General features: G+C 41.6%; 1 protein-coding gene and 1 long non-coding RNA gene across 8 annotated transcripts; one reads left to right on the top strand and one right to left on the bottom strand.

Annotated features, from left to right (window-relative positions):
• Positions 1 to 12,939: 12,939 nt before the first annotated feature.
• Positions 12,940 to 24,544, bottom strand: LOC123369986. Of its 6 annotated transcripts, none has more exons than XR_006579227.1 (6): positions 24,308 to 24,544; positions 22,674 to 22,792; positions 15,972 to 16,949; positions 15,509 to 15,690; positions 14,833 to 14,894; positions 12,940 to 14,635 (listed from the first exon to the last, which is right to left on the bottom strand). It is a non-coding gene; the product is annotated as an uncharacterized LOC123369986 (long non-coding RNA). The 6 variants fall into 6 exon arrangements; XR_006579228.1 differs by having other exon boundaries at positions 24,313 to 24,544; XR_006579231.1 differs by lacking the exon at positions 22,674 to 22,792 and having other exon boundaries at positions 15,972 to 16,067.
• A 182-nt stretch (positions 24,545 to 24,726) lies between these two features.
• Positions 24,727 to 53,542, top strand: CTR9 (CTR9 homolog, Paf1/RNA polymerase II complex component). 2 transcript variants are annotated; one of them, XM_045016106.1, is made up of 25 exons: positions 24,727 to 24,877; positions 26,676 to 26,774; positions 28,364 to 28,603; positions 29,217 to 29,334; positions 30,655 to 30,744; positions 34,009 to 34,157; positions 36,571 to 36,678; positions 37,206 to 37,313; positions 37,461 to 37,697; positions 38,769 to 38,858; positions 38,972 to 39,100; positions 39,219 to 39,402; positions 39,875 to 39,963; positions 40,237 to 40,422; positions 40,590 to 40,677; positions 40,933 to 41,081; positions 44,175 to 44,291; positions 44,449 to 44,594; positions 47,754 to 47,825; positions 49,370 to 49,505; positions 49,912 to 50,052; positions 50,446 to 50,600; positions 50,932 to 51,025; positions 51,405 to 51,517; positions 52,319 to 53,542. In XM_045016106.1, the coding sequence occupies exons 1-25, from the start codon at positions 24,833 to 24,835 to the stop codon at positions 52,761 to 52,763; spliced, it is 3,528 nt and encodes a 1,175-aa protein (XP_044872041.1). In that variant the 5' UTR covers positions 24,727 to 24,832; the 3' UTR covers positions 52,764 to 53,542. The 2 variants fall into 2 exon arrangements, with proteins under 2 accessions (XP_044872041.1, XP_044872040.1); XM_045016105.1 differs by having other exon boundaries at positions 50,932 to 51,028.
• Positions 53,543 to 72,089: the final 18,547 nt, after the last annotated feature.

The following is a 72,089-nucleotide window of genomic DNA, read 5'->3' as shown; positions in this document are numbered from 1 at the left end:
TCATTGGGTGGCACAGGCTGAGAAGCATGCTCTGCTTCAGACACTCTCAGCCATGCCTTCAGGGTAGGCGAGAAGCTCCCAAGACAGCTGCACACAGGCTTCTTTGGATAGAGGACAAAGTTACCCCAATGCAGATCACTTAAAAAGGAAGCAAATGAGTAGGGATGTTAAGGCAAGGCAAAAAAAAGCACTCAAAGATCAAGTAGTAAGGCAGTCTATGAATTCAGCAGCCCTCCACCTCTGAATATCTGGGCTCCAATTTTACAAAAAAGTTACAGACAAAATGGCTCAGTAAGCTAGCAGATATTGTCTATCATTATTGACCTGCAATTTGTCATGACCTGTCCATTTACAGCATCTACCCAGCAACAGAATAACAGACATGCATGAAAGTCAGCATTGAGAGCCACTAGGAGCAGTGTTTGGAGAAGCTTTCATTGTATCTGTTAACATCATGACTGGTACAAACTATTTTTAACAGCTTCACTAGTACTGAAGTTGATCACATCTGCCATGAAGTGTTTTGTAAGAGCAATGACTTCCTTTGGGAAAATTGCAATTTTTTAGCCTAGTTTAATATAATGCTATCTTTTGCCGCCCCCGCCCCCGAAGTGTTCATTTGCTCTAGTGTAAGGTATATTGTAGAAAGGTATAACCAGGCTTATAGTATACAATCTTTAAGTGCTCCACAGAAAATTACTGTATACAGTACAATTTCCATTTGAGATGAGGTAGCTTTTTTTGGGGGGGGAGATGGGGGGCAGTGCTGTTATTGGCCCTTGGAGTTTTTCTACAAGCTAATGGGGGCGAGAAGGAGCACGCAGGGACTTCCTCTACTTGCACAATGCACTCCCTGTTGATAGAGGAGAATAGGGACTGTTCCCTCCATATGTCCGTAGGGAAACATCACTCTAAGGACATAGCATCATCAGTCTGCAGCAGCTCACAGAGCAGACTTAGAGCAGGTTGCATGCCCTAAAATGGTGCAGCAAATGAGTATGCTCTTCTTCAGGTAGGTACAGGGTGGCTCGCTACCACCCTCAAGCCCAGGATGTGTCTAAACAGCACAAATTAGTCTTTAATGACATATTTGCTGCTACATTTGTTTTTTCTTAACAGTAAAACAAAACAAAAAACCCACTCCCCACCGTTTTAGTCAATTTAGCAGAGTATCAGACTAGATTAAAAGTATCTAGGCCAGAAGTCTACCCCCATTAGGGTGGAGTGATGTTACATTACAGTTTGCTATATCTGCCCCCTTCTATCAGCATCAGAAGCCTGGTGGGGTGCATGGGATTCCGTGACAGGAAGGAATCTTCCAACTCAGATCATGATCCACAGTTGCTACGGCTGCAGGGTGGATTGATTTAAATCACTTGTCAGGAAGACTTGATTTAATCATTGTTTTCTACATAAAAGTGCATTCTTGTTGGTTGTTATAATCAGAGGTGAAAGTAGGCTGGTCTGGCGTACCGGCAAGAGAGCCAGTACACCACCAACAGAACCGGCTTCCCCAAGCTGGTGATTTAAAGGGTCTGGGGCTCTCAGCAGTGGCCAGAGCCCTGCTGCCGGAGACCCTGGGTAGTGGAGACAGCCGGGAGCCCCGGGCCCTTTCAGTCTTCCAGTTGAGGCCCCGCCCCTTCCCATTGAGGCCCCGCCCCCCTGTTCAGGACTCTGGCATACCAGTAAGTCCTTTAAGTTACTTTCACCCCTGCTTATAGCCTTAATACATATTCTTCACAATTCAGAGATATATGTAGGTTTCATTTTTAGAAGGTATACACTATACATTTTTTAAAGAATGATTTATTTTGAAAACTTTTCAGATTAGTTTTACAGCTATATCAGAAAATGAATGATTGTTTGGTTATTTCATTTACCAAAAGGTAATTGTAGCAGATATTTATGAAGTCATTGGGGGCGGGGGGAGGGGAGACTATCTCCAATTCAACAGGTTAACCATAAATATTTGGAGGATTTTCTTCCCATGCTGTACTAAAAAGAGACCACCACCAGACAGACATTCAAATTGTTTTATTTAACTAAAAACAACAATGTTAAGTATTCTGGATTTTCTACAACAGAAAACAAAATATTTTAACAAAACAAGCATATGTCCCTTGCTTCTCACAACAATCCTATTCATTGAACTTTTTTAAACTTTGCAGTTTTAGAGAGAGGTAAGGGATTGACTCTGTGTACACAAATTTGCAGAGGGACAATAGGGGTGAGCTCTGTTATTTCTCACCTCTATATATTATTTATTTTAAAACATTTTTGCTGTTAACAAGCATGTTACCTCTGGAAACACAAATCCACAGTTTGAGAACTGCAAAACTAAGCATCTCTGATGATATCTTCTACAATGAGCACTGAGTCCCATTGGGTAGATAGAAATATTAACCTAAATCTATACAGAAACCTGTGCAACCTCATAAAATTGGGTCCCTAACAGGGGCGGCTCTATGTATTTTGCCACCCAAGCACGGCAGTCAAGCAGCCTTCAGCAGCATGCCTGCAGGAGGTCTGCTGGTAACGTGGATTCGGCGGTGGTTCTGCGGGAGGTCCACCTGTCCCGTGCCTTCGGCGTACCCGCCACCAAATTGCCGCCGAAGCTGCAGGACCGGCGGACCGCCCGCCGGTGCACCGCCAGAGGCAGCCTGACTGCCGCCCTCACGGTGACCGGCAGGCGCCCCCCCCTCCCCCGGTGGCTTGCCACCCCAGGCATGCGCTTGGTGCACTGGTGCCTGGAGCCGCCCCTAGTCCCTAATCCATGAACTATTGGAACTCATTTACAAAAAACTTTTCTTAAACATTACATGAATATATTGTCTCATACTATAGAATTAGAATTTATAATCCCTATTCCATGGTGAGATATCTTTGAGCTATAAAGTATCTTAATTCAAATGATCTTTAGATAGGTTTTTTCCCCTCAAAAAGCATGTTATCAAAAAAAATCCAATTTAAATAAAAAAATCTGATAAAAAAAATCATTGATTTTTATCCACCCTAGATTGCAGTAGCCCCCATTGCTGCTGCACTCCCAAACTGTAGGGAGATGGAGATGTCAGAAGCTAGTGGTACCATGCAGAAGTAAATTGGTTATCCTTGCTCCCTCTCTAGCCCATTATGCCCCTCTCTCTCAAACTGTTACAAGGGAACAAAAAGAAGGAGTTGCTACACAGTTAAGCTCTAAATTACCCGTGAAATGCAGGCTTGGCAGATCCTCCACCTGTACAAAACAGCGCCATCTGACTTACATTATGGGCTAAATCTTATCCCCTCCACCCTGAGCAAGTTCATCCGCGCACACGCACGCACACACACAAAAGATTTCTAGGCTACAGAATTTTTTTTTTTAAACGTTTCTAGAACTTTAACGTGCCTGGTCATGTTCCGTAATCCTTTATTATTTTATTCAGGCACGGATGTGAAAAAGCCATCATCCTCCCACTTCAGATTTCCCTTCTTGTTCTGATGGTAAATCATAACAGTTTATGTAACCCTCTGATGTTGTGCAAATTATTGTGATTGTTTCAAAACAGGATCAAGGCCTAATCCTGCAAACAAGACTCCCATTGTGAAACAATTGGAGAATCAAGCCTTTAAACTGGTAGAGATGAAAAGGTTGCTTTGATGAGAGCTGAGCCAAACTAACTTGGACCTCTCCCGATATTTCTAAACATAAGCACGCCTTATTCTTGCTATTAAGGTAGGTATATTGATTGCATGACCTACTTTCCAAGTAAAAAGGAAGATGAGAGATACACATTTAAAACATTAATTAAATCTTATTGGCCTTCAAGATTGAATGACTAGCAGAGTTGCTTACAATCTCATCCGTCAGGGCCAGAAACATGCTATTCTTCTGAGATTTTATTTCCTGCAACAAGTCCTGCAAATATTCCCAGGCATCTTCAACTGACAACACTTCTTACACAGCTGATTTTTTCTCTTCCTGGGCCTTAGAATTCTAATAAGATAGATATTAATGGAACTCAACAGAATAGCAAAGTAAGAATTAATTTCAGTGCACTGAAAAATATTAGGACTTGAACCCTTAAAAGTTCAAAACAAAAAATCACAAGAGAAACAAGATTTCACAATGTAATAAAACAAATTCAGAGATGTGATTTTTCTAGTATACTGCACGTTATTCGACCCTCCTTCTAATGGAGCCATAGTCATTCCTCATGTATAGTATCCAATTGCAGTCTGTAGAGTTACATAAAGGAGGAATCTGGTACACAGTGAAGTTATGATCAGGAAGATTGACTATATTGAAAATGGCTCCTTCACTCAAGAAGAAGAGATTTGTGTGTGCATTCAAGGTCATAACTGCTTACTTGACTGACAAAAATGAAGTTATTCTTCTCCCTGCCAAGACACTACAGTTCTGGGCAATTCTTTTCTGACTCCTCCATCATCAACAGAATTGTTGACCAAGCTCCAGCTGCAGAAGCTTTATTAATGGTTATAACGTGCAAGCCAAGAGGAACACAGCTAGTCTCTAGCACTAGTAGATAAAAATGTTTTTCTAACTTAAAAACATACATCCCTGTACCAGAGAGGGCAGCTCCACCTGTAGGGGCACGTGAGGACACACCGTAGTACCTCAGCTGCAGTCTGCCAGGAGGAGGACAGCTTTGAATTCCAGTCAGGCCTCCATAATGAAACATTCTGGCAAAGGCAGCCCAGGAGGCTCCTTCCCATTTCCTCAGCCTCATCCACTTTGTGATGGCACATACTAGCTCCAGGCACCTTCGTGGAGTGAGGATTGCAGGCAGCTTGCAGAGCTGCACTCTATCCATGGTGACTTTACAGCTGTGAACTGCAGCCGGGGTTCTACCAACAGAACCTAGTGAATGAATGGGGCCCATTGTCTATATACACTATGATCCCACTGAATCAGTAAAATGTTGTCAATTAAAAACATTTTTTTTAAAAGTGCCATGTAATATTACAATTTTCTATACTAAAATATTAGATGTATTTTCCTACTTCTACATTGTCCATTGAAGTTGCAGGACTTATTGGAAGCTTCATTTTCAACAGGATCTTGTTTCAGTCAAGAAATATTAACAAAGATGTGCATTAATTCTTACACCCCAGATCTATCTAGTAAGAGTATAGCTTGAGAAAGAGAGAGAGAGAGAGAGAGAGAGAGAGAGAGAGAGAGACTCTTAATTTAGCAAGAAAAATATGATTAAGACCTACTCTATCAGTGATCATATTTTGTTCTGCATTAGCAAGGAACTGGCATTAGAACTCATAACATCTAGAAATCACATCCACCTCTGGTCAAGGGTAGTTATTGGCTCCCTTCCAGATTAATTCAGCAAGGTACTGAAGCACCATGCCTGTATTTAGGTCTAAAAACCTTCACCTTCTTTCAAATCTGGCATCCATCCACATTACTCTCAAAACAGATAAAAATGTTCTTGTTTCCTAAGGGGGGGATAGGGGAGAAAAGACATGTAGAAGTAAACACAGGAAATGAAACAAATAACATTCCACAGATTTTTCTTGCAGAAACAGATTTAAGTTAGTGCTAACTATACTTATTATTGCACTGGAGTTTAGTCTCAGAGGATTGGGGGATTTACCATATCCAGTGCCGATGAGAAGTGAAATTAATGATTTGTTGTTTATAGAAACAAGACTATTTTTAAAATGCACAAGAAAAAAAATATGGAAAAAACAAGAGAAAACTTATCCCCAGAGACAAAGAAAGAATGTTAAGTTACAGAAAAGCACACTTCTGTACCTAGCAATTACTTCCATTGGGTTAACAGTCTGAGTCTTGAAAATTCAGATCTCTTGCAGTTTGTTTTGTCACAAAGAGACATTGTAAAAAAACTCAATTTTCTTTTAAAAAACAAAACAAAACAAACAAGAACTATATAGTTGTTAGTGTGCCAAGCAAGACTGTGTGCGATTGACTTAAACCTCTGACATTTCAAAAAGTGATCTGGTACTTACCTCCTCTAACAAAGTCAATTTTGAAGTGAAAGATTCAACTTGTTTTTTCTATATTATAAAAAGGAAAAACAAGTTACATGAAAATACACAGATGAGAAAAGAAGAGTCATCCTCAATGAAAACTTAATCCTTTAGTAATGAATACTGTGACTAACAAGGATTAAATATTGTTTAGCCTGCATATTAATATTTCAATGTTTTTATTGTTATATCATTACACACTCTGATTTTTAAAAACATGGCTCAGAGCTGATCCTGTACTTTGCATTGTCTTGTGGAAGCCCTGGGTTTGCTTCCCAGTTCCACAATCTCTTGCTCCCCAAGCCAGCAAGCTAAACTGAACTCACACATACTGTGGGCCCTTTGTCATGAAATATTTCTTTGTATTCTGTTCAGTCAGAAAAGTCAAATCTTATCATTAAATGAATAAGCCTATAGAAATGTTATCAAATATTTATTCTAAATATTAGAAAATAATTTTAAGAGTATAACTTTAAAATTATTTCACCAACATGGAACACAATCCTTTATACACTCCATGCTTTGAGTACCAACTTATGTCTAAGTTTTACATTCAGAGTATTTGCAGGATCAGGCCCTTATCAAATATGACCCAGAAATAATATGAAATGTGAAATATAGCTAGACTAAAAATAGCTGCTAGAATTCTTATTAAAAAAAAAAGACAGCATCTTTTGATGTAATATAATAATAAAAAAAATACATACCAGTCTTCTGCAACATCCACGAACCACATGATTCGCCTCACACAAATTCATTAATTTTGCTCTTGATGTTGTCAAGCTCATTTGATGCATATTTTAAATTTTCTAGAGGTTGCTGCATGCTGTAAGGTAGATGGACATCAGCCACATTTATTTTGAAAAAGACTTTCATAGGCACCGACTCTGTGGGTGCTCCAGGGCTGGAGTACCCATGGAAAAAATTGTGGGTGCTCAGCACCAACCAGGAGCCCTGCTGATCAGCTCCTCCCTCTCTCCCTGTGCCTCCCATGCCGTAGATCAGCTGTTCAGTGGTGTGCAGGAGGCACGGGAGTGGGGGGAGCAGAAAGACGCCGGGGAGGGGGTTTGGGGCAGAGTAGGGGGTCAAGCACCCCCTCCCCGGGAGCAGAGGAAGTCAGCCCCTATGCACACACTTTTATAGGATTTAAGGCCACAAGATCACCCTTTGCAGTATGGCATGCTGTCCAACCAGAAAGAAAAAAAACCCAACAAACCACTGTAGACCTTAAAAAGTGATTAGAGAAGACCGACAATGGGGAGTGGTTCAAGGAAGAGAAAAGAAGGGAATGGAGTATAAAAGAAAAAAAAATCAGAAGGAAAAAAAGTTAGAAAAACTAGTGAAGACTAATGAAACTATATGGTCAATATGTTTAGTTTTTAAAAAGTCGCATTAAATGACAGAGGAGTTAAATAGGAAAGCCTGAAAGATGTTTTGCTGTACTGAAAAACCATAACCAACTAACTTTCCCCATCTTCACTTGTTCTGCTTCTCAGGTTTCCTTCTTCTGGGGAGTTTTGAATCAAGTATTTTCACTCCAAGTTAACTTTTAATTTTGGTATTGATTTCTATGCTCACAGATACTTGCTTGTATAATTTGACTAAGTTATGTGTTGCTTTAACTTCCTGTTAAAACTTCTGCGAGTGCTAAACATTTCAGAAACACATTCAACTGTTCTACCAGCAGACATTTTAAAGTAAGGTACAGTCTCAGGTGATTTGGTCCATATTTGACTCCTACCAATGTCTGAAACAATATTTGTGGAGATGCTATCTTCTCACCAATCCTGAAGTCTTTTTTTCCCCCCCAAGTTTTTTTTTTATTAAGTTAGTACTGAGGCAGAACTCCTATTCAAGTCAAAGGGAGTTCTTTTGGGGGAAAAAGGAGTGAAGCTTCAGATTTTGACACACTAACTGGCAAGAAGTGTTCTTTTAATATAAATTCCTGTAAAATGCTTGGGGGGGGGGAGGGGGAAAGCTAGGCATTAGCTATCATAACATACAGAGATTGTGACATTTAAGTTTACTGTGAAGGAACTAGATTAATAGTCCAAGTTTAAGTAGTTAATCTATCACTCTGTTAGCATCTTTGGTAGGGCTGTCAAGTGATTAAAAATTAATCATGATTAATTGCACTGTTAAACAATAATAGAATACCATTTATTTAAATATTTTGGAGATTTTCTACATTTTCAAATATATTGATTTCAATTACAACACAGAATACGAAGTGTACAGTGCTCACTTTATTTTAATTACAAATATTTGTACTGTAAAAAACAAATAGTATTTTTAATTCACCTAATACAAGTACTGTAGTGCAATCTCTATCATTAAAGTTGATCTTACAAATATAGGGTGTACAAAAAAAACTGCATTCAGAAATAAAACAAACAATGTAAAAATTTTAGATCCTGCAAGTCCACTCAGTCCTATTTCTTGTTAAGCCAATCGCTCAGACAAACAAGTTTGTTTACATTTACAGGAGATAATACTGCCCGGTTCTCGTTTACGTCACTTGACAGTGAGAACAGGCGTTCTAATGGCACTGTTGTAGCTGAAATCGCAAGATATTTACATGCCAGATGCACTAAAGATTCAGATGTCTCTTCATGCTTCAACCACCATTTCAGGAGACATGCATCCATGCCGATGATGGGTTCTGCTTGATAAGTATCCAAAGCAGTGTGGACCGACACATGTTCACTTTCATTATCTGAGTCGGATGCCACCAGCACAAAGGTTCATTTTCTTTTTTGGTGGTTCGGGTTCTGTAGTTTCCGTATTGAAGTGTTGCTCTTTTAAAGACGTCTGAAAGCATGCTCCAAAATCTGAAAGGGACAAGGTGTAGAAGGCACTTCAGATTCTTAAAACTGGAGTTGAGTGCTGTAGCTTTCTTTAGAAATCTCACATTGGTACCTCTCATTTTGTGAGATCTGCAGTGAAAGTGTTCTTAAAATGAACAACATGTGCTGGGTCATCATCTGAGACTGCTATAACATGAAATATATGGTAGAATGCGGGTAAAACAGAGCAGGGGACAAACAATTCTCCCCCAAGGACTTCAGTCACAAATTTAACTTAACACTTTAACGAGTGTCATCAGCATAGAAGCATGTCCTCTGGAATGATGGCCGAAGCATGAAGCGGCATACAAATGTTTAGCCTATCTGGCACCTAAATACCTTGCAATGCTGGCTACAAAAAAATGCCATGCAAATGCCTGTTCTCACTTTCTTGTGACACTGTAAATAAGAAGAGGGCAGCATTATCTCCTATAAATGTAAACAAACTTGTTTGTCTTAGCGATTGGCTGAACAAGAAATAGGACTGAGTGGACTTGTAGGCTCTGAAGTTTTACATTGTACTCAAAAATAAAATAGTTATGTAACAACAACAAAAATCCATATTTGTAAGTTCCGCTTTCACGACAAAGATTGCACTTAAGTATTTGTATGAGATGAATTGAAAAAATATACTATTTCTTTTGTTTATCATTTTTACAGTGCAAATATTTGTAATAAAAATAATATACACTTTGATTTCAATTACAACACAGAATACAATGTATATGAAAATGTAGAAAAAATATGCAAAATATTCAATACATTTCAATTGGTATTCTATTGTTTAACAGTGCAATTAAAACCGCGATTAATTTTTTTTTATCGCAATTACTTTTTTTGAGTTAATCACGTGAGTTAATTGCAATTAATCAACAGCCCTAATCTTTGGCCATTATGAGCTCCATGTTAAGTAGTTTCCATTTCAAACAGCACCACAATCAAATCTGAACAGGTTTCTTGTCTAATGGTAAGAGAATCAGAAATCCTAGGTTAGTTTACATGCGCTCTTATCCAAAGGCACCTCGAGACACTTTTAAGTGCAAGTTTTTTGTTTTTTTTTAAATAATATTCTAAGGGGGATATGAATTTAGAGTACAGCATAGATGGGGTCCAGATAAAACACTTTCAGACACAACAGTGCTGTCTAAAGAACAGCCCACTCTAGAAATCAATCATACCTTTGCAGAGCTGAAAAGCAGACTAACATTTCATCTGCCAGTTGCAGACAGGTTTCATCCAGTACTTCCATTGCTTTCTGCATACCCTGTGTTTGTCCATTTAATTTCTGATTCATGTACTTTGACTCCTTAACCAGCAATGTTGAAGACTTAAATACCCTTTACGAAGGAAAAGAAAAAAGTACCTTTTTAGTACATACATTTTGTGCAAACGTCACCTAAATTTAATTTGAACCATATCTTAAAGCAGTGGTCTCTAACCTTTTTACGCACAAGATCACTTTTTGAATTTAAAGTCAACCCAGGATCTACCCTGTCCCTTCTCCAAGGCCCCGCCCCACTCACTCCAATCCCCACCTCTCTCTGTCACTCGCTCTTCCCCATCCTCACTCACTTTCACCAGGCAGCAGCAGGGGGTTGGGGTGCAGGAGGGGGTACAGGCTCTGGGCTGGGGCCAAGGGATTTGGAGTGTGGGAGGGGGTTCTAGGGTCATTATGGTCACACTGCACCTAATCTCTTAGAATCACTGGACATTTCATGAATTTTATTTTTTATTAGTGTAATTTGTGGTTTATAGAGCCAAAATCTTTCAGGGATTGTCACAAATCAGTGTAACATTCTCAACTGTGGGATGTGCATTGGTGAGCCTGGGGCAGGGGGTTGGGGTGCAGGAGTGAGGGATGCAAAATCTGGGAGGGAATTTGGGTGTAGGGGGGATCCAGGCTGGGGCAGGGCTGCGGGGGGGGGGGGGGGGAAGGAAGAAAAGGGTGCAAGGTGTAGGCTGTGGTCTGGAGGTGCTTACCACATTCAGCTCCTGGCTGGCAGCACAGCAGGGCTCAGGCAGCCTGCCTGCCTGCCAGCCATGGCCCCAAGCCGCTCCCAGAATGGACTGGCTGCTGGCACGTCTCTGTGGTTACTGGGATGGGAGGAGAGCAGCGGGTCTCCATGTGCTGCCCGTGCCAGCAAGTGCCGCCCCCACAGCTCTCATTGGCTAGTTCCTGGCCAGTGGGAGCTGCAGGGGCAACATGCAGAGCCACCTCATCTCCCCTCCCCCCAGTGGCTGCAGAGACATACCAGTAACCAGCTGCTTCTGGGAGCGGCGTGGGGCCATGGCAGGCAGGCAGCCTGCCTGAGCCCTGCTGCTAGCAGCCCAGAGATGGCAATTGACTGGCAGAGGCTCCAGGATCGACCAGTCGATCACGATTGATGGGTTGGTGACCACTGTTTTAAAGGGAGTATAATTTCTCCCCTCCCTATTATGCCACTAAATGACCTGGATAAAATCCGAACTGGTGCCTTAAAGGACAGATTTTCATCTTTTAATCATTACTTATTGGATGTAGTGTACAAGTCCCAATATTTAAAAGTGGTTGTATTTTTAAATGTGAAAAATTTTAAGGCCAACGGGAAGAATAAGGTAAATCAGTAGGATAAATTAATATTAGACAAGTCCATAGCTTCAATATAAACAGAGCAGTGCTCTATCAACTAAGCCACTAAACTGGGAGTCAGGACATCTGAGAGTCAGGATTCTATTCCAAGCTCTACCCCCTTTCTACAGGGTGACCTTAGGAAAGCCACTTCATCTCTGTGCCTCAGTTTCCCCATATGTAATATGGAGATAATGACACTTGCCTCTTTTGTAAAGCACTTTGAGATCTACTGATAAAAAGCACTATATAAGAAGGAGGTGTTATTACTGGAAGTTTTATTTTATGTTGCCAATTAACACATTCAGAAGAAAGAATAGGAGTAACTGGATGTTTTTGCAGTTCTCGTCACTTGGGCCTTTTCCAGGCCCAGCTCACTTCCTCTTTCCGACAAAAGGGTATATCAATATTGCCATTTGAGGTGTGAATGCAACTCAGGTAGACAGACAGGAACTAGCACGGCTATAAAAAAGCCACGCAAATACTCGCTTGTCCAGGCTGAAGTCTGCGCTGCTGCATTAGTAATGCTATCATAGGAAAAAATACTCAAACTGCAATCACACAACATATTGCAGTGTAGACAGATGCATAGAGGAAAACAAGGGATGTCAGTCTACTCTACTACACCGCTCCTCCTTCCCACAACTCTGTGGTGGTTGCTCATTAGATTGAGGCCCACAAGGGGAAGGAGTGGAGACTGCACCATCTGCGAGAAAAGCCTGGGAGGACATAGGGTGGACAATATGTTTGCTCCCTCTGTCCTCCACACCACAAATGTTTAGTCCCACAAATGTCCCTGGAAAAGAAAATATAGCCTCAGGCTTTATTGTTTTTCTGCAAAATTCCCCTCCCACAGATCCTAGGGAGCTGCATAGGCATGGATTCCATAGCAGTAGCGTAGCTAGGGGGCAAGCGGGGGAGCAGCTGCTCCCCCACCGAGCACAATTTTACTCCCCCGGATAAAGCTGCAGTGTTTTTATTGACGGGGCAGCGCTCTGGGTCTTCGACGGCACTTCAGCAGTGGGACCTTCACTTGCTTTGGGTGTCTTCGGCGGCACTGAAGCTTCATTGCCGAAATGCCACTGAAGTCCTGCAGAGTGAGTGAAGGTCCCGCCGCCGAAGACCCGGAGCGCTGCCCCGTCAGTAAAAGTGCCACAGCAAGTGGCGCCTTCCCCTCCTCCCCCGCTCCCTCTCTTCCCTCCACCTGGCTATGCCACTGCTCCATAGGTGCTCCAGGGCTCAGCACCCAGGAATCAGAGCTTGAGTTTTGAATCTGATGAGTTCTGTGCTGCTAACAACTTCTGCCCTTGGGACAAGGAGTTGGTTTATAAACAGAGTCAAGGTGATTAAGATAAAAGGCTTGTCATTAAATTAAGTTGCTAAGGATCATTAGATGATCCTGAAAGCGTTCCCAGGCACTCCAGTTAAAAGAAAGGAAACAAAGGGTAGGAATAAATCGTCCATTTTCAGAATGGAGAGAAGTAAATAGAGGTGCCCCACCACCACCAGGGACTTGTACTGGTCTGGGATCAGTGCTGTTCAAAATATTCATAAATGATTTGCAAAAAGGGGTAAACAGGTAGCAAAGTTTGCAGATGATACAAGATTATTCAAGTCCAAAACAGCTGCAAAGAGTTACAAAGGGGTCTCACAAAACTGGGTGACTTGGCAACAAAATGGCAGATGAAATTCAATGTTCAATGCAAAGGAATGCACATGGCAAAATATAATCCCAACAATACATACAAAATGATGGTGCCTAAATCAAGAAAGATCGAGTCATTTGCAGTACTCTAGAAGCACTATGTTTCCAGAGTACTGTAAATTCATAAGAATCCTTCTCACTATGCCTGTATCATCCTGAACTGTGGAATGCTCATTCTCTTGCTTCAGAAGACTTAAAAATTATCTCCAGTCAACGGGACACACGCAACTGAATAATGTAGCTGTCCTTAATGTGCATCAAAATAATACCAGAGAACCTAGATGTAAATAAAATTGCTGACAGTTTCATCCAGAAAGCTACAGTGAGACCTAATGTCTTTAAACTGGGATGTTAGTAAAGACAGCTTGTAGGTGATTACAAGGATCTTAATATACTGTAATTCATGATAATGTAATTATGTAGTTCATAACAATTGAATCATGTATTAAAGATACCAATGATAGACACATTCAATAACTAGAATATGAAATAAAAAGTATAAATATGCTGAAAATAGCCTCCCCACAAACCTAGCAGCGTGCTCCCCCAAACACACACCTCTCTTCAAAAACACCCATCGGCAAAAACAAAAACAAAAAAAAGTCAGTGCCTCTAGGGAGTTGGGACTTTACCAAATTTGGTAGTTGCTTGACACTCATGGTCTGTGGCTCAACTGTCTCCCACAATAAAAACAGGAGAACCCATTAAAAAGCGTTCTCGTGGAAATTTCCTTCCCTTGAACATTTCTCATGGGATTTTTCCCTCAGAAGAGGCAATCCAGCTGGATCTGTGAGTTATGCAATCTCAAGTATATTTTCTCTCTCTCTCTCTCTATATATATATATATATCTGGGTAAGTTAGATGAGAGAGAGTTCACTTACAAGGCACAAAAGGGGCCCTAACTGGAAGGGGTGGGAAATATGCATTGAAAACAACAACATTTAGTTTTCTAGAACAAAGGGGCATATATAATAATTAAAAAAAAAAACCACCCCCCAACAAGGTCAGCAGAGGTAGATTTGAATCTAAAATTAAATGAAAACCCTTCTAATTATTTGCAGTTAGACAAATTCATCTCTGGGGTAACTATGTTGATTTCAATGAAGTAACTCCAAAGGTGAATGTAACCAGTTTAGAGAGAGAGAGAGAGAGAGAGAGAGAAATGGAGACACACACTGCGTGGCGGGGGGGCACTATTTTTTTATGCTCTGCCATTTTAAATAGTAACATGTCAGGAATAGAAGATACACATACATTTAAGGTAACATTATAAATACCCACAAAATAGGCAAAAAACAAACAAACAAATAAACAAAAACCCCAATACATGAAGATGTCTAAAAGAAATAATTCCCCACCCCACTGCAATCAGTCACACATTTCTAAACAATACACTATAGGAAACATATGTCTTCAGCTTTTCCCTGGAATGTCTTGGTCTTCCTTAGATAGGAATGATGTATTTCCTCCTTGAAAGAAGAGAGAAATTTACAGCTTTAACATGTCACTCATAAAATGGTTAAGTGTTTTAAGTACCTAATCAAATGCTACATATTATATGCAGCAAAAACTGACATGCAATAAAGCTTATTATTTATAGCATATTACAGTAATGCCCAAAATGTGCTTGACATTCTATAAAACATGCAAGACCAAAGAGACTTACTATTTTTAAGCATGTTCTTTTTACTTGTTGACTTATTTTCATCAGCTTCATCATCTGAAATACTGAATTTAGAAAGTGTTATAAGTCCATCTATTTAAAAAGATCAAAATAAACACTGCACATATATTCCTTTCTTCTTTGTGGAAAAGTTTGCTTCCTGTAGTTTTCAGAATTATATCAAACACCATAGGTGAGAGATTTGCTCTATAATTAGTTAGAAATACATTGTCTCTTGCTCCTCATGCCTGTGAAGGGGAGTAAGAGGGCATGAAGTGAAGCTACTTTCCCCACAGGTCACAGTACAAATCAGGGAGGGGAGGGGGACCCACATAAGGCTGCTACTCCCTCTTCTGTGCAAGTAGATGGGCTTGCACCTAATACACCTGCTTTATCTAGCAGGCTGGGTACTCAGGTGTGGATTTAGACTTGCCTAATGTGACACAGGAAGTCAATGGAACAGCTAGGACAGAAGCCAGCTATGCCCATTGAATGCTGTGCCTTAACCATAAAATCATTTCTTCATTTTCACATTTGTTTTTTGCATAGTAAACTTTGGGGACATACTCAAGAGCCTCATTAAGGCAAAACAACCACTGACTTCAGTATTAGATCCATCATGCATACAAATCAAATATAACCAAGTCAAAACAGTCTGAATAAAAATAAACTCAGTTACCAGTTGTGATAGCATGTGGCAATCCAGCTTTTCATAGCAGCATGACATGTTTCTCTAGCAATAAAGATATTCTGCCTTTTAGGGTCCAACATATTGTAGAGGATTAATAATCTGCATTTCTCATGGCTCTGTCCTGTCACATCTTCCAAATATTTTTATAAAAACAGAAGCAGGAACTAGTCCTGTAGAAAAAGCAGATATGGAGCACAGTTTAGTACATATTTACCTGTTCTATTTTGATTGAGTACTAGTATAACAAAAGTATCTGTTTCCTTAAGGTTGCAAGCTTCAAAAGTAACATTGATCAAATCATCTTCTGCATAACCAGCAACTTTTACTATATTATTAGCTACGCCTTCATTGACAACAGTACTAGCATTTCCTAAATGGAAATATTAAAAGTTCAAAATATATCTTATGTTATGGCTTCAGGACACATATCCATCATTTAATAAAAACATACCACTTTTAAGCTGTTTTCCCCAAGTCTCATAAAGAAGAGGAAAAAATCCCAAAAGCAGTCTCTTCTAACCCGAGCCATCCCATCCTCTAGCAAACCCTTGAGAAAAAAGAAATTGACTTGTATTATGTTTTAGAGGCCAATAGTTGGCTGCTCTATCAGAGCAGCAAAAGAAGCAAATTCCACAGTCTGCTATTGAAAACACCATCCAACAGCACCTAGATGTTTTAAATTAGGGCTTGTTAACTTGGGCAACCTTGCTGACCCCAACTACAGTGGCCCCTCATTGAGAGAGATAGTCTCAAGTAGTTAGGCCCCAATTCATATAGTTTTTTAAACAATCAAAGTTAACAACCATAAACTACCCCCAGAAGGAAAGAGCAAGCCAATACTGTTAGAAATTAGAGCACTACACAATGTACTGACATTTGTTTCAATGAAGAGGGAGTGATAAGGGTTTCTTTGGGCCATTTATGTACAAGCAGGGGTGCTGGAACAATTTTTATAGGGGGTGCTGAGAGCCACTGAACCAAACTGTAATACACTCTATATAACAGAAAGAGCAGGAGCACCCCTATTTCCAGCCCCTATGTGCACAACACTATATTGGGGTCAGGGCAGAAGTTGTCTAAATTGGAAATGCTCTGGGAAGACCTCTTACTCTTCCAAGCCCCAAACATAGGGCAATGCCTCCATGGCACAAGAGAGCCCTTTATTAGTATGACTACTTGTCATACTTCAAAAAATTTGCATACTTACTTTCAGTGGTAAAAAGCACAGGGAGGTCTAACACAGGAGGGAGTACAGGCTCTGAAATGTCAGCAGAGTCTTTCAATAGGGAGTTACTATTCTCTGGTGATAGATGTATATCTTCTGAAAAAGTATCTGACCCAGAAGCCATATTGATTAAAATGCACTGGTGAACATTCAAATCAGAATGTCTAGTGTTTTTTTTTCTTAGTGTGTCAGTTTCCATTCTCCCTGTATTGTGAAACAAAACAAACCTTATAATTATCAGATGTACCACTTGCCTAGGAATTAATAAGATAATGCAAATGAAAACAGCTGTTTAAAATTAAATGATTTCAACATATCTATTTCAATTGACATACATATGTAAGGGGAGATGGGCTCCCCTGTTATATATGAAATACATTTTTCCTTGAAATAAATATATTTTTAAAAAGGTATTCTTTTAACTAATCCTTATGATTCTCTTTTCAGTAAAAGTCTTTTTGCCTTGTCTTTTTGTTCTTTCAATACTGCTTCAAAACTAGGTGACTGTAGCTGCTCTTTTTATAGTAAATTACCACCCACTGTATACTTTATACTGAAACTCCAGTACCTTTATTGTGCACATTGAGTTGATCCTGCAGTCGTAATTGAGGCAAAATACCAATTTAAGAGCCCAATCCTGCAATTTGTTCTTCACAGGTGGATTCATGCATCTGCATGGAGCAAGAGGCTCCACAGAGATCCAAGCAACACAGGTGGCAGAATCAGGGCATAAGTAAATTGGTGTTTTGTCTGAATAAGGATAACAAGATCAAACTCATGGGTTGCAATTAAGAACAATAATGTGTCTTTTTATCTTCTGCATTTCAATTTCTCTACACATCTCTTTGAAAAATATTATAAAAACTACCTACGACTCAAGCCTGGAAACACTAATGAGAGTAGTGTTTACTGACATGACTTGTCTCAAATGCTACTCATGGCTGTAAGGGTGGGATGCATAAAGGTACTTAGGTGCCTAACTCCTAGATTTAGCCCTATGTCTTGAGTTTAGGTGCCTAAAACCCAGATTGGCTCTACTGTTATCCACAAAACTCTTGCTGAACCCTGTAGGCTCCTAAACACACTTGGTGCCTATCTTTTCAGGGTAAAAGTCCCTAGCCACTTAGGACTATGAGCACTATACTAGAACTCAGAAGTATTCTTCTGCCGACCTAGCTGCATCTACACTGGGGTTAAGTCGGACTAATAACTACACTGCTCCAGGCTGTGAATTTTTCACACGAATAAGCACCCTATGTTGACCTAGCTTTTAAGTGTAGATTAGGCCTAAATTTCTGCATCTGGGGATGTCCACTGCTGCCTCACTCTAAATGTCCTGATACCTATATCTAACCTAAACCCCAGAGTAATTCACAGGTAAAGACAGGCATTTGTCCCAGGGCCGCCCAGAGGATACAGGGGGCCTGGGGTCTTTGGCGGTGGGGGGCCTCCGCTTCGGCGGTAATACGGCAGCAGGGGGTCCTTCCGTTCCGGGAACCACCGCTGAAGTGCCCCAAAGACCCGCGGCAGGGGCCCCCCGGCGCCGAATTACTGCCGAAGACCCAGCACTTCGGCGGCGGGTCCTGTTTTGGTGGTAATTCGCCGGGGAGGGGTCCTTCCGCCCCGGAGCGGAAGGATCCCCCGCCACTGAAGACCCAGAGCGGAAGAAGCTCTGGGGCCCCTGAAGCGAGTGAAGGACCCCACTCCGGGGGCCCCAAAAAACTCTCGTGGGGGCCCCTGCAGGGCCCGGGGCAAATTGCCCCACTTGCCCCCCCCCCCCTGGGCAGCCCAGATTTGTCCACTTAAGCTGTACACAGAAGCTGCCAGCTGGATTGGGCCCCATTCAGAATCTGGCCAGATGAAGAGGTGGTGGTGCTGCTTCCCCCCCTTATAACCTTTAGCCCAGTGGCTAGTTGCTCTCTGGCCCAAAGAGAGAAAGAAAAAGTGTGAGAATGACCCTGTAGTCTAGGTATTAGAGCACCCACCTAGGAGGTGGGAGACTGAAGGTCCGGACCCTGTGCTCCAACCACTCTTTCATCATATATCCAGAGTGCAACAGCTTCAACAGGAGGGACTGAGGGAGCTTCATTTCAGAATAACCCATAGCACATATCCTGCAGCCAGGACTTAGCTGCAGGGCTGGCCTTAGGGAAAATGGCACCCTGGGGAAACTTGTATTTTGGCATCCCAGACCTCCATGCCTCTTCCCTCTCCCCCCAGGCCTTGTTATGTTTTCTTGGTTGATGTTTCCTTTTAAAAATATTTCAGTCAGGGTGGATAAAAATCAATGCTTCTTTTAAAAAAAATCAAAAAAATCAGATTTTTTTTATTTAAATCGTTTTTTATTTAAATAGTTTTTTTCCTCAAAAAGCATTTTATCAAAAAAATCTGATCCAATAAAAGGTAGTTTTAATTAAGATACATTATAGCTCAAAGATATCTCACCATGGAATAGGGATTATAGATTCTAATTTTATAGTATGAGACAATATATTCATGTAATGTTTAAGAAAAGTTTTGTAAATGAGTTCCAATAGTTCAGGGATTAGGGACCCAATCTTATGGGGTTCCACAAGCTTCTGTATAGATTATTTAGGTTAATCTTTCTATCTACCCATTGGGACTCAGTGCTCAGTGTAGAAGATTCCATCAGAGATGCCTAGTTTGCAGTTCTCAGATTGTGGATTTGTGTCTCCAGAGATAACATGCTTGTTAACAGCAAAAATGTTTCTAAATAAATAATATATAGAGGTGAGAAATAACTGAGCTCACCCCTATTGTCCCTCTGCAAATTTGTGTACACAGAGTCAATCCCTTACCTCTCTCTAAAAGTGCAAAGTTTCAAAAAGTTCAATTAAAAGTTCAGGGCGGAATAGATCTGGACAAAGAGAAGAAATCTGGAGATAAATGTGAGAAGGGAGGGACAGGCAGTAGATACAAAAGTGAAACTTTGAGCAGCGTATTCCAGAAATCTTGAGGTCTTTCTGAGTGTAGCCTTCATTGATTTGAGATCTACCATACCATTCTCTCACTAGAAGGGAAAACCTATAATGGCAGCAGGCTGTAAAAGAGACCCAGTTTGGGAATATTTTAATGAAGTTCCTCTACCTGTGGGTAAGACAGGCATGCGTCCAAAATGCAAACAGTGCAACAAAGAAATGCAAGACCTGGCTGCCCAAATGAAACAACATAATGAGAAGTGTTCCTTCTCAGGAGGAAGCTGTGTTGAAGATGATGAAAGGAACATGTCTGAACATGCAGGATCTTTAGGTTGGTAAACTTTTTTATTTCATACTTCTTTCTCAAGGACTTCCTGTCTTTCTTCTGGACTATTCTTGAATTCTCATGTTTGAACAAAAAATATAGTTGTTACTCTATGGTACTATTGTCTTAGATGCAGTTGTGATAAAAAATAAATAGCTGAAATAGGAAGATCTTCCTTTTACAATTTCACCTTTAAAGTAGTACTGAGTGTCAGTGAATGCAGTGAGTAATACTAAATGAGCAGTATGGTAATAATAATTAAATAACTGCATTGACGTATTTTGTTTAGGAGAATCCATCCTCAACATACAGGATTCTGAAGACTATCCACCTTCAAGATCACCATCATTTTCTATAGTTTCAGAGTTACCTGCCAATGACAGTGTTTCAGTCACATCATGTATGTCACACAGCCACAGTATATCACCTGTAGCAAAAAGACAATGTCCATCATCCAGAAACAACCATAGATAAATTTGTGATAAGAGCCAGCAGATTACAAGATGTAACTGATTAAAAAATTGCCCCGTTTGTTTATGCAACAAACTCTCCTTTCTGTACGATTGAGAACCCGCACTTCATTAACATGGTTCAGTCATTAAGACCAGGATACAGTCCACGCAACAGAGCAGATGTCGCAGGCAAATGGCTGGATAAAGTGTATGAAAGAGAAATTGAGCAGTGTGCAAAAGATCTAGAGGGTGAAATTGTTAATCTCAGTCTTGATGGTGGAGCAATGTCCACAATGATCCTGTTGTATGTACTCGTGTGACAACAGAAGAGGGAATGTCTTCCTTACAGAAACAATTGATACATCAGGAAAAGCACACACAGCAGAATACTTACAAGAAGTAGCAGTAAGAGCTATAACTGTGGAAAAAAATTCTAATATCTAGTATGCAGCTTGGTCACAGACAATGCTGCAAATGTATCCAAGATGAGAAGAAATTTAGAAGAGAGTCCGAAGCTAATATACGGTTGGAGGGCTCATTTGATGCACCTCCTAGCCAAAGACTTGTGTTCCAGAAATAAGGGCTAATGTTGTTGAAATTGGAAAATACTTCCATAACAACCACTTTGCAGCAGCTGCTCTGAAAAAAGTGGGAGGAACTAAGCTAACTCTTCCACAAGACGTGCCATGGAACTCAGTAGTGGACTGTTTTGAGCACTATATCAAAAACTGGCCTAATCTGATGACAGTTTGTGAGCAAAATCATGAAAAAATAAATGGCACTGTCACAGCCAAAGTTCTCAACATTGGGTTTAAGAGAAATGTTGAACACATGCTGAGTACCCTGAAGCCTATTTCTGTAACCGTAAACAAAATGCAGGGAAATAGCTGTTTTATTGCTGATGCTGTTGAAATTTGGAAGGAACTGAGTGATATCTTAAAAAGAGAAATATGCAGTGATAGAGTTAAATTACAAGCATTAAAAAAATAGAATGGAACAAGCACGATCTCCAGCTCATTTTCTTGCAAATATTCTCAATACTTGGTAGCAGGGTCAAACCTTAACTGCTGAAGAAGAGGAGTTGGCTATGACATGGACATCAGCAAACATCCCTCCATAATGCCAACTATAATAAACTTCAGAGCTAAGGGTGAACCATTCAAGAAATGTATGTTTGCTGATGATGTTTTAAAGAAAGTCACACCAATGAACTGGTGGGAGTCACTTAAGCACTTGGATTCAGAGACTGTTGAAGTGATAATCTCACTTTTAACAGCAGTAGCTTCTTCTGTCGGTGTAGAAAGTATATTTTCTTCCTTTGGACTAATTCATTCCAAATTGAGAAATGGTTTGGGACCTGAAAAAGCAGGAAAGCTTGTTTTTCTTTTCCAGATTATGAACAAACAGGAAAATGAAGGTGAAGACGACTGAGTTAGCTGCAGAAGCCAATTTTTAGTTTCTCATGTTGATCTGGCTGACATAGTTGATTTACTTTTTGGGTGTTTTTTTAATTATTTCATTTAACTATTTTAGTTTAAAACAATTTTAACAAAAACAAACCTGATTTTAAAAAACTTGAATGTTTAACTAAATTCAAAAATTCATATGCTTGTTTTGTTAAAATATTATGTTTGCTGTTGAAGAAAAAAATCCACAATACATAACATTGTTTTAGTTAAATAAAACAATTTAAATGTCTGTCTGGTGATGTTCTCCTCCTAATACAGCACGGCAACAAAATCCTCCAAATATTAATGATTAACCTGTTGAATTGGAGATAGTTCACTTCCCAGTGACTTCATAAATATCTGCTTCAATTACCTTTGGTAAATGAAATAACCAATCATTCATTTTCTGATATAGCTGTAAAACTAATCTGAAAAGTTTTCAAAATAAATCACTTTAAAAACGTATAGTGTGTATCTTCTAAAAAATGAAACCTACATCTATCTCTGAGTTGTGAAAATATGTATTAAGGTTATAACAACTAACAAGAATGCACTTTTATGTAGAAATCCATGATTAAATCAGGTCTTCCTGACTAGTGATTTAAATCATGATTAAAATCAATTTGATTTAGATCAAATCCACCCTGATTTCAGTTACATGTTCCATATACTACTTTTAATAAATGTGATAATTTCCTTGACTTGTGTGTGGACCCTCCTTCCTAAAGATGTTTTCCGATTCGGTATTGTGCCATGTAACTCACAGAACGTGGATTGGAATGATGTAGCTGACTGGTGCCATCATACTGCAAACACTTTTCTGTCCATCCCACGCCCAGAATCCCTGCATCAGTTTAAGAAATATCCAAAATCCTAAGGATACCTGGGAGGAATGGGGAAAATACATTATCTGCTTACAGCAAGCACTGGGAGTTTTAAAAGCAGCAAAATCACAACACAGAAAATGGGTAGATAAATATTTTTATGGCTTGGCTCATATACAGAACAATGAAACACAATTAAAAAAGCCATGCAGGCCTCTGCCATTACTGGCATTCATATCTGTCCAGGGGACATGAATGAATTGTCATTCATCCTCATAGTTGGTTGTCTTCACCACGTCAGAAAGTTCAGCCCAGATTTCATCCTGTATCTCACCGATCACCAATACCACCACATAAACATTTGTACTGCAATAAGGAGCAGCAGCAGAACCAGATCATCATCCAGTTACTCCATGCCTTCCACCCAGTTTGGCAGGAGGGAGAAGTGAGCAAGAACTGTCATCAACAAATGTGTGATGGTGGGGGGAATAGCACCAACAGTACACAGCAAGGCACTTCCTAGGGTGTCTGCAGTGATGCACAGCACACTGGGATACCACCCCCGAAATGGTAGTGCCAACACCATGTAACAACAGCACAAGTGTAGTTGTGGGTATATGCATGTACACAGCGTGATTCCCATGTACAGTACAGCATATATGGACAAATTATTTTATTACTTTATTGCATCACTTATATAGTCAAATAATAAACATTTTTATTGACAAGTTATTTCCCCCAATGATAGGAAAAGGTTGTTGAATACTTTATTAGCTCTTGATTAAAAAATCAGATTATTTGAGGACTTGAATGGGAGTCTATCTACACAAATCTGATCAGGGCCTTGAAGTTAATGGGGTGCTGCACAGGAGTCTGCTGTGCAGTCAGCTGCAGAATCAGGATCTAATTTAGGGCTAACTTCTGCAACCATTAATCACATGAACAGGCCTTACTCAAGTGAATAACAGTCTACCTGTGTGTCTCCAGGCTATTTGCATGAGAAAGGGTTAAAGGAACATGCCATTAAAGAGGCACACAAGAGTTGTGCTATAACCCATACCAACCAAGGGCTTGTCTACACCACACAGCTTTTAGCGACAAGGTTGTACACAGCCTTGTTGCTAAAAATCAGCGTGTGTAAACGCTCTTTGTCGGCACTTTTGCCCACAAAATACTTCCAGCCCCGTAAGCGGCTTTAGCTTTGTTGGCAGGAGAGTGAACAAAGCCATGTTCACACTGCCACTTGTGTCCGCAAAACTTTTGCCCTTCACAGGCTGGGGTTGAGGGACGACTTTTCAAAGTACTCATGAAAGACAAAAGTTGTGTTGACAACTACCAAGTGTAGCCATACCCTAAGGCTCTGTCTACACTGGGAGAGGTTTGCTGCTGGCACTCGGCCGCAGCTTATACAGGTGAAAAAAGAGCTTTGGCCGGGATGCCTTAGGCCGGTTGCCTGAGGGAAAGAAGCGATACCAGCAACAGACTTTTGTGTCACTACAGCTGAGTCGACACCAAGGGCACTTCCTGGTAGCGACACGCCGGGGAAGATACGAATTACCCCCAACCACACTAACGTTACCGCCCGAGCAGCAAGTTTCCACCGGAGCCCGGGCCTGGCACGATGTGGCACTCGGCGGCGGCGGCGGCGCAGACTGACACGGTTTCCCACACGGCGCTAAGCCAGGCTGCTGCCCAGGCTGATGCCGTTTCCCAGCGCGGCCAGGCCCGACGAGGGGCCAGGGGCCTCCCCCGGAGCGGGCGCTGCTCGTCACGGGGCGGCTCGGACACGCGTGGGCTGTTCGCGGGGAAATGGCGGGGGGGGGGAACTGGGGAGGGCTTCGCAGCTGGGGGAGGGGGGGTGCTCCAGTGTCACCGGGTTGGGCTGGCTGGGGGGGCGGGGTCTCGGGGGAGGCGGGCTGACGTTGGGCCGTTTCCGCCGGAGCCCTTCCGGGGTCAGAGGGCGTGTTTGTGACGCGGGGTTGGGTGCGCGGGGCGACGGGGGCCGAGCGAGGCGGAGGCTGCCGGCCGCCCCGGAGCTCGCAGCAGCGGCAGCGCCAGGCTGAAGCGGTCCGGCTGCGGCCAGCGCCAGCAGCAGCACCATGTCGCGCGGCTCGATCGAGATCCCCCTCCGGGACACTGACGAGGTGAGGGGGACGACGCGGCGGCGGCGGCCCCGGGCCTGGTGCCTTCCCCGTCCCGTCCCCTGGCAGCGTGCGGGGGGCCCCAGCAGTGTGTGTGTGTGTGTGTGTGTGACACCGCCCCCCCCACACACACGGGACTTGTGAGCCGTCCTCACTCCCCTGAACCTCTCCACCCCCTCCCCCACCCCCCGGGCCTGTCGCTCCCTCCTTGGGGTCCAGCGGGATTGTGCCTGGCCGGTTTTCATGGGGGGCGGGGGAATAGCAGCTGTTAGGAAATGCAGCCCCGCAGCCTCGGCTGGCCGCACGTTGTGGTGGTTGTTTTCACACACGCACCACGAGGAAGAGAATAATGGCCTCGTTCCCCTAAGATAACCTTCAATAATAAACATGTAAGCCTCTTGCAAAGACACTGAGGTGCTTAGTTCGAACTGTGTTGGTGACTAGTAACTTTCATTTGCCCATGTGCTGTCCAGCTGTAGTATGGGAGAGTTAAACTTCATGTTGTTTTATGTATAAAGTCACACCAGCTTAGCTAAAAGTGTGTTTTAAAGTCAGCCTTATTAAATCGATGGAAAACCTTGTGTCGACACTCCTAATTCAGTTTAAAACTGATTTATATCAAGTTGGGTTAGGAGGGGTTCCTTGCCAACATAAAGTAAACTGACAATAGGGATATATAGATTTAAGAGTGCCACCGGTGTTTACACCAGTATAATTAAATCAATGTAAAACTGATATTGTTTCAAATCTTGTATGAAGATGAGCCCTTCAACTGGTGAAGCAATTATATTCTGTTACTAGATACTTCTTACACATACTTGTTTAAAAACATCTTTCGCTGCAATTAGCTGTTACTATGTTTGAAACTTGCCACCTTATCCACTGGACCAACCTTCCTTCCATATGTCTGTCTTCTGGATCATAACCTCTTCGAGAGAGACTCATTTTATGTCTTTTACATTGCTGAGCACATTGTCAGTGTTGTATAAATAATAGGACAGATCTATTCTTTTCTCCCTTTGCCCATAGACTCTCCCCTCCCCCCAAAAAAAGGATTATATTCTGCTCTCTGAAATGTCCAGTTTCTGTTGACCGCTGTGGCCATTAGTGTTCTGTGTATTTGCTCCCAACCCCATAGATATTACCGTATATACTCGTTCATAAGCCGAATATTTTTGGTAAAAAAGGGACGCATCAAAGAGTGAGGGTTGGCTTATAAATGGGTCTGCACCAAAATTTGATGATTTTAAACTCTTTAAACTGCCAAAGGTTGCCGATCCCTGATCTAATACATTGTCGTTGTGTTTACCTGGAGCGTCTGCAGGCATGAAGCCCCTCAGCTCCAATGGCTGGGAATGGCGAACCGCAGCCACAGGGAGCTGAGGGGCTCCATGCCTGCAGATGCTCCAAGTAAACAAAACATTCTGACCCACCAGCGGCTTATCCTGACAGACCGGGAGCCAAAGTTTTCTAACCCCTGAACTATAGGATTGGCTTATGAAAGAGTCATACAGTTTTTGCTATTTTTACCTATCCATTTTAGGGGGTCAGCTTATAAACGAATGGGCTAATGAATGAGTATATACAGTACTTTCTATGTTGTTCGGGGGGAACTCTTCAAGTGAAAAATCCAGACTGTTGCAGGTTGTCTAATCTAACTTCTGGCATGCTGAGTAAAGTGAGGATTAGGGTTTCTGTTGCGTTTCTATTATAGATATTGTAAATATAGACTTTAAATGGAACTTTAAAAAAGTAGATAACATGAATTAACACTTAACATGAATATTATTGTTGCTTTTAGGTCATTGAGCTTGACTTCGATCAGTTACCGGAGGGGGATGAAGTTATAAGTATCCTGAAACAGGAACATACTCAGCTGCACATATGGATTGCTTTAGCGGTCAGTATTTATGCAAATAAATTAATTTCTATTATATTGCATTTGTTAGCAGATGAAATTTAAATTATTCTAGGTCACTAATTCTGGGCTTGATATTTCTTACATATAAATTTTGATATTGCAAATATCAGTAGAGGCTCTACAACTTGAGGTTTGTAATTAAATTATACCATTTTTAGTGGCTTCTATTACTATATTTAAAAATTGCACACTTGATTTTGTTTCAGGTTCGGTTTTTCAAAGTAAAAAACTTTGTTCTAAGAAAAGGGTGTTCAAATATAGTGGGAAAAATACATTGGTGACTGGAGAAAAATAAAATTGTTTATTTGATTGTGCTTACTACATTAAGAGGGATTTTATTGTAACACAGAAGTTACTACCTAGGCTATGCATCATAATGAGGCAAGATCAGAGCTAGCAATATTCACGTAACTACTCTATCAAGTTTATGCTGTCTGGAAGGGAGATCTGAACAGTTCCCAGGGAAGTGCTTTGATAATAAGAAAAGAGTGAATGGAGGAAAAATGGTTGTAAAAGACTATGAATGTGAAAAGAATCAACAACATAGAATTTTTGGATTAAATGGTCTGAACTTTCTCCTTGTAAAGTTCAACTTCTGTATGCTTTAGCTAAAAGTATGTAGTGTGTTTTAGAACACTGTAAATGTAAGATGTTATATCGCATTTGGCAATCCAGTTTATATATAGCTTTTTTTTCATGGTTGCATAACCAAATATATCTCTATTCCATCTTAATAGAAGAAACTTTATTGCTTCCTAGAATAGTTATTTCACTTTCTTCACATAAATAAAATTAACCCTCCGAGTATTTTATGTGCTGTTTCAATTTTCAGTGTGTAAAACTCTTGTCTGATGTTTATACTGTCTTTGTGTATTGATATTTAGCAGTGTAAGTATAGTTGAAATTTGGTATCCTGGACTAACATTCCATTTTGATTAAAATACCTTAACTTGCTGTAACTGATATGAATGTTTGGTTACTGTATTCTTCCTAATGTATAGTGTGGGGGGGGGGGGGGAGAGGGAGAGGGAGAGGAAATGAATGAATTACATTGGAATGATTACAGCCTGACTGGTAGGATGCCCACTTCTGTACCAGAAGGTTGTGGGGTTGAAGTCCTACATGAGGATGCTCACCCTCTTCTGACTACCGTACACTACTAGTAGGTTCTGCAGTCTCAGATGTGTTGCATTGCAGGCAGGCTTCAAACTGACTTTTTTTTGTTTTGCTTAGTCTCTGGTTGTCCAGTTGAACACTTAAGGATCCCAGAGCTCTTTTGGACAGGAGTAGCAGATCACTTGTGTACTGTCCAACAATTTCATCTTTGAATAATTTTGTGTGTGCGTGTTTGAATGAATGAATTATTGTGGACAGCAGAGCACCTAACAACCGCTGTACTTGTGTATGTAATTCATCAGTGGAAAGATTTTGTACTAAGAAAAAGTACTCAGGGAGCTATATTGAAACATGTTACATTAGTATGTAAGTGAATATCTGTGGTTTAACTGGAAAAAATATCATGGTGGAATAGCTGTAAAAGTAGTATTTAAAATGTTTTGCTTTTATAGTTGGAATATTACAAACAAGGAAAAACAGAAGATTTTGTGAAACTATTGGAAGCTGCACGAATAGATGGCAACTTGGATTATAGAGACCATGAAAAAGATCAGATGACATGCTTGGATACTCTGGCAGCATACTATGTACAGCAGGCACGGAAGGAAAAGAATAAAGACAACAAGAAGGAGCTCATTACGCAAGCTACCCTGCTGTATACTATGGCTGACAAAATTATCATGTATGATCAGGTAAAAAAAAAAATGTGTCCATTTATACAAAGAATCATAGCTATAAACTGTGTCATTAAACTTAGTTTGTAACTTTGTTATAGTATCCATACTCCAACTCTGGATTCAAAGTACATTTTTTGAAAGGAAGCAGATACCTAATTATTGTACCCTAAAGGGAAGGTAGCCACTGATGGCCAAGCCCTTATAACCTCATTAGTGTGTGTTACACTACTGATTTCACAAACATTTGGACTAAATTGGCACTTGCATAGCACTGCCTAGAATAAAAGTGGTCCTACCTCAAGCCTCTTAATGTAACTGTGCCTGTGTATTCCTTTTTTGTTGTTGGCCTAAACATTTTGCTCAATATACCTTCCTACTTTGATGGTATGTGATTTGTAGAAATTAATTGTGGGAACCTACAGTCTCACCATTAGTATTGCCACAGGCCTTGATACAGGAGAATCAAATTCATCATAAAATGCCAAAATGAGGTTTAAAGTAGCACCTTAACACTCTCTTTCCTTTAGTCTAATTTTTATAACTTTTTAAAGAGAGACCCAAATACAAAATCCTAGTATTTGTATAAAAATGCAAAGAATAATATCTTAGAAATCTGTTTCTCATCTAGAATCACTTGTTGGGAAGAGCCTGCTTCTGTCTGCTGGAGGGTGATAAAATGGACCAGGCTGACGCACAGTTTCATTTTGTGCTCAACCAGTCTCCAAATAATATTCCAGCCCTCCTTGGTAAGAATTTTGTGAATATCTCTGCAAAAACCCAGTCTCTCCATCTCCGTTTAGGACTTGTAGAAAATGCATGTTCACAGTCTATCCCAATTCCTGTAAGTAGAGACATATGTGGGCCTGGCAATAAAGAAGGGAGATCTCTGTCTTGGGGTAATACGCATTTAAGATTCTGAGATGGATTCAGGAAGTGCCTGCAGAAAAGAGAGCTGGGGTGGTGGGGGCATTATCAACAACTGTATGCTAATGCCTGTGTGGTTATGTACATGTCCACCCTTGTAGCACGGCTTGATTCTGCAGATGTGCTACCTCTTCTTCCCCCTTTGTCTGGCTCTTATAAGAAGCAACTCCTAGGTCAAAATGTTTTAAATTGAGATTCCTCTGTGAGGGGTCATGTATGTTTAATATGTCTCTTATAGTGTATCAATTTAGTTTTTAACCCCTGAAATCAAGTCCTTGTTCTCCTTGATTCAGGGTTCCTACAGCCCTCCTTCTAGGCTTCTGTATGAGTGTTCCTATAGGCTACCCCTCTGTAGGTCAGGAGTCTCACAGCCCTCCTAGGGTCTGTGCTGATAATTCAGGCTGGCTGCACCACTCAGCTTCTGAGCTGGCCTCTTTAATCCTGTCCTTTCCCCCAGGGCTGTGAAAGGTCAGTAGGCTGAAGGGCCAACAGGCAGGTACACAGTTCTACTTTCACTAGGCGGGTATGCCTCCTTCAAGCTGTCTGCTCACTCTCTCCTTCTTTGGCTCTCTGGAGGCTTCTTTTATTCCTAAGCCTGTGACTGATTTAGACTGATGTGACTGATTTAGTCACATGACCTACCTGATTTAGTCACATTTGGGGAGGAGAGCTGAGTGAGACACAGGTGGGGCAGACCCTTTACTCTAAAAGGGGCCAGTCACCTGGGACGGTCCACCTTACTTAATAGTCTTTTTTTGCTGACACTTATGGTGGTCAGAACACTTTCAGTAGTGAAGAGTCAGCAAGCAGTAACCCCTTCAGTCAGTATTCTAGAGTGAAGCTTAGGGCAATTTTCATCCAAACTTCCTAACCAAGAAAGGAAAATGAAAGTTATTTAAAAACTATTTTAAAACGTTACTTTTATGTTTGCTGTTGCCCTTTATTAATTTTATTTTCTGAGATACTTGACACTTGTAGGATCGGCATCAAAACGCGCAAAGCAGTTATAATCAAGTGAATGTTCCTGACAGCATGCAAGCCTTCATTAATTCCATTTATTCTGGCATTAACTACTGAAAAGGTCAAACCTTTTACAGAACAGCAAACCTATAGCAACTTCTGTAACGTGTTTGTTGTAACAGGTAAAGCATGCATTTCATTCAACAAGAAAGATTATAGAGGAGCCCTTGCCTACTACAAGAAAGCACTGCGAACCAACCCAGGTTGTCCAGGTAAGGCATAGAAAATCTTTGCTACTGAAGCAATCTTATTAAGTTGTTTAAACCTAAAACTGGTCCTTATAATTCCTGCAGTTAGAAAATGGGCTTTATTATAATTTCTTTTTTCAAATCCACGCTGTCACAAATGAAATTCTTACTCTTGTAGGACAGATTTGCTTTCTACTGGCTCTGTAATAGCTGCTAACTGAGTAAAGGATTAAGAGTATGTCTGCTGTTTTGTAGCCATGTTGGTCCCAGGATATTAGAGAGACAAGATGGGTGAGAGGTAATTTTGTTTTATTAGACCAATTTCTGTTGGTGAAAGAGAGAAGCTTTTGAGTTACACAGAGCCCTTCTTCAGGGAAAGGTACTCAGTGTCACAGCTAAATATAATTCAGAAGAGATTGTTTAGCATAGGTAATTAACACATTATTGGGGCATTTAGTGCACTGGATGAGGTATGCATGTTGTGATAGGCATGTGTAGGATCCATGTATCTTGAAAGGTGTGCGGGAAGTATTGGTCATCATAGCAATGTAAATATGTGTACAGGTTTTGCATTTGTTGTTGTGGTAGGGTCTGGCGCCACCTTGAGTTGGTGTGTTTTGGGCTGTGAGGAGCTTGCTTCTGATAGTGAGGTTTAGTGGGTTGTTTGAAGGCCAGAAGAGGGGGGTTGTGAAAGATTTTTTTTTCAGGATGTGGTCCCCATTTAATATGGGTTGTGATTATTTTATGATACCCCATAGGGGTTCCAGTGTGGAGTAGAAAGTGACAAATAGAAGTGTACAGTTGGAGGAGGATTTTTTCCCTGTATTGAAGCAGGTTCTCTTGGGGTGTTTGGGTGGCCTGTTCCATGATGCGATATACTTCTCTGGTGGAGTGTCCTTGTTTGATGAAGGCAGTCTTAAATGTATTAAAAGTGTATATCCCAGACTTACCACAGAATATGCTCCGAGGAGAATCCAAGGGCCTGGCTGTAGATAACAGATTTCTTGGTGTGTTTGGGGTGGTTACTGGATCTGTGAAGATAAGTGTGATCTGTGGGTTTGTGTATTTTATCTGTAGTGTTCCATTGTTGAAGCTGTTTGTGGTGTCCAAGAAGTTGATGCCGGTGTGGGAGCGTTCTAGAGAGAGTTTGGATGGATGGGGATAGTTGAAGTGGTGGTGGAAATCTGAGGAAGTCTAGGTCCTCTGTCCTGAAGATGAAAATATCATCAGTGTATCTCCAGTATATCATTGGTTTCATGGTGCATTTGTCCAGAAAGTCTTCTGCTTGGTGTCCTATGAAGAGGCTGGTATATTGAGGAGCCATCCTACTACCAGTGGCTGTTCCCATGGTTTGGTTGAAGTGTTTGTTGTTGAATGTAAAATTTGGTCTGGGTGAGGATCAAATGAATACGTTTGGAGCAGATATCTGAGTATTGGCCATACTCTCTCTGGCTATGATTTGAGCTAGTGCGCTCATCAAAAAGAGGATAGCTTTGCCAGTGGGAGGGGCCAGCCACCTCAGGTATGTGCCTAGCATCTCAGACAAGTATGTACTCGGGGTGACTAGTGGCTCACACCAAAGTGGCTATGCCCCATTTTTAGTATGCTAGCTCAAGGGGAGCCGGTGCAGATATATTTCTTTGAGCTGAGATTTATGCTTCCAGTTCAAAGAGTAGGCATACCTTAAGGAGTCCAAGTTCAGAATAGTATTTCATACATTTCTGACCAATAGATTTTTAAAAAGCCATTAAAGAAGTGCAGAAAGTACAAAAGGGATGTCTGAATCAAGACTATTGTCCAAAAAGGATTACAGAAACTAGCTCTAAGCTTTTTGAATATGAAGTTAGACAGAGGTAAATGGATATGTCACAGAATTCTGAACAAAACAAGTGATGTATGTGTCAAATTTATCTAAGATGTGTCAAATGATACAAAAATATCTGATGAGCTGATCGTTCATTGTATCGTATGGGATTTTTATTACTGAAATTCTGTGGAAACTACCAGAGGCAGCAGAAGTTACATATGCAGTGTTCAGAAGTTAAGGAAGTACTTGAAGAGGCTGTCACACATTCCTTTAATAGAGGAATAAGTGTAATAAAACACTGAAAGATGGGGTACACCTACATAAGCTACTTGACCATTTTCTGTCCTAAACATGAATTATAATTAGGGCCACATGCAATCTTTGATTCTTTAGCTATGGATTAGCTGCAGAATCCACTCCTTGCTGCAGAGTTGTGCTCAGAAATTGAAGTGATTTTTTTTTCGTATAAACTCTTTTTTACTACTTACAAGGAAAACTTCTGAATGTGAAATGACTTTAAACAAATGTGGCTGTTTATTCCTGAGGGCAGGTCTACACTATGGGGGAAAATCGATATAAGATACGCAACTTCAGCTACGTGAATAACGTAGCTGAAGTCGAAGTATCTGATATCGAATTACTTACCGTCCTCATGGCGCGGGATCGATGTCCGCGGCTCCCCATGTCGACTCGGCTACTGCCGTTCGCGTTGGTGGAGTTACGGAGTCGACATAAGTGCGTTCGGGGATCGATATATCGCGTCTAGATGAGACGCGATATATCGATCCCTGAGAAATCGATTGCTACCCGCCGATACGGCGGGTAGTGAAGATGTACCCTGAGTCTGCAGGGAGCCTGAAACAATGTCTGTAGTGTGAATGGCTCCCTTTATGTTGAACTGTGTGAGAACTTTGATACCAATGGATGATAATTTAATCAGCCTTTGTTAACCCTTTCACTTCTAATCATTTTAGAAGAAACACCTAGCTTAATTGCTTATCCCACAATCCCAAACCATCTCATACCCTTGGTGAGGTACCAAAACTGTCCCCTTACTAGCTGCTCAAACCTCCAGCTTTCCTGCTTGACAATTTTGTAATACTGTTCTTTCTAAATGTCATTCTGCAGCACAATAAAAATTTAATTATTAGGAATAGATTAGAAGTGATATTAAATAAGCATAAATGTTACACTGACTGCACTAATCTTTCATATTTCATTTAATGAAAAACATTATCTGAAACTACTTCAGAAATAGAAGCCTACTCCACTGGAATAGAGTAGAAACCAGGGGTCTTACCACACTATTAATGTCATCTTTTCCACTGAGCATGGGGCCTTGTTTATAACTATCTCTAAATACAGTGTGAATCAAGTAATGAAGATATCAATCCTGTATCAGCTCACTGTTTAGAGTAAAAATCATACACGTAAAAAGTTTTGATTTTTGACATTCTGAATGATTTGCTTTTGTTTCCTAGCTGAGGTTCGATTAGGCATGGGCCATTGCTTCGTGAAACTGAACAAGTTGGAAAAAGCTCGTCTGGCATTCAGCAGGGCTCTGGAGCTCAATTCGAAATGTGTAGGGGCTTTGGTTGGATTGGCTGTTCTAGAACTCAATAACAAAGAGGTAGGTGTGAGCTGGGATGGGGAGAATGTGAAGTGCTGTATTGGGTTTCTAGTTAAACAGTGAGCCTCAACAGTCTGAAAATCTTTTTTTTTTTTTTTTTTTTTTTTTACATTTTATATATTACCTGAATCACTTTAATCAACATCACTGATGTAGATGGTATTGCAATTCTGAATAGTTATGAAGAGTGCAAAGTAAATAATGCTAATCTCTCCTGCGCTTATTAAATACAAGAGGCTCTAAGAAGTGATATGTACAGTAAGTGATATGAATTCAAAACTATAGTGGTGTGTTAAATATATATATGTGTGTGTGTGTATGTATATATATATATATATATATATATATTTATTTATTAACATAGAATAGTAAACTGTGCCCATGTACGCAGTCTGAGTACGTTGCTAATTGTTTGAAATTTGTCCTTAATTCCGGAACTTAATTAGTTCACCACCTTCAATAAGCAGCACCTCTAAATACAAATAACACTGCAACACATTGGCCACAGCTGCATTCTTCCCTTACCGTCTTTAAAGACCAGGCATTAAAAACAAGTCCTTTGGTATCCTCTGAAAGTCAGCAAATCTCAAGTAAAATTGGTCTGGTGTAGCAGGACACTTTAGGGAGAATGCTATACCAGTAGCCCCCTCACCATTGTATCAAGGAGTAATCTACTGTTGGTGTCTGCACTGATTGCTGTTGTAGCAGAGTGTCTTGGTAAGAAAGGCAGTCTCTCAGGTGGCCTGATCCCAGGCCATTCAGACTTCATAAGTCCAAACCAACACCTTAACATCTGTCTGAAGTTTGCATGTAACTATTATAGATTCAGAAGCACAAGTGTCACATGGACCTTGTCCACAGTAAAAGGTTTGCCACTTTAATCACACTGGCAAAACCCTCCTGTGTTGATACACTTTTACACTGATATAACTGCATGTACTGGTTATTCCATCTTGGCAAAGCAAAAGGAGCTAAAGTGATATACGTGCATCTACATGAGGGCTTTTACCCAAATAATAGCATCAGTAAAAGTTTCACCCTGTGCCAACATAGTTATGCCAATAGAACTTTTTGAGTGTAGACCAGGCCTTGCTCTCAATTGGACATTCTACTTACTAACCACGTGACCACCTTCTGCACTGTTTCTAGCTTTCATATAAATTTAAGATGTAGCCTCATGTAGAGTGCATTGAAAATACAAATAGTAATTCTATTTCTGTATGGTTTTTCCTTTTGCATCCCTTCAAACCTGCACTTGCACATTTAACTTTATCTACAGTATAAATAAACATATATGGAAATGATAGAATTTACATTGTTAAAATTATAGAACCAAACAAAAAAGTTCTAAAACCTGAGATCGTAAGTGATTTATTAAACTAAGTTCACAGGGATATTGCTATGATAGCTTTGGAAAGGCCGTATATGTGTTTGGACTGTAAAACGCTTTCACTTCTATTGCGCCTTCCATCTGATCATCGGAAAGCATTTCATGAATATTAATCTTTCAGTTAGGTATTTTACCATTTTTATGATGGATAAACTGAGATGTAAATGCTAAATGAGTTGCCAGAAATTACACATTGAGTCAATGGTAGAGCAGAAAATAGAATTAGAGATAAGATTTCTTCCCTGTAACAATTTCACATTTGTGCCAGCTTGCAAGTTACTGTACTTGTCATGGGTTCTGACTTGCAATAAAGTTTGGGTTTGTATTCAGGAAAACTAAATTATTGCATATTAAGAGATCCCTTTGGAAGGGAATGATGTAATGTTCATTTTGTAAAAGGCAGACTATAAAAAGCAAATGCTTATCTAATATTTTATAGGGTAGTAGTGCTCAAAGTCCCTAGTTGAGTTTGGCGCTCCAGTGTGCTAGTTGCTGTACAAAGGCATAGGAACACATGGCCAGAGCTCGCGCATTAGAGATAAAAACATATAGGGTGGGACAAGGGTACAACATATTAGCAAAATAGTCAAGATGAGGATGAGCATACATGGTGTTTCCTCTTTTAGTAATTGTGGCCAGAGTGGGGATGAAAGGGAATGTTGGGGGTGGGTGGGGGAGTAAATAGGAACAAGGTAGTTGAGTGTTAGGGAAGGTACCAGAGTGGGCAGAGGAAGTCCAGCCATGAGAGGATCTGTGAGGAGGTAGGGGGAAACCTCCACTTCAGGAAGTCCTGTTCCCCTTTCTCCCACCCATGAAAGGGCTCGTTACTCTCTGTAGTGAATCTGGGGGGAGTAAAGAGCTTCTGGCTGGATCTCTGTCTGTCCTGATGCTGCTTCTGGCCATCAATGGGAAGACCCGTCTGAGCCACAGTTCCTGGGACTTGTGAGAAGAATAGCTCTGAAGATGTTATATTGAGGAAATATGTTGAAATATAATGCTAATATCTATCAATATTTCATCTAGGCTGATTCTATCAAAAATGGTGTTCAACTCCTTTCTAGAGCTTACACAATTGATCCCAGTAACCCAATGGTGCTGAACCACTTGGCTAATCACTTCTTCTTCAAAAAGGTAAGAAAATACATGAATGGAAAATTCCATAACCTTCTGAACAGTAACCGCTCCAGTGTCAAACTCATTACTGCTTCTGCCTTCCAAAAATCATTTTAAATTCTGCATTTTGAAAGGTATTAAAGTACAGCTGTTAAAAGAATAAGTTTTACCCATTGTGTGACTTTCATAAGGCCAAAGAGTAAGAGTAAATTTTTTAATATAGTCAGACAAGTGTAAAGTTTCAATTTTTAAATCCCTTATTACTTTTTTTTCTCAAGACTGCCAAGAAAGTGCACACAATTTTTTTTTTCTTAATTTAAACCTACCTGTGTTTTCTGAAGACATTTATTTTCTGCTACTTTTAAAACTGGGGTATAGAGAAAAGAACAGTAACTTGTAAAACTAAATCTACTGATGTTAACTTACCAAATTCTACTGCTTGTATGTCTGCATTAATCAGTCCAGGCCTGATGTTTCAGAAGTGTATAAACTTCACCATAAATGGGTTGGGATTTTTCAAACTGAGTTTTATTTTCATCATTCAGGATTATGGTAAAGTCCAGCACTTGGCTCTCCATGCTTTCCATAATACAGAAGTTGAAGCTATGCAGGCAGAGAGTTGCTACCAGCTGGCCCGGTCTTTTCACGTACAGGTAGAATGAATTTTTAAAAATCCTCTTCTAGATTACATTTAGAACATTGTAATATTCAAATATATTCAACATTTTTAAAAAAAACTAAACAGAACACTAAGAAAATAATCCATCTTCTTTTTTTTCTCCTTGTTTCTTTTAAATTAGGAAGATTATGACCAAGCTTTCCAATACTACTACCAAGCCACACAGTTTGCCTCATCCTCTTTTGTATTACCATTTTTTGGATTGGGTCAAATGTACATTTATCGGGGGGACAAGGAGAATGCATCACAATGCTTTGAAAAAGTTTTGAAAGCCTACCCTAACAATTATGAGACTATGAAAATCCTTGGATCTCTTTATGCTGCTTCAGAAGACCAAGACAAACGAGATATTGCAAAAGTATGTTCAGATATTTATTTGCTGAACTTTGGATCTCAGTGTTACCTGTTTGATGACCTTGAATGTATGTCACTCCAGCTGATGCCTCATTCATGCATCCAAGGGAAAAATTTGTCCCTGAAAATCTGAGTTATGGTATCACTAAAAATCAGGTTTACTTTGCTGTGAAAATAGAACTGGGTGTGTGATAGTTTTAGTAGGTCAATCACTTTTCCGAATGGCAGATGTTATTAACTGCAGAGGAGGTAATGTCATCTGAACAGAAGTGGGACCACACTAGGAGACCTGTTAACTAAAGCTAACAAAACCATTCTGTTTTCTGTTGCATATGGAAAACACTTGTTTTCCTCTGCACAAAAAGGGTGATTTGCCTGTAAATGACAACTTGATGATCACATATCTGGGAATATTCTTGTCCTCCCAGTTTAACTTTCTGAAAGGACCTTGTCACATACTAATACAACATTTTTTAAAATTTAAGTATGTTTACTCTTTCTGATGCTTAGATCTTTTCCTACTGATTTTCTTTGCATTTAGTCAGCACTGCTTTTCCCTCAAGTTTTGAATGGCAGTGTGTTAACATGGTTTGGTTTACTGATCAGTAATTTAACAGTATATAATACCTTTCTATCATGACATACTATCTTTTTGGTAGGGAACACAGACATTTCCCAGAGCTGAGCTTTAATGAAAACAGACAAGCATAACATTGGGACTGAACTGAAAATAAGTTTCATGGCAAATCAGTCTGATTTCTCATTTGAATGTGGTAGTTTTGAAGAAGTTTGTATTCCTTCTGAATATTTAGAACCCTAAGGGCTTTCCCCATGTCTTACTAAATGTGGGGGGCGGGAAGGGTGGAAAATACATGGTGTTGAGTTAAGTGATGAACTAGGTTGGCTTTGTTGCCTAACATGCTCAGTCATATGCATACATTTGAAGTTTTATATCTTTACAGAAGAGAAATGTACTGCTTTCAAGCCTAAACACATTGAAAAACCAACTCTGGTGCCTTTTTTGACAGTTTAATATAAACTTTTGCGTGCATAAGTAATGTTTGGTTTTTCTCAGGGTCACTTGAAGAAAGTCACAGAACAGTATCCAGATGACGTAGAAGCGTGGATTGAACTAGCGCAAATCCTTGAGCAGACTGACATACAGGTATTAATGCTGTAAAATGGAGACGTTGTGTAACGTGTACACTTGGTTTAAGTTACAAAGTGATGCATAGAACTCATCCTGCTACTTCTTTCCCACCTCTTACAATTGCACAGGGTGCCCTTTCAGCCTATGGAACAGCAACACGCATCCTTCAGGAGAAAGTGCAGGCTGATGTGCCACCAGAGATTTTGAATAATGTGGGTGCTCTCCATTTTAGGCTTGGAAACCTAGGTGAAGCAAAGGTACTAAACCACATTACTACTTTTTAAATAACCTAATTTTAAGAAATTATCCAAAGTCTGAGTTTAAATTATTTAACGATCCAAGCATTCTGTTCCTCTCTTTTTATTTTGTCCTTAGAAATACTTTTTGGCATCTCTGGATCGTGCTAAGGCAGAAGCTGAACATGATGAGCATTACTACAATGCTATCTCAGTAACAACGTCCTATAATCTTGCCAGATTATATGAGGCAATGTGTGAATTCCATGAAGCAGAAAAGCTATATAAAAACATTTTAAGAGAACATCCTAACTATGTTGACTGTAAGAAATTCTTCTATTTTGGTTCAACAGTCCTCTTCAAACTGAAAGATTTTTGTATTCAGGCCCTCATCTGCCCCTTTGTATTGTTTGAGATTTTTGTTTTATAACAGACTTCAGGAGGCTGAACGATTATCTTCTGTAACTGATGTATCCTTCTTTCTTTTGAATTTTTCTTCTATTCAGTGCATAGCTCATAACTCAAATCAGAGTGTTTTCAAATTTTAACTATTTTAATTAACACTTACAAAAGATATAGTCAGAGATAGAATAAGCTTTCCAACAAAAGATATTCTCCAGCATTTAAATAAAAATCATATGTAATGTGTGTCCATATGTAGAAATAAAAATATAGAATATCTTTAGGTGCTTGATATCCTAAACGTATCAGGAAAAAAAAACAGTTTGTGAAATTCATGCCTGACCTAATTTATTCTATTTGAGCTGATTATGTAAAATCATTTTCTGTTTTTAGGCTATTTGCGCTTAGGAGCTATGGCTAGAGATAAAGGCAATTTTTATGAGGCTTCTGATTGGTTTAAAGAAGCACTTCAAATAAATCAGGTTAGTGAGACTCTTAAATATTTAATTTAGAACTAAAATTTCAAATTAGATTCACTGGATTACTCTCTCTCTTTTTTTATGAATATATGTAAGTTATCCAAAGTAGTCCTTTCTTCTAGTTAACTTCCTCTGCTCTGTTTTCTGTATATAAAAATGTAATTTATTTCCATATAATACATGTGTAATAATACAATGATTAAGGCTTGTATTTAGATGTCTAACACAGATAAGTGAAAGCAGTCCTTAAGTTACTTACGATGGAGTTTGTTTCAGGATCATCCAGATGCTTGGTCTTTAATTGGTAATCTTCACTTGGCTAAACAAGAGTGGGGTCCAGGACAGAAGAAATTTGAAAGGATATTGAAACAACCATCCACGCAAAATGACACTTACTCCATGCTGGCTCTTGGTAATGTCTGGTTGCAAACTTTGCATCAGCCCACCAGGGATAGAGAGAAGGTAAATTTCACACCGGTTGAAGTGCATTGGTATGCCATTAACCTTTGACCACCCTGGCACAAGTATTTTATGTTGTATGGGAAGTTCATCAGTTGTAAAATATTAGGTGCACTGTGTCACCAAACAGATGAATGATTGATTAATCTTTTTCTTACTCACGTTTGTAGGAAAAGCGTCATCAAGATCGTGCACTAGCAATCTACAAGCAAGTACTTAGAAATGATCCAAAGAATTTGTATGCTGCTAATGGCATAGGTGATTACTACACTTAAATTCCCTTTAGTAGTTTACTAGTGGTGGTTCTTGGATTTAGCTCTTTTAGTATATAATCTGTAGAGCATTTCAAGCATCATTTTTGTTTTTTTCCTGGGGCTATACATAACTGATCTCTGGAGGAATGTCTTGCTATATCATGCAGTTAATGGTCTCAATTCTCTGTTACATCATTCTGGTAACTTTGATAGTATTTAAACCTAGAAGCTTACACTATACATTTAACTTTCCCTTTAGGAGCTGTATTGGCACACAAAGGATATTTCCGTGAGGCTCGTGATGTTTTTGCCCAAGTGAGAGAGGCAACAGCAGATATCAGTGATGTGTGGCTGAATTTGGCACACATCTACGTAGAACAGAAGCAGTACATCAGTGCTGTGCAGATGGTAACCTCTATAAGTTGAACCATTTAAAATATTGGAATGAGGTAGCAAAGGAATAGCCAAAGGTCATTGCTGGCAGCTTCAGCTATTCTGAATAATATTCTGTTTTAACAAATTATGGTCCTATTCAAAATAAAATAGAAGTCCTTTTAGCTGCCAGGTTATGTCTAGATTTAGAAGTGAACTGCCAACTGTGGACAAGAGTAACAAAGGATGTATCAACTTGTACATTTATCTTTTCTATGCTGTCCTAAGTAGAGTTAAGATATAAATAGATTAGAGTTTTGGTCTACTAGGAGGCATTTTTGATTGTGTGTAGTTCAGTCAACATAGTCACTTTGTCATTTATAAGGCCTGGTCTACACTGGTGGGGGGGGGGGGTGTCGAACTAAGGTACGCAAGTTCAGCTACGCGAATAGCGTAGCTGAACTCGAACTACCTTAGTTCGAACTACTTACCCGTCCTGACGGCGCGGGATCGAAGTCCGCGGCTCCCCCGTCGACTCCGCCACCACCATTCGCGGTGGTGGAGTTCCGGAGTCGACAGGAGCGCGTTCGGAGTTCGATATATCGCGTCTAGATGAGACGCGATATATCGAACTCTGAGAAGTCGATCGCTACCCGCCGACCCGGGCAGGTAGTATGGACGTACCCCAAGAGAACCTTACTGAAGTAGAGAAGTACAATTTGCTGTCTTTCCTTCATGGCAAAGTTTTGTAATCATGGCCCAGAGTGACTGCTTACGTGTATATAACACACTTTCAAAACCACCAAGAAAACGTTTATAACTTCATCATCGCCCTTTCAACACACACATAGTTGATCCTACTAACTATTTTGGCGAATCCACAAACTCGAGTCATGCTAAATAATTAATTAATAATTATTAATAATGCCTTTTGTATACTGGGGATCTGGTAAACTATGGCCTAAACAAAATTGTTTCCAAAGAAACGTCCATCCGCTAGAAAACTGCCGCTGTAAAACATGTGCCCTACAAGTCAAACTTAAAATAACAAAAACAAGCAAAACTCAACTGAATGATATTTTGGAGACAAGCTCAGAACAAACGAAAACATTATTAGAGATATGGAAATAGAACCCTCCTTAAATTGTGTGTACATGGGCCTTAGAATAAACACACCCAGGAGCTTCAGAATGGCTATAAAAACATTACAAGAAACAGCGATGCCATATGGTTTCATAGTTAATATGCCATAAAAAACCTACTAGATATATTCCTCCAATGAAACTACTGATAATCCTTTTTGATAGGAGTCAAATTATACTGTATGAAAGTGAAGTCGCAAGCCTATTGTAACAGACAATTGTATTGTTTGGGACAAAATCTTAATAGAAACTTTACTTCAACATTTTTGCAGGTATTCTATGGGCACTAGAACTCCAGGGACAAACGGGGGGGGGTCACTTACCTGTATCCTTCTAACATGCAGAAAAGAACGCTAAACTTAAGAGCAGCACAGCAGAGTTCCTCCACTGCAAAACACAGGGAGATCAAAAGATCATATCCAAATAGAAGTGCATTATCACTCTGTGGTCTTGCCAACACAAACAATTCCACCCAAAACTAAAAATGCACAACACGTTAAGAGAGCACCAGTATTGGCGTCTATGGAAGAACAAATCAAATATAACAACTTAGCCTGCTACAGCCACAAAATTATTGCAGTAGCTGACTCTACAGAAAATATGCAAAGCCAAGGTAGCTTTCTCACCAAATATAGAATCCTTGGACATAAACTACAAGTGGAAATTGAGAGACAAAGCACAATCCAACCCCAGAGGGTAGTGCTTCCTGCCAATTTAATAGAGATTGAGACACTTTCTACTCCAGTGTTCAAAATGTGAAGAAGTTCAAATCAAATGATTTTCCCACAAATGATCAGAAATGATGCAAGGCTTTTCAGTAAAAAAACAGCAAGAAAAACTGCATAACTTTTGTGTGCAGGGGAAAAAGAGAAATGGCATGTTACGTGACAGCCTGCCACTGGATCAAGAAACTGTGGTAATGACCAGTGGAAATTGAGAATAAAACCCTAAATGCAGCATGAAGCCCAGTTGTAGGCTGATTGTACCTGCATTACACTTCAGCAACACTTAGATAATAATCTTTGGCACAGTAACTTAAGTTAGCTGGATAGAACTAACTTGATAAGCATTTATTAAAACTGATTGTTTTTTTCATCACAAATTATAGTGAAGGGGCATGGGGGTGAAAGAGGTACATCAAGTATATTTCAGGTTATAGTAGCAATACATATACATGAATAGAGAGAGAAAATGGTAATTTCAAATTTCATAACTTAAATGAACATGCTTCTTACAATAATTCTTTTTCTTGCACAATTTGTACCTTTACCCTGGTTACTGTAAATCAGTGATTCTCAACCTTTCCAGACTATTGTACCCTTTCAGGATTCTAATTTGTCTTGCCTACCCTAAGTTTCACCTCACTTAAAAACTACTTGCTTACAAAATCAGACATAAAAATACAGAAGTGTCACAGCACACTCTTACTGGAAAATTGTTTACTTTTTCATTTTTACCATATAATAAAATTATTGGAATATAAAAACTGTACTTGCATTTCAGCACATAAACTGTAGAGCAGTATAAAACAAGTCACTGTATGAAATTTTAGTTAGTTCTGACATTGCTAGTGCTTTTTATATAGCCTGTTGTAAAACCAGGCAAATATCTATATGAGTTGATGTACACCCGGAAAACCTCAGTGTACCCCCAGACAACCACTGCTGTAAATGAATGGTACGTGCTTACAATGTTGTCCGTTCCAAAATGTGTAAGATCCTGTTGTATTAAGCTAAGGACTTGCAGGAGTCCTGAGGGACCTACAAGTTTTTACAATAAGTGGGAACCTAGAATGGTATACAGTAAACAAAGTGGAAGAGAGCCACGCAATATGATGTAATTATTTAAAAAAATAATAATAATGAAATACATCTATTTCATGAATAGAACCCAAGTTACTTGGAATTGTCTGCAATACAAAACCGCTACAAGAGTTCTTTAAAACTCCACTATCTCTTTTTTTAGTAATTTGATCTCTCCATTTCAGTATGAAAACTGCCTCAGAAAGTTCTATAAGCATCAGAATACTGAAGTATTGTTGTACTTGGCCCGAGCACTCTTCAAATGTGGCAAATTACAGGAATGCAAACAGACTTTGCTGAAGGTAAAAATATGTATGTATATTGCAGTTTTTAAAGTAATTTTATTCTTTAATGCATGATGTTTCATATCATTGGGTTATTAATGTACATTTAATTGCTTACCATCCATATGTCATTGATAACTTCCTGCAATTTAAAAGATGTGCATTTCATTCACAGGCTAGACACGTAGCTCCCAGTGATACAGTCCTTATGTTTAATGTGGCTCTAGTGCTACAGAGACTAGCCACCTCTGTCCTGAAAGATGAAAAAAGTAACCTGAAGGAAGTACTAAATGCTGTGAAAGAACTGGAGTTAGCCCACAGGTAACAATATGCAGTAAAAAAAAGTTTTTATGCCTTTTTTTAAAATTGCTATAGTATGTTTTACTTAGCTATGTTATTAAAGAAAATACTTTATTCTAGAAAATACTCAGTGTGTATCTTAAATTCCAATTTTGATATGAGTGAAAGTGTCTTTTGTAAAAATCTTGCGTGTTTAAAAAAAAAAAAAGTTACATCTCTCTCAACATTCCTAGTTGAAAATGCTCTGCCAATCTTTGCTCTAAATCCAATTTTGATGTCATAAATCCTGATAAGCTAATGAGTTAATCTTCAAAGAAGTTCTGTTTTTGTTTTATGTCTCCACCTTATGTAGTTCATTCTGGTGGGAGAAGATCACAATTGAAGGGGGCGGGGAAATCTATCACAAACCGCTATTCATTAACTGAAAATAAATAATTTTGGTTAAAATTTTCAACCAAAGTAGAAATTGTAAAAATAAAAAACAAAACTACCAGCTTTGGAGCCATTTCATGAACTTGTTCAAAGTCTCTTAATTAATCAGACTTCATCAGTTATCTTACAAACTGTATTTTTTTTTTTATAAAGAGAACTGCGTGTAATTTAGATTAATCAAACTGTCAGCACTTGTGAGCATAATCAGTTGAACATGCCATAGGAATTAAGGCTTAATTCTGTCCCTTGGTAACTAATGCTGGCCTTCCTCAGCTTTCTTTTCTTCCTGCCCACTTTCCCGATGCAGACTCTGGTTGTAAAATCTTGGATGAAGTCATTTGTTTTATATCCTGGTTTTCTGCCAACCTACTCCAGTCACAGATCTCAAGGAGTAGTTTACCTTAAATTCCAAAACACTGGGTGGCAGGCAAACTTTGTTACTTTTTTGTTTGCTTGAACAAACCGCAGTGTGATTCTTCACTTTTAAGCTGTATACCTATCAAAGTGACTTGTTCAGTTACAGAAGTGAGAAGTTTATGTAGATAGTGATTTGTTTACAGGTATCAACCAGTGTTACAAACTGAGTACTTTTTTTACTAGTCCTGACTTCACTTTGCCACTGGACATCTCTAATTCTGATCTCATTCATAGTTACTAATCAATTGCCATTGAGTTTGCTCAGTCAGACCAACTAGAGGAAAATCAGCCAGTCATATCGGCATGAGGGATTCTGATATACTTCCAAACAGTCTGTGCTGTCACTTGCTTTATATACTTAAGCACAACTCTGAAATGCAAGGCAAAGTTGCCTAGTAGATGTTTCTTTTCAAACTTCTATTATAGCAGGAACTTACTTTGTCTGAGCCCTCTTGCCCTATTTCCTCATTCATGCCCAGAAATATCTTGCTCCTAGTATTGACCAAAACACTTCCTCAGGATAAAGGCTTCTAATTATTTTGCTCACAAATTAAAAATAAAAAACCTTTTATTTACACAAGCAATCACTTCAAAATTGTATTGCATGCTGTAATACAAAAATCCAGTCAAATTTCTATTTAGAAATCCAGTCTGTAATCTCTTCTCTTGAGGAAAATGGTTTGCCTTACATGACTGAATTGTCAGAATTGGTGTGGAATTTAAATTATCCTGCTTGGTTGTACTCACTAAAGTATTATGGTCCTTCTAGGATTACCCATAAATTAGCCAGATTTTCTTTTTTTTAAGTGGAGTTGATGCCCCATTTTTGCTGCTAAATGTCTGTCAGGATAAACTTGAGGGTGGAATTTGAATCTTGTATCTCTTTTATGAAAAAAATTTGTTTTTTCTTTGCATTAGAATGCTAGGTCAGTCTAGCACAGAAAAAAAGTTCTAATATAGAAATCCTCTCAATCATAGAAAGGTAGGGCTGGAAGGGACTCCTAAATCATGAAGCCTAGCTCTCAGTGCTGAGGCAGAACCAAGTAAACCTAGACAAATCCTTGCTTGCAGATTGAGAAGTTATCTTGGATGGGGTTGGGAAGTCTTTTTCTCTATTGCGTGCCTTCCAGAAGCTATACCTATAGACCTCAAAACCTCTAAAGGTCTCTAGCTCTATCCTCGCTCATTTGCATTCCTGCGTCTTCTGAGAACTGTGCTTCTGTTGAGAACATGTAAATTGGGCCAGGGCAGAGATCTAGCAGGAAAAAAATACAAATTTTCTATTTCCTCCCTTTCTTATTGCCGTTTCAATGATCACCACAGTCTGAAGTAGAATGAAAAACAGATACGTGTGACTAGTCCAACAACATATTTAGTCGGGAGCCAGCAGAGCAGGTTTTAAAGACTCCCTCCTGTTGGTGTCATCAGCAGAGGCTACGAATGGCAGGGTAGCACGACTGGGTTAGGCAGGTGCAGAAGAAGCAGATACTGAGATTCCTGGGAAAGCTAAGGGAATCTGTAAGTAGGGAGAGATTATTTTCAAGGCTGTCTCCAACAGAGCTCTCTCTTTCTGAAACTTCAGTTTCTTTCTGTGTGAGAATTACAGTACATAGGAACTACCTGACACATCTGTGTCTAGAAACTAGGCCTGCCTCCAGTATAGAAGCAAATAGAGAATTTGTGTTTGACCCTCTATTAATGGGAGTTCTTAGAATTAATTTTTACATTAAAAAGATCTAAGACTTGATTGCTAGATGTAGTTCTGTTTGAGTACTTTAAAATAGAATAGAACCAAGCCAGCTGTGCTGAAAAGATGCTATCTCATTTTTTTGCAATAGTTAGGGTGTTCACCTGAGTTATCACAGCCAAATTTCTATTTACCTACATTTTCCCAATGGTTTCAATTGGCTGAAGATTTTTTTTTTTTCATACTTGTTGTAAACAGTTTGTTAGTGTCAGCAGCATTAGAAGACTGCCATGTTCCACTTTAGACATTCCTACACTCAGTCCCTACACAAAGCCTGTAAAGTGTTTTATGAATTTTTTGGATTAAAGGTAGAAAAGAGCAATAATAATTGTAGTGATCATTTTAAGAATGTTTATTTTAGGGATATCAGACTTAAATTTCAATGTTGTAGCTTTCTTTTATACTAGAAGGCCCAAGCACAGTGTACAGATACAGAAGTCAGCGTGTCACATCAGTAGTGTTATGAAATTTTGCAGTGACACGTTCCCTTTTGGTTTAGGTGAGTGTTTAAGTAAAACAAAACAGGGACTATAAGATGAAATGTCACTATTTCAATCTGCTTTTGTTTTTCATTTTCCCTCCAGATACTTCAGTTATTTAAGTAAAGTAGGAGATAAAATGAGATTTGATTTGGCTCTTGCTGCTACTGAAGCCAGGTAAAAAATATTCCTTTTTTTCTGATTAAAACAGTATTTTCCAGAACTAAACTCAGTTGTCGGTTTATTATCATGGGGGAATAGTGATAACTATAGATAAGGCTCTGTGAGCATTTCCATTAGAATTTCATTTTTTTTCAGTTGCTCACAATTTTCCAAAATTTACTGCTGAGAGGTTAGAACTCTCCAGGCCTGGCGTCTGCCCTCTGATGGAATATTTGTTTTGTAAGCTTGAGAAGCTTGAGCAAAACATTGTGAAAATGAGTTGTGGGTTTTTTTAAATGGCAAATATTTTCCCCTTTCTTTGACCTTTTTTAAATGGGGCTTGGGATCAGAAAGATGAAATCTGGCAGCTAACTACCTTTCACTGGGAAGTGATTTTGAGTGCTCTGGTGAAACCAGTTATTTGAAGAGATGTTAGGCCTTCAAAATGAGTTCATGCAATCACAGTACTTTGGATGCAGCTTCTTAGCTCTTTTTACCAGTGCTCCAAGTTAAATAATATAGTACTGTGCATATGAGCCCATCTAGCTTAGGTGTGCAGTAAACAGATATCTCTAAGATGCACATTGAATGAAAAAACTCGGCTTTATTCATTGCATATCTTACAAATTCAGGCTTTTCACAGATTGTCATGTGCAAACCATAGTACCAAATAGAAGCTATAGGTATGTCTAAAATTGTGGGCAGAAAAATATTTTGCATTGTATTTGAGAAACTATTTGTGAACATAATATTAAAGGTCACTTCACAATTAACACTAGTTTACAAGGGGGTTGAACTGAGAGCACTTACTACTTCATTTCCTGATGTTTGAGCACTTAGGCCCAGATTTTTAAAGGCATTTAGACAGGGCTGCACTCAGCGTTGCCATGTCTGATTTAGTTAGGAGCCTAAATCTCATTTTCAAATGTGATTTAGGGCACTTGAGAGCCTAAATCCCATTGACAGTTGATGGAATTTAGGCTCTAATATGCTTAAATCACTTTGACCGAGATTTAGCCCTAAATCAGTTTAAAAAATCTGGGCCCTGAACATACAATCTTAACTTCTCAATATATTTTTGGATTAGGTTAATTAATTACAGCTGTTTAAATACAAGGTGCTTTTGTAAGGGGTATTTGTGGAGCTGCACAGCTGAGTTCAAGACTCTTCCTCTTTATATTAAGGATTTTTTCTTACTGAAGTAGCTAAACTTTTTAACAAACAAGACAGCTTTGAGTAGCATTCTGTGTGGAAACATGTTCTTCAGGCTTAAATTAAAGCTAGCTAGAAAATCCATATGTCTCAGAAGATGAATGAATAAACTGAAGTAAAAGTCATATCACTATAATGGATTTTAAAAGGAAAAATCTATATTGTGTATAGAATTATTTAAACACTTAGTTGTTACGTTACTTCAGATGGCTTGTATTTTATTCAGTGGTATGGACAACTTTAGTATTGTGATGTGTGTTCTTTTTATATATGTGTGTTTCTTTTTCTAGCATGTAGGATGTGCCTAGAAACTTACTTTCCTTTAATGAAAACATTGAATGTTATAGGCAGTGCTCTGATTTACTGAGTCAAGCTCAGTATCATGTGGCTCGTGCACGCAAGCAGGATGAAGAAGAGAGAGAACTGCGTGCCAAGCAAGAGCAAGAAAAGGAGTTGCTCCGCCAAAAACTGCTTAAAGAACAGGTTTATATTCCCTGTAGAGAGGGGTGGGTGTGGGGGTGTGTGTGTGTGTGTGTGTGTGTGTGTTTTAAATGGGTATGCTTGCCACCATAGCTCTGTGTTGATACCTAGAAACTGTTCAGGGAGTAATATTCAAGGTGAATTTTTTAATGTAAGCACTTAAAGGGAGTTTGAAAATTTAGGGATATGTAAAAAGGGGTGAAATTGTTTCCTCTATGGAGCCTGTTCATTCAGGCTTTGGGGAAGGAAGGGTGAAAGTGGTGTTTGGGAGAACAGAATTCACCCCTCCCTCTTCCCCTCTCAAGCCATCCATAGTCACTGTGATCTATGAACTACACTAGCAGTAGCTGCTTCTCTATGCCTCCAGTGCAGGATCCTGGTAATGGTCAGTTTGTTCTGATTCGTTCAGGAAGAAAAACGCCTCAGAGAGAAAGAAGAACAGAAGAAACTTCTGGAACAAAGAGCCCAGTATGTGGAGAAGACCAAGAATATTTTGATGTTCACTGGAGAAGTAGAAGGATCGAAGGAGAAGAAACGTGGTGGCGGAAGGGTACAGAATGGAGTTTTTTCCACACTTTTCTATAATTTAGAGTTACTCTGTGACAAGAGTTAAGACAGGCATTAATCAGCACCTGACATTTAGAGGGGCATTATAGAGTGCTCATCAATGACATGCAGACACCTTTGGGATGGAAGGTAAATTTAATATATTGCTCCAAGAGTACAGTACCAAAAATGAATATTTTATCCAACAAATAGCAGCAGCGAGTGGAATTGTGTATTCTAATATTCATCTTAAGAACCAGCTTCTTAGTGCTAAGTCTGTACAGATAATGGGACAGTTGGGGCATTATGGTGAAAAGTCTTAGTCTCCATATGTTGACTGATAGGTTTTCGTCTTACAAATAATCTGGTATGGCGTGGGTTTTTAACTTTATTGCAGCGTTCCAGAAAAGGAGGAGAATTTGATGAGTTTGTCAATGATGAGAGTGACGAAGATCTGCCTGTGTCCAGAAAGAAAAAGAGGAGGAAAGGCAGTGGTAGTGAACAAGATGGTGAAGAAGAAGATGGAGAGAGGAAGAAGAAAAAGAGGAGGAGGTAACTAAGTTTAAACCTTTTTGATTCTTTTTGTAACTCTGTAGTATCGGTTTAGAGTATGCCTTACACGGGAGCCTGCAGATGGTGTTAGAATAAGACGAAGTAGATTTGCTTCCCCCCCCCCCCAACTTTGTTTAAAAAAGAAAGTTCCCAGTTGTAAATGGTCATACACATCAGTTTAAAACGTAAATGTTAGCAAAATGCTAACTGTTCATATTCCTATAATACAAGAAATGTCAGGTTAACACATTGATACTTTGACACTGTTGGAAATAATACACTGTTTATGCAGGAATTAAATATTAATTCTGACTTGATTTTTGTGTATAAGACCCCAGAGAGGAGATGATGGAACTGATGATGAAGAAAATGAAAATGGCCCAAGACCTAAAAAACGACGTCCACCCAAAGCAGAGAGGAAAAAGGTTGTAAGTTTAAAAGTGTAATGCCTTGATAAGTTCCTGTTTACATTTGGAAGATTACAGTGCGACTGCATTCAGTAAAGTGACATTTGCTGTAGGGGGAAGTATGGAAAATACTTCCTGCAGCAAACATGCATCATACTTTCCCCTTCTTTTATGTCTGCTAATATAGCAGTAGCTACAGGGATGCTTCTGAAGCTCTCCTCTTCCATTTTGAAATCAGAACATAAATTGTGACCAGATTTATAAATGGATGTAGAAAACTAGACTTATTTCTAACAGCTAACTGTTGTTAGAACAGCTGTACTTTAAGCTCTCAGTTATTGATATCAGTTTTACTCCAGTGAACAAACAATATTACTTCGCATTTTTTCCCATACAGGCGAAGCCAGAACGTCTGCCTCCTTCAATGAAGGGAAAGATCAAATCAAAAGCCATAATTTCATCTAGTGAAGATTCTTCTGATGAGGATAAACTCAAAATTGCTGATGATGGGTATGAATCTTTATTGATTTTTGTACATTTTGAAAGTCAAATGCTGACTTTTACCTGATGGAAAAAGCTCTGAGATTGACTTTCAACCTTTGCCATATTGGGACAACCCTTCCTAGTTAACTGACACTGTTCTCTAAATGAGCAATATGTAAAGGGCAGGTTGTGACCCCTTGACATCCAGTCCCTGAGGTTGCAAACCCATGCTTGAAGATAATGATTAAAATAAAACTAAGTATATATTAGTCCCAAATCTAAATTGACATAACTGTAGGATTGACACTCCTCAAATTAACAAACTAATTATTGTTAAACGGCCAAAAATTCAACAGTCATTACTTTGAAATACTGTGCCCAAAAAGTGTGTACTTTTGAGGTCTAAAAAACATTCTCAGTCAAAGCATATACTCATGTCTCCTTTGGTATTGCTGCTTCAGTTATGTCAGAGAAGTGGGGGGTTCCAATCTCAGCAAGTCAGGACTATCATGTTAGTCTAAATGGGTTCTTTGTGTTTCACCTTTCATTCTCTATCGTATTTCCTTGGTGATCCACACAGATTTGCCAAATGCCCTTTTTCATAGCCAAACTAGGAATCACTGCACTTGGGAAGATAGTGAGTACTTCACTATCTTCCCATGATACAAGATATCATCTTCCTCTCTGAATTATTTGAGTGTCCTTTTCTTCTCTTCCTTCTCAGTGAGAGTGTCAACATCTCTGTGAAATCCAGGATTCTCGCTTGATCATAGTAAGCCAATGCTTGCGGCTTTAATAATTGATTATACTGCTTTTTTTAAAAAACAGAAACGCCAGGAACAGCAACAGTGATTCTGATGATGCTGAACAGCAGCGCAATAAACGCATCATGTCGGACAGTGATTCAGATAACAGAAACAAATCTGGTAGTGAGGTAGGTAGTCCACGGAGGTCCAGTGCTCATCCATCTGATGAGGATTCTGACAGTGACAGGTCAGCCAGAAAGAAGAGACGGTCAGATTCAGAACAGTCTGACAATGAGTCTGTGCAATCTGGGAGAAGCCACTCTGTACAGTCGGGAAGAAGTCACTCCGGTGGGTCAGAGAATGAATCTCGTCCAGCTTCTCGCAGTGGTGATTCAGACAGAGATTCTGATAGAGGATCTGACAACGAGGCCTCTGGCAGAGAGTCTGGCAATGAATCTGAACCAGAGGCATCCAACATTGAGGGGTCTGAACATGGATCAGAAGGTGGATCAGATGATAGCGATTAGATTTAAATTACAGCCATTTTTTAAAAATTGTTTTTTAAATATACTTCAGTTATAAGGAGGAAAATCCAATTTTTATATTTGAAAACTGATTTAAAGAAAGCTTAATGTTTTAGTAAAACTGTTGTGAAACGTGCTTCATATGATTTTTTTTTTTCTATCAAGCTGTACATTACTAGGCATTAATGGCTATTTCTCTGTGTTGGTGTATATGGTGTATTTTTATACTGAAGCTAACCTAGCTGAAGATCACAGATGCTGTACAGTGAGTGGTAACAAACTCACACAATGAGGGTGGGGTGTATGTAAATGCTGCAGAACAAAAACACCAAGTTCAAAGAGTTGGTTAAAACTGTGGTGTATTTGTTCCATGTTTCTACATGCAAAAAAGGTACAGGCCAATCTTCATGAGATCTTATTGAATGGTACAAAGAACTTCGGGTATTTATTTCTTTGTGTCATTCTGAATAGAGATCAGTGGTGATGTTTTTTTGCTTTCTGTTAGAGGATAAGTTTACTGTGATGCAACTCTTAAGTTTTGAAAGTTTTCCTCCTTGTGCCTGCTTGTTTTCCTGATATACCAATTTAAAAAAATAAACAAAAAGCAACAAAGATGCAGGTTTAAACAAAAGTTTATGAAATAACATTACAGGTATGTAGATAATATGCAAATATATTAAGTTGACAGGTGAAAAATAAAGATGTAGAAAACTTTCTGTATTCTTATTTGGTAGAGTGAAAAGATCTGCCATTGTTGCAATAATAAAAAGTAGTTACTACCATCTGTTTTGGAGTGATCTATTTTACTTCATCCTTTTTTTTTTAAAAACGCCTATCCCCCAAACCCATCAGTAATGAAACAAACAAACTGCAATCTGTTATGATGGTGGCAGCAGAAAATCTTGAAGTTCAGATGTAATTAAGTTTGCCAGCAATCAGACATTTAACTTAATTTTTAATTTCTAATAGATGGCCCCACGTTCAAGAGTTTTAAAAACCCTCAATCTGGTATTGTCTGTACTATGTACAAACCAAATTGTATGTAGACACTAAAACCAGACTTTTCAATCTGCTACTCTAGTTGTTGTGGCAATGTTTCCCAAACTTGAGAGCTGAGCTATCCTTTGGGAAAGGAAACCAATTTGATTCCCTAACCTCACTATGTATTAAAGGCCTACCCAAAATGGGCACTCACTCAAAGTATATTGTATAGAACTTCATAATATTAGACTATATTGCCTGAGAGAGGTGCCGGGTCCAGGGTAATGTACTAAAATGGTTTGAGTCCTTTCTGGATGGATGTACCAAACAAGTAGTGATGGGAAACTGCACCTCCATACTAGACTCCTCGTTTACGTTGTTCCACAAGGATCAGTTCTCTCTGGTCCTTTTCAACATCTACATGTAGCCACTAGGTGAACTGGTCATATGACACTGACTCAGGTGCCAGCATTTGCAGATAATACACTGCAGAACCTATCCTTCACCACATACAACAATACCACTCCCAGTGCGTGGATGAGAGCAGTTCTTGGATGAAAACCAACTGGCAGAAGCAGAACTTGAGCAGGACAAGGGTGACGCTGGTGGGCAGAGGACAGTATTTGGAAGAGGTTGCAGACACAGTGCAGTGTTGGTTGAAGATGGACACTCACGATTGGTCAATTCGGTCCATAGTGTTGGAGTACGCATGCATTCTTCACTGATGCTGAGCTCTCACATAGCAGCATCACCAAGTAACATTCTACCATCTTAGTCTGGTGGACTAAGACCCTGGTCTCAGTTATTCATGCCTTCGTCATCTCTCACCTGTATTACAGCGATGCAGTATACCTGGGTATAAATTCTTCAGCACTTGAGGAAACTCCATCTAATACAGAATGCTGCAGCATGGCTCCTCAGCAACACAGGTTACTGCAAACACATCAGACCTGTCCTCTACACGCTATACTGGCTTCCCAAAGAATCTCAAATCAAGTTTAAGGTCTTGGCCCCTATCTTCAGAGCTCTCCAGGGCTTGAGCCTAGGATATCTAAAAGCTCTAAAGACTGTGATAGGCAATTATGCTCCTTTGGCACAATGGAACTCTGAACAATAAGAGTAAAGCCCGTCAGTGCTGGAGACTGCATTTTCTCAGGGGGGTATCGGAGACTGTGAAATGAACTCCAAGAACTAAAGGCCATCACAGACCTTAGCCCATCCTGCTCCAAGTGCAAAGCATCTTTCTTTGATTTTTTTTTTTTTTGCCTTCTCTAACATAAATATAGAGACAGCAGCTAAATTCCTACCAACAGTTATGGGTTTGAGAATCCCCATGACTCCTTTTTTTCTAAGTGTGATATGCAAATTGTCTTCCCTCATACGAAGGAATTTATCAGCATGATGATATGGTACCTAAGCCCCTGACTTAGTACTAATGTACCTGAGGCTAGTAGGGCTAGTTCACGTAGAAAACGCACCTTATGGGTATGCAACTTTTGAGGTGCACCTTCTGCCCTGAGCCTTGGCTTTGGGTCTCTCGGGCTTTGGATACATTCAACAATACCATGTTCCATGGGGGAGAATGGAGCCAAAGACTCTCACAGGATAGCTGCACATGCTGCTTCATGTGGAAGTGTGCTCAGACCATAATGGGGAAAAAAGCCCCCTCTGATTTCAAGTGAAGCTGCCCTGCACTTCCTGCTGCAGGTTCTTTGCCTCATGTGACCTAAAGCAAGGGACCTGCCTAGTCTTCCCTGAGATGGCATTGCCCTGGTGCAGTGGAACTTGTGCTGATCGAATTTGTAGATGGCAGTAGCAAACACATGGAAAACCAGCACTAAACTCCAAAGTTGCCTGGACAGAGTACTGGAGCTGTATTCAGGAAGAAAAAAATTGATATGAACATGTAAGTTCCTCTAGCATGAGAGAAAAGAAATAAAAACCATGGATACAAAATAGAGGGAACATACCCAAATAGTCACAGTCCTCACATCAAGTCTCCCGTATCACTTTCCTAATATTTTATTATGATATAACCGAAGACAATAGTTGCTGCAGGGAAGGTGTTGATTTGGAATAGGTACAGTGGCTGAGAAATAGAAGTCCAAGAGAAGATCTCTGTCTTGAGAAATGGTGCACAGCAGGAAAAAGTTTGAGAAGTAGCAGTTTAAGGTAAATATACTTAAAATCTTAAATATTTTTGGGGTAGGGACCAGGAGCCGAGGAGATTGGGGCCAGAAGAGGTTGGAATGAAAGAGAAAGCAGCTACCTGCATGTTAAGAATTTAGCAGTCATAAATTGAAGGGAAAGGAAATGCAGAAAATGTTTACTTAATTGTAACATTAATGAGGTTTAAAAAAATAAATCCCATGTCTCAACCTTTCTCAACTCCTTCCTCTGGGCTTCTCTTCACAAGGCAATTAGGTTACATTAGATGCAACCCTGAGGAGTTGTTGCAACCCAACATTAAATGCAACTTAGCACTCTGTGTAGGTAGTCCGTTATATTTAACATGTCAGTAACCATAACTCGGTCATATTCTAACACAATATAATTTCTCAGGCTAGACAAGACCTCTGACTAGCTAGTCCCTTAAGTAACTACTTGCGACTTACCAACATGCAACTAGGCTTGGCAGAATTAAATTTTTATTATAATGTTGACAGGTAATATCAATGTTTCTATTTAAGCATTTTTCCATTTTTTTTAATTTAAATTTTCAGTTGCACAAAATTATGGGTTTTAAGCTTTTCCAATTTTTATAAATTTTAAATTTTCACCCTTGTGGGAAATTATAGGGGAGGCAAATAATCATTTAAGAACAGTAGATGTTGAGATTCAAGAAGTTAGCTTTATAACCATTAAAACACTAATTTTCAACATCACATTCCAAAATGTACAGAGTGAATATACGTAGTTTGATTTAAGTACTCGAGCAGCATTTTTCTTTCTTTGTCTGTGTAAACTTAAGTTATTAGTATTTAAAATAGGGTGTGTGTTGAAATTGATGTTTTCTGATAAAAAATCTAATCCTTCCAAGCCTACATATAATCAACCCTTCTTTTGAGGAGAGTGCTTTATAGTTATGGAGCCAAATTCACTGCTGGCTCAGCTTTGTGGAAATCCATGTGGATGAGCTTGTGTACATCAGAGCTAAGATAGATTTGTACTAGGGTTGTTGACTAATTGAAATAAACACACAATTAACTAAAAAAAATCAATTGCATTTAATCTCACTGTTAATAGAATACTAATTGAAATGTATTAAATATTTTTGATTTTCTACATTTTCAAATATATTGATTTCAGTTATAACAGAATACTAAGTGCTCACTTCATAATATTTTTATTAAATATTTGCAGTGTAAAAATTATAATAAACTATTTTTCAATTCACCTCATACAAGTACTGTAGTGCAATCTCTTTATTGTGAAAGTGCAACTTACAAATGTAGATTTTTTTTTGTTATATAATTGCACTCAAAAACAAAACAATTCCAAAAACTTTTGAGTCCACTCTGTCCTACTTCTCGTTCAGCCAATTGCTAAGAGAAACAAGTTTGTTTATGGGAGATAATGCTGCCCACCAGTAGCGTAGCTAGCGGGGTTCAGTGGAAGCAGCTGCTTCCCCTCAGGGCGGCAGGCGCAGAAGCAGCACGGCTGGAGGAGCTGTGGGGCGGAAGCGGTGCCTGCCGGCTGGCTCTGGCAGCAGCACGGCCGGAGGAGCCATGCGGGAGTGGCAGACGCGGCCGGAGGAGAGAGGGGGCCAGCTCCTCGGCTCAGGGCTCAACGGCCAAGCGCTCCCCGCCCCGCGGCGGGCGGGGGGAGGTGAAAGGGCCCCTGTGCCTTTTAAGGCCGCCTGGCTGGCGAGCCCCGTGTGGAGCAGGCCGGGGACAGGCGGCGGCGCAGGACGGAAGCTGAGCGGGGGGGGGGGGAGGGAATGCAGTCGGGGGGGTGTGGCCAGAGGAGGAGCCAAGGGAGGGCGCCTTTTTTATGTTTGCTCCCCCTACACTGAAAACCTGGCTACGCCACTGCTTATTTACAATGTCACCAGAAAGTGAGAACAGGTGTTTGCATGGGACTTTTATAGCCAGCATTGCAAGGTATCTACATGCCAGATATGCTAAACATTTGTATGCCCCTTCATGCTTCAGCCACCATTTCAGAGGACATGCTTCCATGCTGATGATGCTCATTAAAAAAATTTGTTAACATTTGTGACTGAACCCCTTGGGGGAGAATTGTATGTCCCCGGCTCTATTTTACCTGCATTCTGCCATACATTTCATGTTATAGCAGTCTCAAATGATGACACAGCTCATGTTTTTCATTTTAGAACATTTTTGCTGCAGATTTAACAAAACGCAAAGAAGGTACCAATGTGAGATTTCTAAAGATAGTTACAGCACTCAACCCAAAGTCTAAGAATCAGAAGTGCCATCCAAAATCTCAGAGGATGAGGTGTGGAGCAAGCTTTCAGAAGTCTTAAAAGAGCAACACGCTGATGCGGAAACTACAGAACCCGAACCACCAAAAAAGAAAATCAACCTTCTACTAGTGGCATTTGACTCAGATGAAACAACTCTTTTCCTGAGATTTCTGCCCTATGCAAACCAGACAATAGGTTAATTTCAGTTTGGGATCTGAGCCTCTAGGTCAGGGAGAGTTGCCTCCCAGACTTCAAATATAAACCCTCACATCCCTGAGGTTCAGATTTTAGGTTCCTGATTTGGCACAGCTCTAATCCAAAGGAGAGAAGGGGTAAAACAGATTTCAACAGAGGAAACAAATGCAACAGTCTAGGTGGCAGATACTAACACAAGTTATGTTGCAACCCAGGATTTTGTTACAAAGAATTACACCCTAAATACTAAGGGTTACCTACCTTTACTGTTGAGCTGGACTCCAATTTTAGGTTTCACCATAGAATAAATATTGATTGCTGTAAAATTCAGAATCATCTTTTTCAGAGGCAAAGAAAGGGAACTTCTTTCTTATGTTTAAAAAAAAAATACACCCACCTTCTTTGATTACATAGAGGTCCCCACTGTGAACTTTAGTGATTAATATTATATGACTAGTGATGTCAGGAAGGATCAGATTCAACATTTTGGCAGCATGCTTTCCTTCAGGACTGCTGCCTAACTTGGGCAGAAAAGGTGTAGGGAGAAACAAGGGAAAATAATATAGGAAGGTTATTTAAAAAGCCCGTGCATAAACAATTATTAGACAAATGCAGGTTTGCCATGACCAGATCTAAGGCTGAATAGGCAAGAATTTGAAAGGGTACATAGTTTTGTTTAAAAAACCAAGTAGTATTATCTGATATGCTGTGTAATTGTGTGACCATGTATGCTGGAGGCCTCAAATAAATTAACAAACAAAGAAACTGAAATATTGTGCAGATGAAGAACTGAGTTCTGTAACCCTTACTCTGCTGAGTAATATTTACTCATGCTGGTAACCGTGATTTGTGAGCAGTGGGACTACCCCCATGGATAACTACTGCTCAACATGAGTAAGGGTGCATAGTCAGATCTTAGATTAATCATAATTATAATAATTAATTTATTGTTTAATATTTACATTGCCCCAACCAAAGCAGTATGCCATTGTGTGAGGCACTATAGCCACACACAGTAAATATCAGTCCCTGCCCCAAAGAACTTGTTGTCTAAAAAAGACAAGATGTAACATATGAATGAACTAAACCAAAGCATGGGGGTGAAATTACAAAAATAACAGGACGTATTAGCATAGGCTAGCATTGTGCACAATTCTTAGCCAATCAGCAGCAGTAATCCCTCCAATCCTGATCCACTACTAGACATTACAGGGGTTACAAGAGATGTCTGCATATATGTAAATATTTAATAGATGAGGTGCTAGTGGTGCCCAAGAATATACAGCATAGTTCTTGGGTTTTGTAGGATCAATACAATTTTTTGATGTGCACTCTGCAAATGGCTTCCTTTGTGCAAATCTTTACGTTAACTCTTAACAGCAGGATCAAGGCCTAAATGACATCACTGAAAAGGGAAGTGATGAGGAGGCAATAATTCATTTAAATTCAAATCGTCATAGTTTATTTGAAATAAAAGTCACTCACCTTTCAAAAAAATAAATGGTACTTTTTTTATAAGCCTCAAATTCATTTCCAGATGTACTGGGTTTTTTCAATTTAGTGAATTAAACATGTGTTGCTTGTCTTCAGGGTTCATTTCAGCACTAAGCCCTCTCATCAATTAGTTAATCCCTTTTCCTTTTGAAAGGCATGTTTTCCAAACTTGAAAGCAGCTTTGAAATAAAATCAGCATTGCAACAAGTCTCCCCTGCACTCAAGGGGCTGCATATGCCATCCTCAGGGTCCAAACAACCTACTTAATGCTTTGCCATCTTGCCACGGGCATGGCAGAGATTTTGTCTTACAAGAAAAAGAAAATGTGGTTTTAGTCATTCTTCTTCGAGTGATTGCTCCTATGCATTCCAGTTAGGTGTGCGCGCGCCGTGTGCACGGCTCGTCGGAAGATTTTTACCCTAGCAACACTCGGTGGGTCGGCTGGGCGCCCCCTGGAGTGGCACCGCTATAGCGCCGAATATATACCCCAGCCGACCCGTCCGCTCCTCAGTTCCTTCTTACCGCCCGTGACGGTCATTGGAACGGTGGAGTGCTCCTTTGACCTCCACAGCCCTAGCTTCTCTCTGATTTCTTCATTGTAATTATTGTATATAGTTCTTAAAATAGTTAGATTAGTTCACTAGTTAGTTAGTTAGGGGAAATTTGGGGGGCCTAGCCCTTCTTTTCCCGAACCGGTGCGGGCTCATGCCCAAGGCACCGGGATTCAAGCCCTGCTCGGCCTGTCAGCGGCCCATGCCGATAGGAGACCCTCACACCTCCTGCCTGCAGTGCTTAGGAGAGTCTCATCGTGCAGATAAGTGCCCTATTTGCAAGTCTTTTAAGACGAGGACAAAGAAAGAGCGAGACTTTCGTTTAAAGCAGCTCTTGATGGAGTCGGCACTTAGCCCTGCGGTGCCGACCTCAGCCGCTCTGCAGTCCTCTTCAGTACGGAGCGCCCCAGCGGTTCCTGGCTGGTCCGGTACCGAGACTGTGAAAAACCAGCAACCGGCACCGGCGTCCCAGCACCGTTCCCGCTCTCCTGCGAGGAAGCGTAAGCCGGCGCAGACGACCGCCAAGGCATCTGCACCAGGTCCGCTGGCCCAACCACCGGCACCAACACCTCCGGCACCGACTCCGCTGGCGCCCAAGACAGGCGCGGTACCGTCGACTCCGGTACCACAAGAGCCGTTGAGTCCGGTACCACCTTGCTCCCTGGTGCAAACCGTGGTCGAGCTGCCTCTCCTGTCGACACCCGAAACTTTCTCGACGGCAAGAGACCTGATAGCGCTCACCGAGCCTCAGCGTATCCAGCCCCCGGCACCGCCAGTGCGGGCTGTAAAGTCAGTGGGTAAGCCGGCTATCATGCGGCCTCCTTCCCCTGACGGACGAGAGATACGGTACTCCAGGTCTGGGTCCCGGTCCTGGAAACGCTCTCCTCCACGCCGATCCAGATCTCGGCGCCGGTCGCAGTCCCGGTACCACTCACCATCGCGGTACCGGTTGCACTCCCAGAGACGATCCCGGTCCCGCTCTCCTGACCGGCGGTATCGACGCAGATCCGGGTCTCGGTACCGCTCCCGGTACCGTTCATCCCGCAGCCGCTCCCACCGCCGGGAATCGAGATCCAGGTCGACGTCCCGGCACCGACACGGTCGATGGTCCCGATCTCGCTCCCGGCACCGTGATGACCGGTACCGTTGCCCAGTACCGTCCAGGGACAGACCGGCGGCGTCGATGGCGCAATCCCACAGTGTCTCTGCCCCGCCGTGGCCTTCGCGTCAGCCGTCTGTCTCCTCGCAAGCGGACAGTGTAGCCGATCCACGCACTGATCCTCAAGCCAGGACCAGGGTCCCCCCCAATGGGGCTTCTGGACCCCATGGGCCTATCATGAGGCGCAAGGGGTACCCCCCTCTCAGGGCCCCAGAACTTCCGTCCACAGGGCGCCTGAGGATACGGTCAGCAGACCTCCTCCCTCGTCATTGGTAGAGGAACCTCAGCCGCCTGTTGTTGCCGAGCATCCCCCGATCGCGGAGGCTGCGCAGCACATTGATGAGCCACCACCGGACACCCTAGTCCCGGCCCTGTCATCGTCTTCCTCGCCAGATGAGGTGGTAGCGGGCGCGTCGTCATCGGGCCCTCCCCCGATTGACCTCCGCGCCCACCAGGACTTGCTTCGACGGGTGGCACAAAACATTAACCTGCCCGTTGAGGAGGTGGCAGAGGATGATGACCCTGTGGTCAGCATAATCGGGGCTGAGGCGCCTCTTCGGGTGGCTTTGCCCTTTATTCGCACCATCCAGAGAAATGGAGATACTATTTGGCAGTCGCCGGCTTCCACCCCTCCCACTGCTCGGTGGGTGGAAAGGAATACTCGGTCCCTTCCAGAGGCTATGAGTATCTGTATAAGCACCCAGCTCCAGACTCGCTGGTCGTGCAGTCCGTTAATGACCGTGAGCGCCATGGGCAGCCAGCTCCAGCGCCAAAATCTAAAGAGGCACGGCGCATGGATCTTTTGGGACGGAAGGTCTATTCAGCCGGTGGTCTTCAACTGAGGATTGCCAACCAGCAGGTTCTCCTCGGTAGATACACCCATGACACCTTGCTGTGTCTCTCAAAGTTCACTGAGCTGATGCTGTCAGACTCCCGCCCTGAATTCAAGGCCCTTATTGAGGAGGGTAAGAGAGCCTCCTGATCGGCACTCCAAGCCTCTCTGGACTCCGCGGATTCAGGAGCCAGGACCTTGGCCTCTGGAGTGACCATGAGGAGGATTTCATGGCTGCAGGCCTCCACGTTACCACCGGAAGTCCAACACACTATCCAGGACTTACCATTTGACACCAAGGGTCTGTTTTCCGAGAAAACAGACTCAAGGCTGCAGACCCTCAAAGATGGTCGAGTCACTATCCGCTCCCTGGGCATGCACACGCCGGTTACCCAGCGGAGATCCTTCAGGCCACAGCCATACCACCCGTTCAACCAGCCCCGACCGCGCCCCGATAATAGGCGCAGGGGCAGAGTGAATCGGCGTAGACCGTCGGGCAACCGGGGAAATCAGCCCCAAGCACCCTCCAAGCCCCCCGCCCCCCCCCGGGGACCTAAACAAAACTTTTGAGGGGACGCCCGAGGGCGGCCCACCAGTTTATTTACCGGATCCTTCCCCGTTATTTTCCAACCGTCTTTCCCACTTCCTGCCGGCGTGGTCCCACATAACAGACAACTGGGTGCTCCGCACGGTGCAGTTTGGTTATCGACTCCAATTTGTTTCGCCCCCTCCCTCCCTGTCCCTCTTCAGGGACCCCTCTCACGAGCAGTTCCTCTTACAAGAGGTCAAGACTCTGTTGAGTTTGGGTGCCATAGAGAAGGTGCCAGACGGCATGCGAGGCAGGGGATTTTACTCCTGTTATTTCCTGATCCCCAAGGCGAAGGGAGGTCTGCGACCAATCCTCGACCTCCGAGAGCTCAACAGATTTCTGGTCAAGCTCAAGTTCCGCATGGTAACCCTGGGGACCATTATCCCCTCCCTGGATCCAGGAGACTGGTTTGCCGCCCTCGACATGAGGGACGCATACTTCTGTAAGCAGAGTCAGGATGAGCCCCACCCTGACATCTGGTGGTAAATTATGGGGAGTGCGGAAAGAAGTTTAAAGTGTTGCATTGGTATTTCGGTTATTTGCATCAGCACTCCCACCCCACTTAGCATACCGCAAAGCAGCATGGGATGGTTATTTTCACAGCTGTGGGAGCCCCAATTTCATTGTTGTTGAGGCAGGAGCAATAAAATGTCACCCCGATTAAGTGAATGAGGAACTACAAAACTGTCTTATGATAGAGGGTTTCATTATCAATTAAATAGCACTTGCTAGACAAGGGACATGGGTTCCAAAACCCAGTCAAGAGAGAGAGGCTGGGGACAGATATCTGTACTGGGTGGTGCAGGCTTCTTGTGTGAGCCAGAAACACCAGTTCCACCTGTGCTTCTCTCCACTGTGGAATGTCAGAGTTAATGTTTGATTCCCTAAAGCAGGGGTCCCCAACCCCCGGTCTGCAGCCTGGTACCGGTCCGCGGCCTCTTAGAAACCAGGCCGCGAACTGACCCAGTGGAGCTTCCGCAGGCATGCCTGCGGGAGGTCCAGCTGAGCCCCGGGAGCAGCGGACCTCCCGCAGGCACGACTGCGGAGGGAGCGCTCGTCCCGCGGCTCAGCTGGACCTCCCGCAGGCACGCCTGCGGAGGGTCCGGCAAACGAAACCGGTCCCTGGACCTAAAAAGGTTGGGGACCCCTGCCCTAAAGAATCTAGATACAGGTTACTGAGCTGAACTCACTGGCACTGGGGCTCCCCTACTATGAGCTGGAATCACTAAGAGCTGAAATCACTGAAGAGCTGGACTTGCTGAGCTGAGAGCACTGAGTACTGTGCTTATGAGTGGGGGAGCTTGAAGCAATACCGTGGAGCAGAGTAGCTGGCAGAGCGGAGTGGAGCAGTTTGTGCAGCCCTGGGTGAGTGGAGCCAAGCAGCTCACGAGGACGGCCGGAGCAGATCACAGGACAGCTGGTGGACCAGAGCAGCTGGCAGAGCGGAGCAGCCCACAGAGCCAGCGGAGCTGAGCGTTTGCGGGGACGGCTGGTGGAAGCAGAACCCCACGAAGAGGCAGGGCAGTTGACCCCGAACCATGTAAGGTGCCCCTTTTCTACCCAGGCTGGGGAGGGGGACCTCTGCAAAGAGACTCTTGAACTCTGGGGCTGCACTGACCCGGGACAGAGACTTTTGGATTGTGGGACTTTTGGGACTGTGGGTGATTTGGGGGGTTGCTGGACTCAAGGGCCCAGAAAGAAGGACACGGCCCAATTTGCTGGGGTGGGTCTTTGCTCACGGTTTGACCTATGATCTCTAGTTAAGGTATTTTCCAAATTTAATGCTTGTTGTTGTTTATCTTATGTAATTACCTTTTCTGCTACACCAAGAGTCTGTGCTTGCGAGAGGGGAAGTATTGCCTCCTTGAGGCGCCCAGGGGTGTGTGTAAGATTTTCCCAGGTCACTGGGTGGGGGCTCGAGCTGGTTTGCATTACGTTGTGGGGAAGGGACCCCTAGGTATTGAACCTGGCCCTTGCTGCTATCGTTTCAGCCTGGCAGAGGGGTTACACTTCCATATCGCGATTTACCCCCCTCATCGACGCTATCTGCACTTCGTCGTCAACGGTATGCACTACCAGTTTACGGTGCTCCCATTCGGCCTCTCCACGGCACCGAGGGTCTTCACCAAGTGCATGGCAGTGGTGGCTGCGGCCCTTCGCTGTCGTCGCATACATGTTTACCCGTATCTCGACGACTGGCTGATCCGCGGATCTTCCCGCCAACTGGTAACAAGTCAAATGGCCGAGATTCTAGGCCTGTTCCAATGGCTAGGCCTTATGATCAACGCCGAAAAGTCTACCTTAGCTCCAACACAAAGGGTGGAGTTCATCGGTGTGGTCCCGGATTCCAATTTAGCCAGGGCCTGCCTCCCTCAACCTCGGCACCAGACTTTGGCTTCCCTTGTCCGAGACCTACAGTCCTTTCCGACAACGACGGTGCGGTCCTGCCTCCGCCTCCTTGGCCACATGGCAGCATGCACATTTGTGACCATGTACGCGAGGCTGCGTCTTCGCTCCTTTCAAACTTGGCTGGCGTCTGTGTACCGCCCGCACCGCGACTCCATAGATATGGTGGTCACAGTCCCGAGATCAACCTTCGAACCGCTCAACTGGTGGTTGAACCCGGAGGTAGTGTGTGCCGGAGTTCCATTCCGCCCACCCCACCCATCTGTCACACTGACCACGGATGCTTCGGCATTGGGGTGGGGTGCACACCTCGACAACCTGCACACCCAGGGTCTCTGGTCGCCCCAAGAGCTCTCCCTTCATATCAATGTCAGGGAGCTGCAGGCAATTCGCTTAGCGTGTCAAACCTTCCACGCCCATCTCCAAGGGCGCTGCGTGGCCGTTTTCACAGACAACACGACGGCGATGTTTTACGTCAACAGGCAGGGGGGGGGCTCGTTCCTCCCTGCTTTGCACGGAAGCGATACACCTTTGGGACTTCTGTATAACCCACTCTATTCACCTGGTAGCATCGTTTCTTCCAGGAGTGCAGAACACGTTGGCCGACCATCTCAGCAGGTCATTCCTCTCCCACGAGTGGTCGATTCGCCCAGATGTTATCCACACAGTTTTTCAGAGGTGGGGTGTTCCCCAAATAGACCTGTTTGCCTCCAGAGAGAACAGGAAATGTCACCAGTTCTGCTCTTACCAGGGTCGCTCCCAGGGCTCCCTATCGGACGCATTCTTCCGCCCCTGGACGGGTCACCTGCTGTATGCCTTCCCTCCGTTCCCCCTCGTACACCGGGTGCTACTCAAGCTCCGGAGGGACACGGCCCGCCTCATACTCGTCGCTCCGGCCTGGCCGAGACAGCACTGGTACACCCTGCTGCTCGAGCTCTTGCTACGGGATCCCATTCCTCTCCCCTTATGGCCGGACCTGATAACACAGGACTTCGGCAGGCTTCCCCACCTGGACCTGCTGTCCCTCCATCTTACAGCATGGTTCCTACATGGCTGACACGAGTGGAGCGTGACTGCTCTGCGGCGGTGCAGCAAGTCCTGATGGAAAGCATGAAGCCTTCCACTCAATCGACCTACCTCGCGAAATGGAAGCGTTTCGCACTCTGGTGCGATCAGAAGGGTCTCAATCCTTTCGCAGTCCCTATTCCTACGATCCTGGACTACCTCTGGTCTCTCAAGGAGCAAGGTCTCGCGGTTTCCTCCTTGAAGGTGCACCTGGCGGCAATTTCCGCCTTTCGACCTGGCATGGGAGAACGGTCCATCTTTTCCAATCAGATGGTTTCCCGCTTCCTTAAGGGACTAGATCGCTTGTACCCGCCGATACGGCGTCCTACACCTTCCTGGGATTTGAACTTGGTTCTAGCCAAGCTTATGGGAGCCCCCTTTGAGCCCTTGGCCACCTGTTCCCTTCTCTATTTGTCATGGAAAACGGCCTTTCTCGTCGCTATAACATCAGCAAGACGAGTTTCTGAGCTTCACGCCCTAACGGCTGGTCCACTGTATACCATCTTCCATGGAGACAAGGTACAGCTTCGGCCACACCCAGCCTTCCTCCCTAAGGTGGTGTCGGCCTTCCATATGAACCAGGACATTTTCCTCCCGGTTTTTTCCCCGAAGCCGCACGCCTCACGTCGTGAACAACAGCTTCACAGCCTCGACGTCCGCAGGGCCCTCACGTTTTACATAGAGCGAACGAAACCCTTCCGGCGTTCGCCCCAGCTATTCGTAGCAGTGGCCGATCGCATGAAGGGCAAGCCGGTTTCCTCTCAGAGGATCTCCTCCTGGGTGACAGCATGTATCCGGACATGCTATGAGCTTGCTCACGTGCCAGCTAGCCGTCTCACCGCTCACTCTACGAGAGTGCAAGCTTCTGCCGCCTTCCTGGCCCATGTCCCCATCCAGGACATCTGTCGGGCGGCTACCTGGTCTTCGGTCCACACTTTTGCTGCCCACTATGCGTTGGCGCAACAATCTAGAGACGATGCAGCCTTCGGCTCAGCAGTCTTACACTCTGCCACGTCTCACTCCGACCCCACCGCCTAGGTAAGGCTTGGGAATCTCCTAACTGGAATGCATAGGAGCAATCACTCGAAGAAGAAAAGACGGTTACTCACCGTTGTAACTGTTGTTCTTCGAGATGTGTTGCTCCTATCCATTCCAGACCCGCCCTCCTTCCCCACTGTCGGATTAGCCGGCAAGAAGGAACTGAGGAGCGGACGGGTTGGCTGGGGTATATATTCGGCGCTATAGCGGCACCACTCCAGGGGGCGCCCAGCCGACCCACCGAGTGTTGCTAGGGTAAAAATCTTCCGACGAGCCGTGCACGCCTAACTGGAATGGATAGGAGCAACACATCTCAAAGAACAACAGTTACAACGGTGAGTAACCGTCTTTTTCTCTGAGTCAACTGCTTCACCTACAAACCACTAACATAGACACAGGGAATGCACAGAGGTTCCTGGAGCAAATGTAGGTGAACTCTCTCATGTTGTCTGTCTCCACTGGTACAAATATCACTGTCTTGTTTTGCAGTTCATTCGCTTTTAGTGGTTTGTAATTTGGGATTTGATTGAAAACATATGGGTCTGGAAACTCTCTCTCGCTGGTCCGACTCCCGTGTGTGAATGCAAAGGGATAAGATATTGTCTGGTTTCAGAGTAGCAGCCGTGTTAGTCTGTATCAGCAAAAAGAACAGGAGTACTTGTGGCACCTTAGAGACTATATAACAAATTTATCTGAGCATAAGCTTTCGTGGGCTACAGCCCACTTCATCGGATGTATAGAATGGAACATACAGTAAGAAGATATTTATACATACAGACAAGTATCAGAGAGGTAGCCATGTTAGTCTGGTTCTGTAAAAGCAGCAAAGAATCCTGTGGCACCTTATAGACTAACAGACGTTTTGCAGCATGAGCTTTCGTGGGTGAAAGCTCATGCTGCAAAACGTCTGTTAGTCTATAAGGTGCCACAGGATTCTTTGCTGCTTATACATACAGAGAACATGAAAAGGTGGAAGTACCCATACCAACTGTAAGAGGCTAATTAATTAAGAGAAGCTATTATCAGCAGGGGAGAAAAACTTTAGAAGCGATAATCAAGATGGCCCATTTCGGACAGTTGACACGAAGGCGTGAGGATACTTTAACACTGGGAAATAGCTTCAATTAGTGTAATGACCGAGCCATTCCTAGTCGCTGTTCAAACCTAAGTTTAATGGTATCTAGTTTGCATATTAATTAAAGTTCAGCAGCTTCTCGAGGAGTCTGTTTTTGAAGCTTTTCTGTTGCAAAATTGCCACCTTAACGTCTGTCACTCCTACTGGTTTTTGAATGTTATGATTCCTGATGTCAGATTTGTGTCCGTTTATACTTTTGCATAGAGACTGTCCGGTTTGGCCAATGTACATGGCAGAGGGGCATTGCTGGCACATAATGGCATATATCACATTGGTAGATGTGCAGGTGAATGAGCCCCTGATGGTGTGGCTGATGTGATTAGGTCCTATTATGGTGTCACTTGACTAGATATGTGGACAGAGTTGGCAGTGGAGTTTGTTGTAAGGATAGGTTCCTGGGTTAGTGTTTTTGTTGTACGGTGTTTGGTTGCTGGTGAGTATTTGCTTCAGGTTGGGGGGCTGTCTGTAAGCGAGGACCGGTTGTATCTGGCCAGCATAGAATTTTCCCTGACAGTGTGGAGGAGCTTTCAATTGCTGTAAAGCCAGCATAGCCAGCTCCTAAGCCACCTCTTTCCAGTCCTGATGCAGGGGGTTGGAGGAAGTGGGGCCAGAGTGAGTTACTCTGGATGGTTCCTTGAGGATCTCTGCCATCTGATGTAGATTACAGCGGTGCTTAGACTGCTCTAATACCTGCTGTGGTTGGAGTTGAACAGGGCAGAGAATCGAGCCAGATGTAAGGGCCGGATCAGATGATAAACAGTCACATAAAAAAGAATCTGGCACATCAGAAAAAGGTAGGCTAATAAACAGTGACAAGTTTTTAAAGTGCTTGTACACAAATGCCAGAAGTCTAAATAATAAGATGGGTGAACTAGAGTGTCTTGTGATAAAGGAGGATATAGATATAATAGGCATCACAGAAACCTGGTGGACTGAGAGCAATCAATGGGACACAATCATTCCGGGGTACAAAATATATCGGAAGGACAGAACAGGCCGTGCAGGGGGAGGAGTGGCACTATATGTTAAAGAAAGTGTAGATACAAATGAAATAAAAATCTTAAGCGAATCCACAGGTTCCATAGAGTCTCTATGGATAGAAATTTCATGCTCTAGTAAAAATATAACAGTAGGGATCTATTATCGACCACCTGACCAGGACAGTAATAGTGATGATGAAATGCTAAGGGAAAATTAGAGAGGCTATCAAAATTAAGAAACCCAATAATAGTGGGGGATTTCAATTATCCCCATATTGACTGGGAACATTTCACTTCAGGACGAAATGCAGAGATAAAATTTCTCGATACTTTAAATGACTGCTTCATGGAGCAGCTGGTACGGGAACCCACAAGGGGAGAGGGCGACTCTAGATTTAATCCTGAGTGGAGCGCAGGAGCTGGTCCAAGAGGTAACTATAGCAGGACTTCCGCTTGGAAATATTGACCATAATACAATAGCATTCAACATCCCTGTGATGGGGAAGAACATCTCAACTGCCCAACACTGTGGCCTTTAATTTCAAAAGGGAGAGAAACTATACAAAAATGAGGGGGTTAGTTAGACAAAAGTTAAAACGGTTACAGTGACTAAAGTGAAATCCCTGCAAGTTGCGTGGGCCCTTTTTAAAGACACCATAATAGAGGCCCAACTTCAATGTATACCCCAAATTAAGAAAAACAGTAAAAGAACTAAAAAAGAGCCACCGTGGCTTAAGAACCATGTAAAAGAAGCAGTGAGAGATAAAAAGACTTCCTTTAAAAAGTGGAAGTCAAATCCTAGTGAGGCAAATAGAAAGGAGCACAAACACTGCCAACTTAAGTGCAAGAGTGTAATAAGAAAAGCCAAAGAGGATTTTGAAGAACGGCTAGCCAAAAACTCCAAAGGTAATAACAAAATGTTTTTTAAGTACATCAGAAGCAGGAAGCCTGCTAAACAACCAGTGGGGCCCCTTGATGATCAAAATTCAAAAGGAGCGCTTAAAGATGATAAAGTCATTGCGGAGAAAAACTAAATGGATTCTTTTGCTTCAGTCTTCACGGCTGAGGATGTTAGGGAGATTCCCAAACCTGAGCTGGCTTTTGTAGGTGACAAATCTGAGGAACTGTTCACAGATTGAAGTGTCACTAGAGGAGGTTTTTGGAATTAATTGATAAACTCAACATTAACAAGTCACCGGGACCAGATGGCATTCACCCAAGAGTTCTGAAAGAACTCAAATGTGAAGTTGCAGAACTATTAACTAAGGTTTGTAACCTGTCCTTTAAATCAGCTTCGGTACCCAATGACTGGAAGTTAGCTAATGTAACGCCAATATTTAAAAAGGGCTCTAGGGGTGATCCCGGCAATTACAGACCGGTAAGTCTAACGTCTGGGTACCGGGCAAATTAGTTGAAACAATAGTAAAGAATAAAATTGTCAGACACATAGAAAACATAAACTCTTGAGCAATAGTCAACATGGTTTCTGTAAAGGGAAAATCGTGTCTTACTAATCTATTAGAGTTCTTTGAAGGGGTCAACAAAACATGTGGACAAGGGGGATCCGGTGGACATAGTGTACTTAGATTTCCAGAAAGCCTTTGACAAGGTCCCTCACCAAAGGCTCTTACGTAAATTAAGCTGTCATGGGATAAAAGGATAAGGTCCTTTCATGGATTGAGAAACTGGTTAAAGGGACAGAGAACAAAGGGTAGGAATTAATGGTAAATTCTCAGAATGGAGAGGGGTAACTAGTGGTGTTCCCCAAGGGTCAGTCCTAGGACCAATCCTATTCAATTTATTCATAAATGATCTGTAGAAAGGGGTAAACAGTGAGGTGGCAAAGTTTGCAGATGATACTAAACTACTCAAGATAGTTAAGACCAAAGCAGATTGTGAAGAACTTCAAAAAGATCTCACAAAACTAAGTGATTGGGCAACAAAATGGCAAATGAAATTTAATGTGGATAAATGTAAAAGTAATGCACATTGGAAAAAATAACCCCAACTATACATACAACATGATGGGGGCTAATTTAGCTACAACGAGTCAGGAAAAAGATCTTGGAGTTATCGTGGATAGTTCTCTGAAGATGTCCACGCAGTGTGCAGAGGCGGTCAAAATAGCAAACAGGATGTTAGGAATCATTAAAAAGGGGATAGAGAATAAAGACTGAGAATATATTATTGCCCTTATATAAATCCATGGTACACCCACATCTCGAATACTGTGTACAGATGTGGTCTCCTCACCTCAAAAAAGATATTCTAGCACTAGAAAAGGTTCAGAAAAGAGCAACTAAAATGATTAGGGGTTTAGAGAGGGTCCCATACGAGGAAAGATTAAAGAGGCTAGGACTCTTCAGTTTGGAAAAGAGAAGACTAAGGGGGGACATGATAGAGGTATATAAAATCATGAGTGATGTTGAGAAAGTGGATAAGGAAAAGTTATTTACTTATTCCCATAATACAAGA

The sequence above is a fragment of the Mauremys mutica genome, chromosome 4, assembly GCF_020497125.1.
Source record: "Mauremys mutica isolate MM-2020 ecotype Southern chromosome 4, ASM2049712v1, whole genome shotgun sequence".
NCBI lineage: Eukaryota > Metazoa > Chordata > Testudines > Geoemydidae > Mauremys > Mauremys mutica.
The sequence above is the reverse complement of the archived record's forward strand: the minus strand, read 5'-3'. Positions and strand labels throughout refer to the sequence as shown.

Coding starts and splice junctions, on each gene's coding strand:
- CTR9 (XM_045016105.1), top strand. CDS start 24,833: ATGTCGCGCGGCTCGATCGAGATCCCCCTCCGGGACACTGACGAG. Junction 39,964..40,236: donor AAGCACTTCAAATAAATCAG/GTTAGTGAGACT, acceptor AGTTTGTTTCAG/GATCATCCAGATGCTTGGTC. Junction 40,423..40,589: donor CCACCAGGGATAGAGAGAAG/GTAAATTTCACA, acceptor TCACGTTTGTAG/GAAAAGCGTCATCAAGATCG.